Source organism: Saccopteryx bilineata, chromosome 10 (assembly GCF_036850765.1).
Source record: "Saccopteryx bilineata isolate mSacBil1 chromosome 10, mSacBil1_pri_phased_curated, whole genome shotgun sequence".
NCBI classification, from domain to species: domain Eukaryota; kingdom Metazoa; phylum Chordata; class Mammalia; order Chiroptera; family Emballonuridae; genus Saccopteryx; species Saccopteryx bilineata.
The window spans coordinates 65,169,420-65,241,508 of NC_089499.1; the positions used below are offsets into that span (position 1 = coordinate 65,169,420).

Sequence of the window (72,089 nt, forward strand, 5' to 3'; positions counted from 1 at the left end):
GGGGGAGAGATGAGAAGCATCAACTTGTACTTGTGTTACTTTAGTTCATTAATTGCTTCTCACATGTGCCTTGACTGGGGTTCACCAGCTGAGCCAGTGAGCCCTTACTCAAACCAGTAACCTTGGGCTCAAGCCAGCAACCTTGGGCTTCAAGCCAGCGACCTTTGGGCTCAAACCAGTCACCATGTCTATGATCCCACGCTCCAGCCAGTGACCCCACGCCCAAGCTGGTGAGCCCTTGCTAAAGCTGGGTGAGCCTGTGGTCAAGGCAGCACCTCAAGGTTTTGAACCTGGAACCCCAGCATCCCAAGCCAACGCTCTCTCCACTGAGCCACCACTGGTCAGGCAAGTTCTGCAGACTCAAAAACAGATTTGAGGAAAGATCCATTTCCTCCAACTACAATATTTTTCAGGAGATAAAAAGCCTAGTAGGCTGAAAGTTTTTTGAGAAGAAGGGTGTTCTGCAGAATTTGGCATTTGAAAGACTAAATGGGCAGGGGTAGAGTCGGGGGAAAAGAGAAGGAGAAACTGCTCACTACAGGTTATTGCAGACCTGCCCTGCAGCAGGTGCTCTGGGCTACGTGTCCTCGAATCCTCACAGCAGTTCTGGGAAGGAATATTATTATCCCCGTTTTAAGGCTGAGGAAACAGACAGGAGAGATTAAACAAACTGCTCAGTGGACTCACACAGCGGGTGGTGGGCAGCACAGGAGCAGGAACCCAGGCCCCACTGCCCCCCAGCTCTGAGTCCCTGATTCAAGTCAGTGAGATGATGCTCCGCCCCCACTCAGTTCACTCTCTTTGCCTTTCCCTGCAACCACAAAGCCCTGCATCAGACCTCTAGGGCGGGCCTCTTGACATCTCAAGACTCAGTCAAATTTCAAGTTTTGTCAGAATCCAGAAGTTTTGGAAAGCTCGCAGATGCACAGATTTTTAAAGGGGAAGTACAGCATTAGTCTGTGTTTGGAATCCACGATTTGGACATTGAGGAGAGTCAGAAAGCTAGCTGAGCAACTTACTGAAGTTTCATTCAAATGTGCCTGCATCATGAAGTTAGTCTTTTTGTTTTTTCAGTCGACAGGGAATATTTGAATTGTCGAACTATTTCTAACAGGAAATATTTATTTATTTTTAAAAGAAGCTTAAGTTTTTGTTAAACATTGCAGTATATTTAGTGGATTTAATTGCCGTAGCTATGGAAATAAGACCACTCGGGTTATAGGTGACCAGTTGACAATTTCTCATACACATTTACAGTCTGCCTCCTTTCAAAGTATGACAGTTGGCAGAAACACTTGGGCATATGTGATTGCGATTGTTTTAAGATATTAGGAATCGGCCTTCAGGTCATTGTTGCTGCGCACCAGCTCCATCCCCCACTTGTTCTGCATGCACAGCGCTAGCTCATTGCACCATTTTGCATGAGGCAGCAGACTGGACTTGATGCTCCCCACCTTCACTCTGTGGTGGCAGCTGACATCTGTGATCCCTTCATGCAACTCTCCCTCGGTTGTGGGGAGAAGGCAATGAAGCCTTCTCCTGTGAGGTCCAGGGACTAACTCCAGTTCTAGCGACAAAGAAAATCCATTTCTCCTCTGTCAGCAGGAATGCTCAGATTTATAATGTTAGCTACAGATGTCTGTTATCACCATAATAAACCATATATTTACAGGCAGTATTTACAGCAAGCTAATTGTGACACTCCATTCTGGCAACCCCCAAGCTTGAGTGTTTACCATTCGTAGCCCCTAAAAATACAATTAGGTGTATGCTGAGGACTAATTTAGTCAACAGCAGTGCCTGACAAACTTACTAACCACCTAATTGTGAAGTACAATTATTGATAGCATTCACTGAATAGTTGTAAGACATGGGTAAGGTCAGATAGTAGTGGATTCCATTTTCAGTTTACCAGGTTGTTACAGTCTTTCCAGCTATAAAATAAGCAGACACAAGGCATACTAACCAGGCTAATATGGAAACATAAAAACAGAAAGAAGAAGCTTGCTGTAGCAATTAGTGGTTGTGTTTAGCTGTGCTACAGACTCAGTGGTGGAGATTAAAGATTAATTTATGGCAGTATTCTGGTGGAGTTGGGTTGCTGGCAACTACTCTGACTATAGGTGGGCTGCGCTTGTTGTTTCAATTGCCAAAAATTCACCTCCACCTTAGGCAATTTTTTAGGCTTCCTCGGGAATGTTATATTTGCTACTTATAACTGAAGGATGCTTAATTGATAAAATTACCCATTCAGATGCTCAGTTTCCCTCAGGAGTGGGCTGGTTCAGGGCCTTGCCACTCTAAGAGACCCTGAGACGATCTGTTCAAACATCGTCTCCTACCAGCCTGAATCCTGGACCAGACAGCAAGGATGAAGTATAATTCTTGGGCTTTACCACAGACCTACTGAATCAGAATCTACTCCCTAACAAGATCATAGATGTTCCCTATGCACATTAAAGATGAGAAATGCCACTCAGTTTACATTAAATTGTCCCAGTATAAAAACCATCTGAGGTGCTTGCTGGGCATACAGCTTCCTGATTCTGTATACAGATTCCCACTGTATTGGGTCTAGGATGGTGACTGCATGTTTGTATAACAAATGCCTTGCTTTTCCTGAGAGAAAGTAATAGTTCTCTCCTCAAACACATTAGTTGTTGGTCCTAGTGGCACATTAGAATTATCTGGTGAGTTTCTTAAAAGGACTGAAGCCAGGAATGCCCTCATAAACAATTGCATTCACCAGGGATGAGGTGATGGGCAAGTACTGTGCCACTGACTGATGTACAGCCACTGTCCCAACCACGGTTCTCAGAGGCAGTGCTCCCAGTCAGCGATCCTCAAAGAGCACATCCTTGGACCATTAGCACCTGCAGGACCTGGGAATGTGTCAGAAATGCACATTTGAGGGGACTACCTTCTAAAGCGACTGAGATAGAAACTTTGGAGGTGATCCCAGTTTTTTGTGTTTCACTAAATTTTTCAGACAAAACTGGCTACCTAATTTGTGGAGCTGGTGCCAAATGAAAGCACAGGAGTCCTGTGCAGAAATTATTGAGAATTTTAAGATGTTGACAGCACAACATTGAACCAAATATAGAATCATCTAAGCACACACCCACCAAGCTGGCTGTGCCTTCCTATGGTTATGGCGCACAGTAAACTTTGAGAATTCTGGTCTTCTTCAGGTAGTAGCTTGTGTTTCTGCTTCCTAGCGTGGTCCAGCAACCCTGGGAGGCAGACTCTGTTACCTTCATTCCCACTGTACAATGGGGAAACAGTACCAAGGCCAAAGGCCACTGGTATAGGTTGAATATTTTGGCTATCAGCTGCCTGCCTTTCTTAACCCTTCTTCCTGCTGCAGTAACTATTAACCCAGAAACCATCCTTATTCTTAACTCTGTGAGTGAGGACCATAGATGAAAAAAAAAAAAGCCACATACTAACACTGACAAGCTCAGGGGACGCCTGCATGATGGTCCTGCAAACTCAGAGACATAAAGTAACTGCATAGAATGGTCCAACATGGAAACTTCCTATCTAGAAGCAGGCCACAGCAGGTAATCCTGTCCTAGGTTGGAATCTTCCCTGACAAAGGTCAATCTTTACCTTACCTGAGCTATCCATTGTCTTTTTGCCTCTAGGATAGCACATCTTTGGAATGTCAAGGTGCAAATCTCCTCATTGTTATTGTTATCATGTTAATTGTTGGCTGTTAATTATCCTATACCCACAAATGTAAAATAATTATGTGTCTATTGGTTTTACTTAAAACATTTTTTATTGATTGATTTTATTTTACTTTATTTTATTTTGTTCATTATTATTAATTTATTTACTCATTTTAAAGAAGAGAGACAGGGAGATAGATAAAGAGAGAGAGATAGAAGGGGGAGGAGCAGGAAGCATCAACTCCCATATGTGCCTTGACCAGGTAAGCTCAGTGTTTCGAACTGGTGACCTCAGCATTCCAGGTCGACACTTGATCCACTATGCCACCACAGGTCAGGCCTATTTATTGATTTTATTTTTTAGAGAGAGGGAAAGAGGAGAGATAGAGAGAAAGAAAATTGATTTGTTGATTCACTTACTTATGCATTCATTGGTTGATCTTGTATGCTCCCTGACTGAGAATCAAGACCACAACCTTGGTGTATAGCAGGGGTCGGGAACCTATGTCTCGCAAACCAGATGTGGCTCTTTTGATGGTTGCATCTGGCTCGCAGATAAATCTTTAATAAAAAAAAAAGTAATAACTTAAAAAATATAAAACATTCTCATGTATTACAATCCATTCATTTCCTACCGCTCATGTTCATGGTTGCGGGTGGGCTGGAGCCAATCACAGCTGTCCTCCAGGACAACACCAAATTTTTATTGGATAATGCGTAAGGTACACGGGTCATGGTATGGCTCTCACAGAATTACATTTTAAAATATGTGGTGTTCATGGCTCTCTCAGCCGAAAGGGTTCCTGACCCCTGCTGTATAGGGATGGTGCTCTAATCAATCGATCTACTCCATTTGTTTTACTTTTTATCCATTCCCAAAGCTTTCCCTGCTTTGCCTTCTCCTGCCTGCTGCTGTATACGTAACCCTCTTATGTCTTGCCCTTTGAATCTGATGTATAAAATAAATGGTAAAATTGCCATTTTCTGGATGATTTCTCAGTCTGTTGAGATTTGCTTCCTCGCAGTTGTCAGTTGGGCTCAAATAAACTCATAAAAAATTCTTAGGTTTGTATGTTTCTTATGTTCACAGAGGAAAAGTATTAATATTTTTTTTAGCCCTTATAACCCTCATGAACCCCAGATCTGAATTTTGAGTAACATAAATTGTGCTATAGCTCCAATTCTTTTTGTTTTCTTTTGCATGTTGTGTTCTCCCAGAGCCAGCTCTGAGAGGAGACTGGAGAGCAGGAAATTTTTTTGGATCAAAATTTGGGGAAGGAGGGAGAGAAGTGTGCTGGGCAGATGAGAGGTGGAGCTGCGAGGTGGTCACAAAGAAGGCTTCAGCCTGCACGCCAGGGGGGTTTCTGCTAGCAGCCTCTTCAGAGTCTACAGGGCTGCTGCAAGCCTGTTCGTTCCCCACATCTAGGTAACAACCAGAGCTTTGCTAATTAACATCCATAATATCAGACGAATTTTGTGTGCATGCATGTAAAGACTGATCTGTGACCAGCCTCATGAATATTAGAAGTAAGTGGCCCTGACTGGTTGACTCAGTGGATAAAGCGTTGGTCCAGCTTATGGACATCCTGGGTTTGGTTCCTGGTCAGGGCACATAAGAGAAGCAACTGTTTGCTTCTTTCCTCCTCCTTCTCCCGCTTCTCTCTCTCTTTCCCTCCAGCTGCCAGTGGCTTGCTTGTCTCAAGCATTGGCCTGGGCACTGATGATAGCTGAATGGGTCAGACTCAGTTGCTAAAAATAGCTTGGTTGAATCAAACATCTGCCCCAGATGGGGGGCCGGGAGGTGGGGTTGCTGGGTGGATCCCAGTCCCAGCACATGCAGGAGTCTGTCTATCTCCCCTCCTCTCACTTAAAACAAAATAAAACAAAACTGAAGTGTGTTTTCATTGGTGTAATCAAAGGTACCGTATTTCCCCATGTATAAGATACACCCTTTGTTGAAAAATTTAGGGTCTGAAAACTGCATCTTAGACAGTGGTTGTAGATTTTTTTAGTTTCATTTTCCTCTTTTTCTCCCTGATGAAGAGTTGCATGAATTTTATGATGAATAAAACTTGAGTTCAATAACTTTATGCAATACATTTTTTTTCAAATTTTGGGCCCCCAAATTAAGTGTGCATCTTATAAATGGGAGAGTCTTATACATGGGGATATACAGTATTCACAATATCTAGATGGCTTAAATCTGTTAGTGATGACATGCCACATGTTTTCATGAGTAGCTTATAAGAAGTCAGGGAGTCTAAAGGGTTTACTGTGATTTTACTCACTAGGCAAAATCACTGAAGGCTCCCATGAAAAAAACATTTTATGCCAAGGAGTGGTTGTAACAAAATAGGTCTTTTGAACTGTTTTTGTGCTCACTTGTTAATGGTTAATAACCCTCCTTATGTATGGTAAAGAGTCCCTTTCTTTAAAAGTCAAAAACAAAGTTGTACAAGATTTGGCTAACCCTCCACACCTCATCCTTCTTCAGTGGCTGCTCTGTACACAGGCACACCAGGTTTAATCGTGCTTCACAGGTGTTGCTCTCCTTCCTTCCTCCCTTCCTTCCTTCCTTCCTTCCTTCCTTCCTTCCTTCCTCCCTCCCTCCCTCCCTCCCTCCCTCCCTCCTCCTTCCTTCCTTCCTTCCTCCCTTCCTCCCTCCCTCCCTCCCTCTTCCTTCCTTCCTTCCTTCCTTCCTTCCTTCCTTCCTTCCTTCCTTCCTTCCTCCCTTCCTTCCTCCCTCCCTCCCCCTTCCTTCCTTTCTTCCTTCCTCCCTTCCTCCTCCCTCCCTCCTCCTTCCGTCCTTCCTCCCTCCCTCCCTCCCTCCCTCCCTCCCTCCCTCCCTCCCTCCTCCTCCTTCCTTCCTTCCTTCCTTCCTTCCTTCCTTCCTTCCTTCCTCCCTTCCTTCCTCCCTCCCTCCCCCTTCCTTCCTTCCTTCCTTCCTTCCTTCCTTCCTTCCTTCCTTCCTTCCTTCTTCCCTCCCTCCCCCCTTCCTTCCTTCCTTCCTTCCTTCCTTCCTTCCTTCCTTCCTTCCTTCCTTCCTTCTTTCCTTCCTTCCTTCCTTCCTCCCTCCCTCCCTCCCTTCCTCCCTCCCTCCCTCCCTTCCCCCTTCCTTCCTTCCTTCCTTCCTTTCTTCCTTCCTTCCTTCCTCCCTCCCTCCCTCACTTTCTCCCTCCCTCCCTTCCCCCTTCCTTCCTTCTTTCCTTCCTTCCTTCTTTCCTTCCTTCCTTCCTTCCTTCTTTCCTTCCTTCCTTCCTTCCTCCCTCCCTTCCTCCCTCCCTCCCTCCCTTCCCCCTTCCTTCCTTCCTTCCTTCCTTCCTTCCTTCCTTCCTTCCTTCCTTCCTTCCTTCCTTTCTTCCTTCCTTCCTTCCTCCCTCCCTCCCTCCCTTTCTCTCTCCCTCCCTTCCCCCTTCCTTCCTTCCTTCCTTCCTTCCTTTCTCCCTCTCTCCCTCCCCCTTCCTTCCTTCCTTCCTTCCTTCCTCCCTCCCTCCCTTCCTCTTTCTTTCTTTCTTTCTTTCTTTCTTTCTTTCTTTCTTTCTTTCTTCTTTCTTACTTTCTTTCTTTCTAACACAAATTGAAGGCAAGAACAGCAAAAAGAATACAAAGTACTTAATTGCAATACTCACTTAACTTTGGTGAGTCTAAGAACTTATGAAACCTCTGAATTGTGCCTGAATACTGTGGAAGAACCCAGAGCTGTCCCTCAACCCAACTGTCTTTGGCCAACTAGTAGCTGGGTACTCAGTCAGGTACTGTATACATGTACTTCATTAAATGCCCAGGGCAAGCCTAGAAGTTAAGTACTGTTGTTATATTCATTTGATTAGTGAGAAACCAAGGGTCAGAGTGATTTAGTAACTCACCCTAACGTCCTCTCCCCTGACCAAACCAGGACTGGATCCTAGTCTGTATGTCCCGGGCCTGCACCCCTCTCTGGTAATGCTGCCTGCCAGAGGGCTGTCTGCAAAGGCAGAACAGGAGTGTAGTGGGACTCGTGCTTCCCAGCTGGCTGTTTCCTGTTCCCATGTTCCCTTGTGCTAATACACTAGGAGAGAGCTATGCTTGCACACATGTATGGCATATCTCTCAAAGTATTCAGCCAGTCAATCCATGTGTCATGAATTTCACCCATTTCACAAGTGGGAGTTCATTTCTAATATTCATCAAGCTGGTCAACAGGCCTAGATTTTTTTAATAAACAAACCGGACTCATTTCTGACTCTGTGGATGTGAAGGCTACTGCTCTGTCAAGAGCCATATGTCTACATGACCCTCAGGAACGTCCTTTGACCTGTCCGAGCTTTCCCTTCTTCTTCCAAAATAGAAATTGTCCCTCCTGCAGGTTTATGTTATAATGTGGATATGTTAAGCAGTGTAAAGTGGGATACCAGGGTGATAGAGCTAATTGTAAGAACACTAAAAATTGGCGAACATGCCCCTGGAGGAAGCACCTGTGCCCAGACAAGAGCATCAGAGAGCCCTGGCCGGTTGGCTCAGCGGTAGAGCGTCGGCCTAGCATGCGGAGGACCCGGGTTCGATTCCTGGCCAGGGCACACAGGAGAAGCGCCCATTTGCTTCTCCACCCCTCCGCCGCGCTTTCCTCTCTGTCTCTCTCTTCCCCTCCCGCAGCCAAGGCTCCATTGGAGCAAAGATGGCCCGGGCGCTGGGGATGGCTCTGTGGCCTCTGCCTCAGGCGCTAGAGTGGCTCTGGTCGCAACATGGCGACGCCCAGGATGGGCAGAGCATCGCCCCCTGGTGGGCAGAGCGTCACCCCATGGCGGGCGTGCCGGGTGGATCCCGGTCGGGCGCATGCGGGAGTCTGTCTGACTATCTCTCCCCGTTTCCAGCTTCAGAATAATGAAAAAAAAAAAAAAAAAGAGCATCAGAGAGCGTATGCTTCCTGGGCCTTTGTATGAGCAGAACTGGACTGTGGCCTGTGGGAGGAGAAGCGACTTTGAAATTGGCGCATCCTGGTATAGAATATGACTTTTAGTCCCTGCCCCACACCCTCGGCACTCCCCACTGTGGTGCACAGACACCTATCTGGGGCTTCTCTGGCCAAGGGGTACCCTCAGCTCACACACAAGCCAGGCTGAATGTGCTGGGGTTTGATCCACCAAGAGCAGCCTTAGCAAAGATAAATGGGAGTTGGTGGACAAACACCTGGCTTCCTTGCCTGGTGGGACTAAGCCCCATTGCCTACAAAGATAACATACTCACTTATGCACTCCACTGACCTTCTTCCCTATGGCTGTGCTTCCTCATTTCCTGCCAGGGCTCCTGGGAACCACTTCTCAAATGAACTATTAGCACTCAAATATTTGTTTCAGAGTCTACTTCTGTGGGAACCAAGATACCTGCTTTAAATCCCTGCCACTGACCTTTTGTAGGTCTTTGGGCCCATCAGTCTGGTCATCTGAACTTGAGCAAGATTAGACTAATGAGAGGATAAAAGTAAAACAAATGTCACAAGACAGTTGTGAACATTCAAGAAAATACTTTGTGTAAATAATTGAGAATAGCATCTGGCATGCAGCAGGCACTCAGTAAGTGCTAGCATTGTTGTTGTTGTTGTTATAACCCATAGCTCCTGAAATTTTCTTGGCTGAGTCTCAATCCAATCTGACAGCTCTAGCTTTTAAAAACCTCAGATTTACCCTGGCTACGGTGCCCTGGTTACTCCAGGGGGTCTAATTCATTTGTTCATTTAACATGTCTTTATCAAATATTGACTTAACATATATTATATCAAAAACATAGTGCAATAGTAGATCTAAAGAATAAGATGTGGTCACTGTCCCCCCAGGGAGATAAGAGATATCCATGCATAGCAACAGTCTAAGACAAATTGTGTTTAAATACCCTCGTGTACGTGCCAATAAAGTAGACAATGAGTTGAAAGGATGGTGAGGGTAATTGTATCTGGTGTGAAAGAGAGAGGAGGTGGTATTAGAAGTGGGTTTTGATAGCTGGGTAGGATTTCAGTAGAGGAGATGAAGGGGAGGGATGTGAGAAAGGGAGGATGATCCTGGGGTTCTGGAGAGCTCATTTATCTCTCAGGAGAGGTCGAAGATTAACGACCCTCCATCTCTGAGAATGAACGGGACAGGACATTCTCCCAAGAAAGTGATTATTATTTACTATTATTACTCTGCCTAGCACACAGTGCTTACTGTGCGCCAGAAAGTACTGCAGTGGTGCTGCATAAGTTAACTCATTTCACCCTGTGTTCAAAGTCAGTTCAGCTGTTAGCTCCACTTTCCCGTCAAGGAAGCTGACATGCAGGGTTTGGTGTCTTGTCCCACGTCACTCAGGCACCAAGTGGAGGGCAGACATAAAAATCCAGGCAGTTTTGTTCTAGGATTTACACTCTATACTGCCTCTCAAGAATGTCACCTTCTGCCTGACCAGGTGGTGGCACAGTGGATAGAGCATTGGACTGGGATGCCGAGGACCCAGGTTCAAGACCCAGAGGTCGCCAGATGGAGAGCGGACTCATCTGATTTGAGCAAGGCTCACCAGCTTGAGCCCAAGGTCGCTGGCTCGAGCAAGGGGTTACTCAGTCTGTTGAAAGCCCATGGTCAAGGCACATATGAGAAAGCAATCAATGAGCAACTAAGGTGTCACAATGCGCAATGAAAAACTAATGATTGATGCTTCTCATCTCTCTGTTCCTGTCTGTCCCTGTCTATTCCTCTCTCTGACTCTCTCTCTGTCTCTGTAAAAAAATGAAAATAAAATAAAATTTTAAAAAAGAATGTCACCTTCTCAGGACTTTAAGGGCCTATGTGGCTGTGATACTGACAAGATACTAGATAGGACACTGAAAGCAAACCCTTGAGCCCCATAGACAAGGTTTCCCAAGGATGGAGATGGTTCTGCAAGTTTCAGGTTACCCCCCACCAGCCCACCCATCCCCACTGGTTTCAAAGCCTGGCTTTGCCCCTACCCAGGGCCCCTTTCAGCAGGCCCCATGGGGGAAGTATCCATGGCTTGTGGTGGCTGCAGTTGGCACTCAGGACCCACATGTATGAGGAGCCCGGTGGGAGGCTGTGGCAAGTGTCTGTCTCCAGAACGCAGCCTGACGTGCCTCAGATAGTGATGATGTTGCTGGTTTGATTCAAATGAAAACAGGGCAGTATTTTCCTGTCTGTTCGTTTTTGCTGGATACTCAAATTTTATTTCTCCCCAACAAGGTGAGCAGCAGGTGTTGGTTTTATTCCTCTAGGAGGGAGAGAGAGGAATGTGCAGAGGCTCTAACTAGAGAGTGAAGTGACTGATTTATTATTTTTTTATTCAGGCTGTGAGGAACTACAGAAAATCTCTGGGGCAAGGAAGAACACAACTGGGAGCCTCTGGCTTCTCCAGCACAGAGTTCACAGGAGGACCAAAGCTGCCAGCTGACATGCTTTATTCATCCTGCTGGTGTTTAAAAAATGTTTATAAATAGATGATGATTTTTTTTTTGAGAGAGAGAGAGAGAGAGAGAAAGAGAGAAGGAGGGACAGACAAGAAGGGAGAGAAAGGAGAAGCATCAACTCATAATTGCAGCACCATAGTTGTTCATTGATTGCTTTCTCACATGTGTCTTGACTGGGGGACTCCAGCCGAGCCAGTGACCCCTTGCTCAAGCCAGCAACCTTTGGGCTCAAGCCAGCAACCATGGGGTCAGGTCTGCAATCCCATGCTCAAGTCAGTAACCCTGTGCTCAAGCTGGTGAGCTCATGCTCATGCCACTGACCTCAGGATTTCAGACCTGAGTTCTCAGTGTCCCACACCGACATTCTATCCACTGCAGCACCATCTGGTGAGGCGAATGCTGACACTTTTTTTAAGGGAAAGATTACACATAAGATTGTGTCCAGAAATTTTAAGATCTGGGCCCAAATCCCAGAAAGTCATCAATCTGGGGAGGTGAGCAGAGGCTTTTCAGACAGCTGAACAGTCACTATACACTGGTTTCAGCTACCTCTATTACCTCTCTGGCTCCCATCAACATTTCCATTTGTGATCCCAGGTGGAAAAAAAGCCCTTCCACCTAGGATGCTCAGAAAGGGCTCTGCCCACAGATCGCAATTCAGCAAGCTGGCAAATGTGGAGGTGGCCAGCGAGGGGCCTTCTAGAATGGGTCTTATGGCATATTGAGTTGCCCATCAGAAACCCATTAGAACACAACGTGATGTGTCTCTGAGTAAGGGACAAGGCTGCAGTCAGAAACAGGTTCCTGGAGCATGCTATCCAGTATAATTGTCTACACTTTTTAAAACCCTAAGCAAATGAGAGTGGAGACTGAAAACTACCCTCCAACAGCTCATTGTAAAGGATGTGGAGAGAAATTGGAAGAGGCAAGGGAAGGAACAGCAGTGGTAAAGAAGGAAAAGTTGTTACAAAGTGATTGAAGACAGGCCAATAGTGTGTGAGAAGCCACTGGAAATCCATTTGAGCTCCTGGCCTGATCAGGCCATTCCAGACAAAGGGCAGGGCCATCAGTCCAGCCACTGCTTTGCCTCAGGGGATGTGATGGGGGCTCTGTGGGCAGTGAGCTCACAGAGACAGTGCCTTAGGGTGCCAAGTATGAGGAATTTGAAGGCAGTTAAGATCATTCTTAACCCTGACTGTTGGTTTTGGGGTTCTTTTTTGTTGTTGTTGGGTTTTGGTTTTTGTTTTTTTGTGGTTATGTGACTTTGGATAGGTTATTTAACTTCTCTGAGTCACATTTGCCTCATCCATTAAATGAGGTTAATATGACAAATGCAAAGGCTGGTGCTAGAAGTCACAACAAGCACTAAGGGCTGCTTTCTGCAGCCCTAATGCCATAAAAGATATAAACTGGACCATCCCCAGACGAAGGTAGAATTCATGACCCTCTAGCTATCTCAGGTGGCAGTTGAAAGGGTTTATCAGCAGGTTCTGTTTAGTTCCTACTGAGGAAAGGCAGGAAGACTGTCCCTTGCAAGGTCCTCAGAGTGTCCTAAGTGTCCACACAGGTTTGTTGCAAGAATTCAGTCAAAGAGAAGGGCACCATAGGCCCCTAGGATTCTCCAGGCTCTTGGCACTGGCTGTGAGCTCACTTGTTGGGTGGCCATGCTGGTCGTCTGACCCCACAGTAGTTCTCTGCACTTGTGCTGGTCCCCAGAGGCTGGCACCAGTGTGCCTCACCCATTGTCTTTGTTTGGACATCCCTAAGAGCAGGGCCTCAGGTCAAGGCTTCAGTACTGCTAGTTTTTTTAAAGGTTGTGGTAAACATAAAGACATCTATTCAGATCCTGCTTCAAGAACAGGGGGGTTGTCCCTAATGTAGAGAGAGAGCTGCTGTGTCCTCACAGGTCTTACCTGTCTCTCCTGGGGAGCTAGCATCCTGTCACCCACACCCAGAGACTGGGTGAGGTGGGGGTGGCCATTCAACTCCCCACTAGACACCTGGGACTTGCTCCAATCTTCCTAATGGGCTGCCCAAGTCTTTGTTGACCCCACACCACATCTCAGTTTATCCCTCTGCCCAACCCTGCTTATTCCCTTTTTTTCACAGGTGTTGATTGCCTAATAAACATCTTGCACCCCAAATTTCATCTCGGAGTTAGCCTCCAGAAAACTCAACCTATGGCGTGGCTGGCCTCAGAACTCTGGGGTAAGGGAGCAGGAACAGAGGGAAAGTCAATATTAGAGTGTGTTCTCAAAGCCAAAGATTCTTCTAGGACCTTTGACAAGGGTCCAAGATGTGCTCCAGGAACTGTGCCTTGGGGGCACTTGCCCATAAAATGTTCTGCCTGCCCTGCAGTCCTGGGTTTTATTTATGCACTGGCTGAGAGGACCCTCACCTTTGAGAAGCCCCTGAGCAAAAATGGATGCATTAGTGGCAGGGTGCTCTCAGAGTGAGTCTGAGCTGGGGAGGAATTTCAACATGGCTATGGCTGGATGGCGCAGAAGGCCCAGGGGCATAGTACAGGGCACCCACAAACACCAGCTAGAGATGAGGTGCTTGGGCCAAGCAAAGGCACCAGAAGGAGTTCAGAGGATGGCAGGAGAAGGAAGTGGCTTGTTCCTGCCCCTCCCCTTCCTGCCTGCACAGCAGCACTCAGCCAGTGGCTGTGGCTGTGGCCCCATCTGCTCCCTTGGGCTCCAGCCCTCCCCTGGGCTCAGAAACACTAGCCGTTCAGCACCTTCAGGCCAAGGAACACAAGGGTTTCTGGAGGTTGGTAGTCTCAAGTGTCTCCACCTCCCCTAAGGACCCCTTTCCCCCTGCCCACATGTTTGTTAATGGTCTCTTCATCAAAAGGTCTTTGGTTGAACACTTTGTGGGGACCCAGGCTGATACAATGGGCCGGGCCAGCCCTTGAGGCCGATAACCTGTCCTTGAACTGTTTTCTGGGCCAGCCCCAGCCTCTCTCGCCCCAGCCCCTCTCATCCAGCAGCCAGTTTGGGTCCTTTGTCTGGCTTACTTATGTTGGACTCCACTACGTGTAGGTAAATTTACGCCCTCTTTCTTCACAGCTTTACCTTTTAATTTGAAAGAGAAACAAAACATTTCTAGAAAGCTGTGATCTGTTTTCCTTTCACAAACACTAGTTTTGTATATCAGAGGCATTGTCTTTCATGACTACTGAATTCGTGAAAATGGCCTTCGAGTGCCTATGCAAGGAGGTAAAGTCTGAACATCAGCTCTTTCTCTTTGTATTCCTGCTCCACAACCTTAACCCTCAGCCAGGAAGATGGAGCTCTCTGGCTAGGTAGAAAAGAGACCATTGAAAGAAAACGTGAAAGAAAGAAAGAAAGTAAAAAAGAGATGGTACTTCATTTCAAGAGACTTTTCTCCCAGCAGTTACTTTCAGCAGGTGAGAGGGAGGGACAGTGGCGACAGATGTTTGTTGAGTAACAGCTTCTCAACCCCTGTCCTCAACACACATTCTCCAGAAATTCTGCAATGTCCTCTGAGTACATTTATTCAGCATATTGAGCTAGTGCCTACTGCATGCCAAGTGGTCAGTGTCAGGGAACAAGAAGGCACGACCCAGCCCTGCCCTGGAGCCAGAGGTCAGTGACTCAGAATGTGAGCTGTGCACTTGGGAGTCCCTCAGAGATCTGTGTGGATTGATTCATACATTCCCAGGTTCGTTGCCTCACTCTTCAGGGAGGACCTGGTTGGCCACTGATGTCCCTGCTCCTTTTTCTCTTATTTCTTTGTTTATGGCCAGATTATCCTAAAATGGAAGCTTCATGAGAATAAGAATTTTTCCTTTTCTTTCCCCAGATTTCTTTTTTCTCTGCAGTATTTTCAGAACAGCACATGTCACATAGTTGGTGCTCAGGTAATTTTTTATTGAATGAACGAACCACACCAAGTGCTAATAAGCATGAGGTTAAGAGACAAACAGCCTCACATAGAAGTGACCATCGGACTGATCAGAAGGCATTAAACTAGGTCTGAAGGAGTAGGAACTAATGCATGTAGGGAGCACAAGCATGTGCAAAGGCCCTGAGTGAATGGGAACGTGGTGGGTGGGTTTAGGGAACTGAAAGGAGCTCATTGACATTTAAACACAGAAGCTAGGACAGAAATGTAATAGAGTTAACAGCTGACACTTAGAACTGCTCACGAAGTATTGGGAACCATTACAATCTTCACACAACTTTGGGAGAAAGGTACTGTAATCATATCCATTTTAGAAATGAAAAAAAATCAAGGCCCAGGTAGTTAAGGCAATTTGTGCAAATCTCAACCCTAATGAGTAGCAGAATTAGAATTTAAACATGGTATTTTGACTTCAAAGCCTATCATATTAACCCCTATGGTTTTCAGACTCTAGTGGGAGGAGTTGTACGGACCAGCACAAGCAGGACCTTAGAGTGACATTGAATCCTGGTTGGGGGCCAGGGAGGAGCAGGTAGATACAGGCTGTGTACCCCCTCGAGTGGTCCTCACAGACCGCCTACCCCTGCACTGCCCACCCCCAGCTTTCCAGAGCCACACCTGTTCTACTTGGATGGGCTGTCAAAAATATGTTTTCTGTTTCTACACAGGATGGGCAAAACCAATCTAAACTCCCTGAAGGTTTGGCTATGTCTCAAAAAGATCCCTTCAGAAATTGTTATCGAGCTAGTGCTCTGTACTCTGGGATAATGGGTTATAATAAAAGGCATCCTTTTCAGGGCAGTAAGGGTGGTTCCTAACCTTGGTTGTCCACTAAAATCACCTGGGAAGCTTTTTAAATGTCCCTATGTCCAGATCACACCCCACCAATTATGCTAAAATCTTTAGTGTGAGACCCAGGCATCAGGGAAGCCCCATGTGTAATGAAGTTTGAGAATCAAAGCCCCTTGATACTGGAAAGGTGGACCTAAGTGACCAGCAGCATCAGCCTTCATGGGAGTGAGTTAGAAATGCAAAACTCAGGCTCAACCCCAGACCTGCTGATTTAGAATCTGCATTTTAATAAGGTGATTTCTGACCATATGAAGGCTTGAAAAATATTGCTCTAGAACTATACTGTCCAATACTGTAGCCACTGAACACATGTCTTTTATTATTATTATTGATTAAAGAGAGAGAGAGAGGAAACAAGAGAGAGGGCGGAGAGAGATAAGAAGCATCAACTTATAGTTGCTTCACTTTAGTTGTTCACTGATTGCTTCTCATACATACTTTGACAGCAGGGGGTAGAGGGGACTCAAGCTGAACCAGGGACCCCTTGCTCAAGGCAGCGACCCCTTGCTCAAGCCAGTGACTTTGAACTCAAGCCAGCAACTTTGGACTCAAGCCAGCAATCTTAGACTTCAAGCCTTTGGGTTTAAACCAGTGACCATGGCATTATGTAGATGATCCCATGTTTAAGCTGGTGAGCCTGTGCTTAAGCTGACCTGCCCACACTCGAGCTGGTGATCTCAGAGTTTTGAACCAGGGATCTCAGCATCCCAGGTCAATGCTTTACTGCACCACCATCAGTCAGGTTTTGCACTTTGTTTGTTTTATTTTTAATTGATATTTAGTTTTAAATTAAATTAAAATTTTAGCTTCTCTGTCACACTGGCCACATTTCCAGTGCTAAATTTCACATGTGGCCAGTGGCTGCCATCCTGGACAACACAGATACAGACCATTTCCACCACTGCAGAAAGTTTTGTTGGGCAGCATTGAATGCTCTTGAGCATTCTGAAGAGGATGGTAATCAGCCACAGTCTTTTTCTTTTAGGTGTTAAGATAATACTGACAATGCCGCCCCCTCGGATGGGCCAAAACTGAGATGTAAGAACACACTTCCTAATAAGCATGTGTCAGAGAGAGCTTAGCAACCAGATGTGACTGATTTGTGACTCTAGGTGCAAATACAAAAAGCAGGCATTCTGTCAGCTGAGCAATAGCCAAGCTGCAGTGTCATTAGGATGCAGAGTATATTGTTTTCTTCATGGGAGGGAGAGTTCAGTCCCTTCAGTAAAACCCTTCCTTCTTTGGTAAAGGCCAGGGGATGTTTCTCTATCTCCAGGGACATCTGGCTGCTGTCAACAGGATGATGATGTGTGACGATGGCAGGCCACCCCAGCAGTGGGAAGGAACACATGATTCCCTGAGAGAAATTTGTGCTCCACGTAGAGGGCCACTGTGCCAGCTGGCAGGAGGTAAGAAGCAGCCCTGGGCAAGCAGGTCATTTACTACATGCACAAGCCTTTGGGTGCTCTCCTCCTAAATTACCGGGGGACAGGAGCGAGTGAAGAGGACGAAAGAGAAAAGTGAGAAACACAACCAAGAGCATGTCACCACCTAGCAACACGTGCCGTTGGTGTTGTTGAAATTTTTATAACATTTCAGCCACTAAGGCTGAGTTGATAGTGTTAAGTTACAATGCTTTACATTTTGAAGTTGTTTTGTGGTTGGCCCTCTGACTATCTCAGGAAGAAATCAGAGCAGGTTACACCGTCTCCTTTGCAGGAGAGTAAAACCAGAGGGATCACGTAATTGTTCTAAGGTCACACAGCTACTAGTAAATTGAAGACTTAAAAGTGATCCTCATTTATTCATTTATTTCTAACTATTTATTGAGAATCCTGCTAAGGGCTTGGCTCTTAGTATGGGTGCTTCTGTGTATATAGTCTCTGTTTTCAGGAGCTTGGATTTGATGGAGGCTGACAGAAAAAAAATAAAGCAAATTAACAAATAAAATAATCATACATGATGGGAAATGCCATTAAAGAAAACAGAAAACAAACCCCAGGGGCCAAACATAAAAGAAGTAGGAGAGGGATGGGCACTTTGACAGGCTGGTTTGCAAAGGCTTCCCTGAAGAGGGGACCTGCAGAATGAGAGGTACCCAGCCAAAGCGGGAGGGGGGGAGGACATCCCAAGTGGAAGGAGCTGTGGAAGCAAAGGCTGAGGCAGGAAGACACTGACCGTTGTGGGCCATCCGAGGAAGGCCGGCCTGCTGCAGCCAAAACCGACTGCCCACTGCCTCTACCTCCCTTGTGTCCCCCCCCGCAACCCTAGAGCTAAGGGGGACTTGTGTTCTCACCAGTTCCTCCTCCCCTGGCCCTCTGCGCCAGTCATTTCTGCCAACCTCGTTTCAACATTTTGTGCTGTAACAGGAGGTCTAGAAAATTGGAAAGAAGAACAATAAGACTTCCAAGACCCTGAAGCTGGGGTGCCAGTGAAAGTTGCATTAGAAGGTTGAGAATGAAAATGTTCAGAGGTTGCCAGTTCGAAGCCTGGGGCTTCCCTGGTAGAGGCACATATAGGAGTTGATGCTTCTTGATCCCCCCCTCCCACTTTTCTCTCTCTCTCTAAAAAAATAAATAAAATCTTAAAAAATATATAAAAAGGGTTCAGAGGTTCCCGGGCAGCGGCAACTGTGGGGAAGGGGCAGAGAAGCTGCAACAGGAGCCCTTCCTCCCATTTTAGAGGTTACTTTTGGCTCTGTCTCTGTGTTTTCTTAGACAAACGATTACCCAGAGACAGTATTTCATGGGCTCTGGAGTTTACACAGGTTACTATGAACTATGCCAAGGCTTGACCCCCTACTGATAGCCCTGCAGAATTTCTCACAAGACTGTCTGATAAAGACAGCTCCTGCAGACAGAGGTGTAAGCTGACGTGGCACAATACAATTTTTTTTTTTTTACAGAGACAGAGAAAGGGACAGATAAGGACAGACAGGAAGGGAGAGAGATGGGAAGCATCAGTTCTTCATTGTGGCACCTTAGTTGTTCATCAATTGCTTTCTCATATGTGCCTTGACAAGGGGGCTACAATAGAGCAAGTGACCCCTTGCTCAAGTCAGCTACCTTGGGCTCAAGCCAGAGACCTTGGGCTTCAAGCCAGAGACCTTGGGCTTCAAGCCAGTGACCTTTGGGTTCAAGCCAGTGACCATGGGGTCATGTCTATATCCCATGCTCAAGCCAGTGATCCTACACTCATGCTGGTGAACCTGTGCTCAAGCTGGATGAGCCCGTGCTCAAGCCGGCGACTTCAGGACTTCAAACCTGGGTCTTCTGCATCCCAGTCCAATGCTCTATCCACTGAGCCACCACTTGGTCAGGCTCAATTATTTTTTTGTAGATGAAAACACTCCAATACTCACACTCTGATTTACCCAGCATAACATCTTCAGTGACCATTGCATTTGGGAATATTAACTTACTGGATGAATCTGTGTACATTGTGAGGTTGGCCCTTGCTATATCAGATTAAGAGGAGAAACAGAAGTAATAATCCTTATAATAAGTGTTTCTTGAGCACTCAGTGTCAGGCACCATGCTAAAAATATTGCATGCATTACTTTATTTAATTCATGTAACAACCCCACAGTATTGGTAGGTACTATTTACATCCCCATTGACAGAAGAAGAAACTGAGGCACAAGCTCTTAGAGTTGGTAGGTAGCACAGTCAGAATTTGAACTCAGTTGGGCCCAGAGTTCATGCTCGTCAGTACTGTAGAAATGGCTTAAGACCCCTAAGGTCTTACCTGACCAAAAATACCACCCGTTTTCACCCCTGTGGTCACAGTACTTAATAAAATGTGACAGTAACGTATAAACACTTATTAAGGGCCCAGCATTGTCCTAAGCACTTTACATGCAGCATCTCATTATGTCTTCTTAATACCTCTTTGGATACATACTATTACTCTTCTCACTTGACAGATGAGGAAATTGAGGCTCAAAAGTAAATTATTTGGTCAGGGTCACCCAGTTAAATAAATAGTAGGGTTGAAATCCAAATTCAAGAGTCTGAACTCTGAATCAACACTGGTCAAATTTTTTGAGTGAAGTCTTGTTTCTCTCAATGGTCCCTTATTAAAATGAACCTCAACCACACAAGAGGTATTTTCAGTCCCTAAAGAATGTTGGAGACACATTTTATCAAAACTTTCTAACCTAGCTTTTACTTTGGGTGGTGATGATCCAGTGACTAGAATTATCTAATTAAACAAGTTCAAGCACACTGATCTCCTAATTAAGGTTACTCACCCTCTGTGCTCTGATCCCCTCTTTGAACTCGCCATGCTCTGTCTAGGTCATCTTACCAGTCTCAGATGTTACATGACCTGCATTTGGATAAATCCTCGACCCACATCTTCAGTCCGACTTGGTTCCATGCCTCCATTTCCTTAGTTCTTCCTGCTCCCAGGATCTTAGATCCCAGGACCTGCCTCCGTAATGAGGCAGAGGCTGGGGTACCTGCCCAGACCCCATGGGGGTCTCTCCTTTCCCCCATGTACCAGCTGCTGCCTGCACTGTTTGCTGCTGAAGACTCCCATCTGAACCTTCCCCAGTGGGTTGCATGTGGGCAATGAGAGCTGCCTCATCAGGAATTGCCTAAACTTCTCAACCCCTATCCCTCTCCTGACTTCAGTCATGGAGATGGAAAAGGGATTCAAGGGGCTATGGACCAGGCATAGCTAATGACTATTCTGAGGCTCTAGTGCTAATTCCTTAGACTTGCAATCATTACCTCTCCAATCTGGCTAGAACCTGGGCTCCTGCTCAGCCACACAGCAATGTCTCAGCCCTCTGTTTTCTAGCCTTGTTGTCTTTGCTCACTCTGGCTCTTCTGCCTGGAATGCTTTCTCTTCCTCAACTATCAAAATTCTACTCATCCTTTGAAGGCGAACAACTTTGGCACTTTTTCTATGAGGCAGTCCGAAAGTATGCCTGCCCTTGCAATGTGGGTTATTGTTAGATATGCATGGGTCTCTAGTCATCATAGTCAAGAACTCATCTTAACTATCTCTAAATGTTATGGGTTGAACTGAGTCCCACTAAAAGTTGTTGAAGTCCTAACCCTCAGTACCTGTGACTGACCTTATTTGGAAATGGAGCTTTTACAGATATAATGAAGTTAACATGAGGTCATTAAGGTCACTCTAATCCAATATATACTGCTCACAAAAATTAAGGAATATTTCAAAACAAATATGAAGCAATAAAATATCCCCTGATTTCTGTGAACAATATATATTGTGTCCCTGTAAGAAGAGGAGTAGAGAGACAGAGACAGACACACACAGAAGGAAGACAACATGAAGATACACAGGGAGACAGTAGAGGCAGAGACTGGAGTGATACATCTACAAGCCAAGGATTGCCGGGGCCACCATGAGCCAGGAGAGAGGCAGAAACAGATTCTCCCCTAGGGCCCTCAGAGAGATAATAGTCCTGCCAAAACCATGATTTCAGACTTCAGTCTTCAGAGCTGTGGGAGAATAAATCTCTGCTATTTTAAGTGACCCAGCTTGTGGCACTTTGTCATAACAACCCTAGAAGACTAATGCATTAAGTATCTTACACAATGCCTTACACACAGTAGGTGTTGAATTCACATGATAGTGGCTTATTTCTCTCACTAGTCCTTTTAGAAACTATTTAATGTTGATGGCAATGTACCTAGCAATAAGTTGGTAGAAACTCAAATTTTCTCTTCTGTTGGCTGGCATTCCATACCTATAAGCTACCCTTTCCCACAAAACAAACAAACAAACAAACAAAAAATCCTTACTAATAAATTCCATATGTATAAAATCTGTGGGGAAAAAGAGGGCTTACATGAATATATTAGTTATATAATGCTATAATACAAACCATTCCATAGTTTAGTGGCTTAAAACCACAATAATCATTTATTATTTGTGAGTTTCTGTGGAACAGAAACTTCTGTGGCTGGGAAGTTCTGACTCAGAATCTCACATGAGGTCACAGTCATATGTCACCCAGAGCTACGGTCATCTGAAGGCTCAACTGAGACTGAAGGACCACTTACAAGGTGGCTCATTGGTGATGAGCAGCTGCTGGCTATTGGCCAGAAGCCACAGTTCTCCTCTAAGACTGAGCTATCAAAGCAGGAGAAAGGTTACAGCTGCTTTGAAAGGTGGAACCTAGCCTTAAAAATCACATATCATCACTCTTTCATGTTCTGTTGTTCACACAGGCCAGTCCTGATTCAATGCGGGAAAGAGTGAGTACCAGGAGGTGAAGATCATTAAGTGCCATCTTGTTCGTCAACACCATAAAAATCTCAACAGAGATGATCTTACTCCCAAGTGAGCAAAAGTTTGATCTTGGCAGGGGTGAAAATATCTTGCTCTTTTTGTATATAAAACACAGATATACATATGGTACATAAACAGATATAGAGTATATCTCTAGTACTAAGATTTCATAGTAAGGGAATTAGGCAATAAAGAAAGTCTTCCTTAGAGAATGATAATGGGAAAAATTAGTTGAGGAACACTGGCTAAAATGTTTTGGTTGCAGGCAGTGAAACCCAATTCAAACTGACTTAAGCAAATACAAAGCCCAGGAGTTTAGGCTTCAGGTATGGCTGGATCCAGGAGTTCAAATACTGTCACCAGGGCATTTTTCACACTGTATTATATGCAAACTGTCTCTAAGCAGCTTTCCATGAGAATTTGTCTCTATGAAAGCCATCACATCCTACTGTCAGCTAAGTACCTTGCCATTCACTGTCCACTCTACTCCTCTTAGCTTTCACAGAAAAATCCCACATTGGCCCATCCTTGAGCAGATAACCATTTGTTCAAGTCCAACTTTGGGGTGTTTTTCCCACTGGGTGTTCTACAATTTAACTCAATTCTCACACTGTCTACCTAGAGATAGCTCAGATCTCACAGGTTAAGGCCTTGGTCCTGTAAGTTTTCCCCTTCAACACACACACACACACACACACACACACACACACACACACACACTTCAGATGACAGTTGCAAGTCCAGGATGTTATCCATGCTTTTGAGTAACTGACTATAGATCAGATGTTTCAAGGTCCCCTTCTTGGGTTTAATTATTTGTTAGAACAAATTAAAGAAACATGTTATGTACTAGATTATTGGTTTATTATAAAAAGATGTAACTCAGAAACAGCCAGCTGGAATTTATGTCTAGGACGAGGTGTGGGGAAGGAATGCAGAGCTCCATGCCCTCTCCGTGTGCACCCTCTACCCAAATCTCCACATATTCATCAACCCAGAAGCTCTCTGAACCCTGCCATTGTGGGGTTTTATGGAGGCTTCACTCCACAGATGCAATTGATTAAATTATTGGCCATTGGTGATTGAGTTCCATCATTTAACACTTCTCCCCTCACTGAGTGCAGGCAAGGGAGACTGTAAATTCGAACACTCTAATTATGTGGTTGGTTCTCCTAGCAACCAGTAGGTATCCTTAGGTGAGGTCCAAAAGTTACCTCAACATAACAAAAGACACCCTTATCACTCTCATTGTCTAAAGTCCAAGGCTTTTAGGAGCTTTATGCCAGAAATAGAAAAATGAATGTACATTTTTTATTATAAGTCATAATATCACACCATTCCTTGAGGGAGAAGGGATGGGTGGTGCTGAGTTAACTCCTGAACCACAGAAAAGCTAGGTTAATATCAGAAGAAGGGGAAAAGATCACAAAAAGATAGAAACAACAGACATTTATTTGGGGGAGATTGTGAAATACTGCCCAGTTGTAACGAGACTAGATTAGATAGCAGTGTGGCACTAAGACTCCTGGATGTGTGGCCATAGGAAAAAAAAGACAAAAGACCTTCAGCCATTTTACTATATTATCCCAAGAGGGCCCTATTTCTCTTGATAATGACTGCAGAAAGACAGGGCTTTTTCAAAGTGTGAGTTCAGTTCAGGGTCGCTTCCCAGTTCTGTTAATTAAACTTGGGAACATTGAAACACAGGCTAGTGAAATTATTGGATAGAAAACATTCATTTACCTTCTGTCAGAGGAAGAAGAGAAAGGAGAGGGAGAAGAAGGAGAAGGAGAAGAAGAAGAAGAAGAAGAAGAAGAAGAAGAGGAGGAGGAGGAGGAAGGAAGAGGAGGAGGAGGAGGGGGGAGGGAGAGGAAGAAGAGGGAGAAGGAAAAAAAAGAAAGGGGAGGAGAAGGAGCAGAAGGAAGAAGGAAGAAGAAGAAAAGAGGAAGGAGGGAGGAGGGAGGAGGAAGAAGGAAGAAGAAAGAAGGAAGATGAAGAAGGACAGGCTTTGTTATCTTTTAACTGCAAATTCAAATCCAAGCTCTAGAGATTACTAGCTCTGAACCTTTAGGACTTTCAGCTTTTTTCACCTATAAAATGGGAGCAATGGTACTCACCCTATAGGACTGTCACCAGGATTAGTTTGTTATGCAACCTGAGTAGATAAACACACAACATATATTAGTGACCTTGTAGAGTGCTTGGCGCATTATGCTGCCAGTGAAAATGGATCCTTGCATGGTCACAAAAAAGAAATTTCAAATGGCCCACCCATAAGAGGAGTTTAAGCATAGTGGCAAGACTTATTGAGATGAAGGGAAGTAATATGCCTTCTGTAATATAGAGGGTGGGCATGCTCTGGTAGGAACTACCCTAAGATCCCAGGTAATCCACCATTTATTTTTTTTTGGTCATCGAGAATAAGCAGGCTTGCTTTCAAAGTATCCAACCTACTTCCTGGGTTTTCTCAGGCTTCTCCTAGGCCATTCCTTCAACCAATTCCTTTCCTTGACTTTCTGGGATTCAACTCCCTTATTCAATCTGATTCTTTTTCAAGATTGGATTTTTTTATGTTTGCCATCTTGGATCTTGGTTCCTACTGTGCATGTGCCTAGCAGAGTAATTTCCTCTTTACTGGTTCTTCCTCTTCCACCCTCACCCTATGGGGGAATGAACTGGTGGTTTCCTGGGGATATTGGAAAGCCTGTTCTTCCCTATAGGGGTGGGGACAGGTGCAGAGGGATGTTAATCCCTTTGCCTGGAGATTGGCTATCCCCTGGGGTGTCTGAAGCTGTAACTTCTAGGCCTAAACCAGACTCAGTCAGGCACAGCCAGTCTAGTTCCCTTCTCTTTTGTTAACAATTAGCTGCCTATGCAAACAATTACACATGCTAAATAAAAAAATAAAAAATAAGGTTTATAACAGTAAATACATTAATAAGCAATAAGCTTGAAAGAGGAGATTGCTAAGGTCTTTGGCTAAACTGAGTGAATAATTTATTGTATAGGTAATGGGGGGTTTGTGAGTAGGAAATAAAAAAAATGGAAGCATGTTTGTGCAGACTTCTGAAGTCAGTATGACAATGGAGCATTATATAAATGAGGATTCTTTAATATTGAATTACCTAATTAGGCTTGTTAAAACATGGGTTTATGCTACCACTCTCTTTTTGAGGATTTGTTACATCTAGGATTTTGTTCAAGTATTTACATTTCAAGTAAGTGCCCAGGTGATGCAGAAGCTGGTGGCCCAGGGACCACACTTCCAGAGAGGGAGGAAGAAGAAAGAAGGAAGCGAGATCTTCTCCTGTTGACTTGCTGTATGAAGTGGCAGCAAACTGCTCTGTGAATGTGCAGCCTACACTGTGGTAAATGATGTGTAGGGGACACATGGAACTGCCAAAAGAAATATCTGCAAGTATAGCAAGCAATAATGGCATTGGGTTTCTGTTTTTGTTTTCAGGGAAACCACTTTAATTAGAAAACTTTGGAAGCCCTGATTTATATAGAAGAGTAGATGTTGGAGTTGAGGAACGTAGGCTTCCTGCCTCCTTTAAGTTGTTGAATTTTGTTCAGGGATGAGTATTTGGGGCTAGACGAGTTGCAAGGTAGTATCATAAATAATGCTGGGTTCATTAAGATGCTTGGTTTAGATGTAGGACAGTAGGTGTCTGTGAATGTTTGTTGCTTCTTCCTCAGCATTCCTTCTTCCTTTTATGTTGGTACCTGCATTTTCATGTCACTTTCAGAAATTGATTGTCACACAGAGTTCCATATGGTACTTGCCAGGCTGCCAAACTTCTCCCTTCTGGCCACAGAGGTGGGTATGGGATTGAGGTCTCAGGTCCCATCCCTCTGGTACTGTAACTATACTGAGGAGGCATGTGACCTGGCATGACCCATCAGAATTTCTCTCTGCAACTCACACTTAGGTGTCAGAGAAGAAAAATTCTCTTCCTCTGCAGGTGTGAAGACAGAATGACACGATTAAAACAAGAATCTCACCCAATCCCCATACATGGGCAGCCCTCTTGTCAAGGGAGAGAACATCCTTACCCAGAGAGAGCAGAACGCTGAGACTTGGAGAGGAAGGGCGGCAGGGAGGGAGGAGCCATGTCATTTGCATCACTAGGATCTCAGGCCTACTCTATGTGCAAATTTTCACTAGCATGAGTCAAAGATTTTTCTCCTTTTTACTTAAGCTTTGAGATGGTTTCTGGCACCTTTAACTAAAAGAGTCTGAATGATAAAGTCCACTTCTCCACCTGTGACTTCTAACTTGTAAAAATTAAGTTGTGCCTGGGAAAAGGTTTATTCAATATTCAAATGCCTACATAGGAAGGAGCCCTTCGGAGATGTCTGAAATTTCAGGGCCTCATCCCCTTAGGAAGCTTGGAGCATTGCATCCAAGCTTCTGAGCGAGAGGAGGAGAGAGAGGAGGCTTGCAGAGCTCCCCACACCCGTGTCAGGCTGTCTAGGAGAGGCAGAGGGGAAGCCGCAGGCACTGGCAGTGGTTTTTGACGAGAAGGCGATGGAAGGCCTTCATTGTCAGTCAAGGGAACCTGGTGGTCAGGGACTTTCCTACAAAAGCACACTAAAACTTCCTGTGTTTGTAGGGGGAACGAACAGTCCTGGGGGGGGGGGAGTCTGATCAGGGTTAAGTTATATAACTTAAACATTTGACTAGAACAAAATCCCCTACGTCCTCAGCAAAAATGAGCAAGCAAGGGGAATGACAATTTCAACCTGATGGCATGTGAGTGAATGAGCCCCAGCCTCTCGTAGTACAGCATCTTGTTGGGCTTGTGGTCATTTGAAGAGATTTTTCAAAAGCCAATTTTAACCACCTAATATTCATCTTTGTAAAAATTTACAACTAGACTTCATAAATAAGGTGAAATACCATCATGACAAACCCCCTATTTCAAGTTTTTACTGAAGCATGAGGGCTGTCTGGGGGCAGGGGCTGCTCTCAAAGTATAGCTGGTGATTACTTGAGGATCACTATTAATAAGGTGTATAATGACCGGGTTCTATAGTATTTAAAATCAAAATCACTTTTGGAATTCTCTACTTCTCTGGCTTGTTGTACATTTTAAGCACATAAAAGTGCCTTGTGGTGCCTGTGTAGGGAATAAAAAACCTCTCAGGCCCACTTCCCAGGCATATTTTATCCTACTGAAAAACTGTAGGCGCTAAAGTAGCAACTTCACCATCATCAACACCGCATGTGTCTTGTCTGTTTCATGTGAGGTGGGCACTCACTGGATCACTTGTCCAGTGGCACTTTACAATTGAAATGATTGTATTTGGTCTGATTTTCTGAAAGCATTGCCTGCTGACCTCAGAAGGTCTATCAGCACTCAGCCCTGGCTGGGTAGCTTAGGATAAAGTGCCAACCCGAAGTGCCAGAGGTCAGGTTTGACCCCTAGTCAGGACATATACGTGAAGCAACCAATGAGTGTACAAATAAATGGAGCAACTAAGTAGAACAAGTAGTTGATGCCTCTCCCCCTCCCCCAAATGAATGAAAAAAATATTTTTAAAAGTCTCTCAGCACTGTCTTGGGCTTCGGCTTAGCTGTGGCAGAGTGGGGACCAAGGGCGCTGCAGCATGTTCAAATCTGCAACTGAAGTAGCTGTGTGTGTTTAAGGAGTGACCACCAAGTTGTACTGCCATCTCCACACAAACCCAAACTAGTTGCACTTGATAGCCAGGCCTGCTTTAGGCAGTGGTCTCAAAGCCTCCTCTGAATGGCTTATTTCTTCTTATTTACAACTTCCAAAATGAGCTGCTTTTTCAGGGAAAGTCAGTTTTTTAAAGTCTGGGATCCTGAGTGGGTCTTTGCTTCTTATTTGTCCTGCTTTGTTTAGGTCAAAGACCACTTTGAGCTGGTAATGAAGCAAGCAGGGGTCTGTGATAGGCACAGTCACCTGAAATGGATTTATGCACTGGGATTCAAGGAGCAATCATATCTCAAATAAGGCTAATTAAGTTGCCTATTTGTGAAAGCCCCAAACTGCCACACAAACCTCACCCTTAGTGTGTTCTCATTTCCATTGAGTAAAAGAGGCTTATTAGGAACACATAGAATTGAGCAATTGCTGTCCAATATGTGTGCACAGCACAGTTCCTTTCAGAGGAAGAATGACATGGAGGCAACATGGCTATAGGAAATCCTCAAGTGTCAATAATTACCCTAAATGTAAATGGAATGAATTCATTAATAAAGAGGCATAGAGTAGCAGATTTGATCAAAAAGCAAAACCCAACTGCATGTTGCCTTCAAGAGACACATCTAAGCTGCATGGAAAAAAGTAGAATCAAAGTGAAAGGTTGGAAAATGATTCCCCAGCAAATAATATCCAACGGAAAGCAGGTATAGCCATACTCATATCTAACAATGCTGACTACAAGACAACAAAGGTAACCAGAGACAAAGATAGATATTTCATAATGATAAAGGGGACATTATATCAAGAAGACATAATACTTCTTAATATATATGCACCAAACCAGGGAGCACCAAAATATTATACATAAGACATCTACTAACTGATCTAAAAATAGAAGTAGAAAAAAAAAATCATACTTGGAGATTTCAACACACCAGTGTCAGCTTTAAATAAATCATCCAAACAGAAACCAATAAAGAAATATTGGCCTTAAATGACACACTGGACCAAATGGACATAATAAACATTTACAGAACATTTCATCCCAAAATGTCAAATTATACATTCTTCTCCAGTGTGCATGGAACATTCTCAAAGATAAGCCATATGTTGGGCCACAAAACTAACATCAACAAATTCAGGAAGATTGAAATTATACCAAGCATATTTTCTGACCATAAGGTTTTGAAAATAGAATTCAACAGTAAAAAGGAAATAAAGAAACCCAAAAAATGTGGAAATTAAAAAAGGTCCTTTTGAAAAATGTCTGGGTCAAAAAATAAATAAAATCAGAGATCAAAAGCATATACAGACAAATGAAATGACAACAAAACCTATCAGAATCTCTGGGATATAGCAAAAGCAACAATAAGAGGGGAGCTCATATCATTACAGACTTATACAAGAAATAAGAGAGATTCCAGGTAAACAACCTAATATCACATCTTAAGGACCTAGAAGAAGAAAAACAAAGTCAACACAAAGTCAGCAGAAATAAATGATATAGAAAACAAAAAAACTATAGAAGAAATTAATATAACAAAAAGCTGATTCTTTGAAAAGATCAATAGAATTGACAAACCACTGGCTAGGCTCACTAAGAAAAAAAGAGGAAGGATTCCTATAAACAAAATCTGAAATGAAAGAATAGAAATTACCACAGATATTATAGATGTACAAAGGATCATAGTAGAATATTATGAAAGATTATATGCCACCAAAGTCAACAACCTAAAAAAAAAAAGGATAAATTCCTAGAACTATATAATCTTTCTAGACTGAGTCACGAAGAAGTGGAAAACCTACATAGATCCATAAGCAGGGAGGAAATAGAAACAACTATCAAAACCCTCTCAAAAACCACAAGTCCAGGACCAAGCATTCAAAAAAGATCTGGTGCCTATCCTTCTCAAAGTCTTCCAAAAAATTAAAAAGAAGCAATACTCCCTACCACATTTTAGGAGGCCAACATAGCCATCATACCCAAACCTGGCAGGGACAACACACATACAAAAAACTACAGACCAGTATCTCTAATGAATACAGATGCAAAAATCCTAAACAAAATACTAGCAAATCAAATACAGTAACACATTGAAAAAGTAATACATCACGATCAAGTGCAGTTCATTCCAGGAACACAAGGATGGCTCAACATACATAAATTGATCAATGTAATGCACCACATCAACAAAACAAAGAACAGAAATCATAGGAGCCTATCAATAGATGCAGAAAAGGTACTCCATAAGATACAACATCCTTTTATGTTTAAAACACTCAATAAAATCAGAATAGAAGGAAAGTACCTCAACATAATAAAAGCCATATATGACAAACCATCAGCTAATATTATACTAAGTGGTGAAAAAATGAAGGCTTTTCCTCTAAAAGCAAGAATAAGACAAGGCTCCCCACTCTCTCTACTCTTATTCAACATAGTTCTGGAAGTTTTAGCCAGAGCAATCAGGCAAGAAGAAGAAATAAAAAGCATACATACTGGGAAGGAATAAGCAAAGGTATCACTTTTTGCAGATGACATGATCCTATATATGGAAAACCCAAAGACTCCACCAAAAAATTGCTAGAAACAATAAACCAATACAGTAAAGTTGCAGGATACAAAATCAATATACAAATGTCTATTGCTTTTCTATATGCCAATGTTGAAACTTCAGAAATTGAACTAAAAAAGACAATTCTTTTTACAGTAGCAACAACAAAAATACCTAAAAATGAACTTAACAAAAGATGTGAACGACCTATATACTGAAAACTACAAAGCATTATTAAAAGAAATTGAAAAAAGACACAATGAAATGAAAAAATATTCCATGTTCATGGATTGGAAGAATCAACATTGTTAAAATGGCCATTTTGCTCAAAGCAATATACAAAAGATTGAAGCCAAAGGTATCTCACTACCTGACTTCAAATGATACTATAGAGCCATGATAATCAAAACAGCATGGTATTGGCAGAAAAACAAAGAGAACAATGGAACAGAATCAAGAGCCCAGAAATAAAACCACATATATATGGATAAATCATCTTCGACAAAGTAGCCAAAAACACATAATGGAAAAAAGAAAGCTTCCTCAATAAGTGGTCCTGGGAAAATTGGAAAGCCAGAATCAAAAGAATGAAACTTCACTACAGTAAGTTTCATAAAAGTTAATTCAAAATAAATCAAACACCTGAATATAAGATCTGAAGCAACCAATTACATAGAAGATAACATAGGTACTAAGCTCATGGACCTTGGCTATAGAGAACAATTTATAAATTTGACCCCAGAGGAAAAGAAAGTGAAGGCAAAAATAAAAAAAACTATATCAAACTAAAAAGCTTCTGCACAACAAAAGAAACCAACAACAAAACAAATAGGTAGCCAACTAAATGGGAGATGATATTTGCAAACACCAGCTCCAATAAGGGATTAATATCCAAAATATATGGAGAACTCACAAAGCTCAGCAACAAACAAGCAAACAATCCAATTTAAAAATGAGGAGATGACCTAAACAGACACTTCTCCCAAGAGGACACACAAATTGCCAACAGATAAAGGGAAAGATGCCCATCTTTGCTGGCTATTCGACAAATGCAAATTAAAACTACAATGAGATACCACCTCACACCTGTTAGATTAGCTATTACCAACAAGACAGGTAATAACAAGTGTTGGAGAGGCTGTGGAGAAAAAGGAACCTTCATTCACTGTGGGTGGGAATGCAAATTAGTATAACATTATGGAAGAAAGTATGGTAGTTCCTTAAAAAATTAAGAATAAGAACTACTATATGACCCAGCAATTCCTCTACTGGGTATCTACTCTCAAAACTTGAAAACAGGCCCTGGCCGGTTGGCTCAGTGGTAGAGCGTCGGCCTGGCGTGCAGAAGTCCCGGGTTCAATTCCCAGCCAAGGCACACAGGAGAGGCACCCATCTGCTTCTCCACCCCTCCCCCTCTCCTTCCTCTCTGTCTCTCTCTTCCCCTCCCGCAGCTAAGGCTCCATTGGAGCAAAGATGGCCCGGGCGCTGGGGATGGCTCCTTGGCCTCTGCCCCAGGTGCTGGAGTGGCTCTGGTCGTGGCAGAGCGTCGCCCCCTGGTGGGCGTGCCGGGTGGATCCTGATCGGGCGCATGCAGGAGTCTGTCTGACTGTCTCTTCCTGTTTCCAGATTCGGAAAAATACAAAAAAAAAAAAAAAAAAAAAAAAAAAAAAAAGAAAAGAAAACTTGAAAACATTGGTACACAAAGACACCTGCAGCCCCATATTCATTGCAGCATTATTCACAGTGGCCAAGACATGGAGACAACCAAAGTGCCCTTTGATGGAGAATTAAATAAAGAAGATGTGGTACATATATACAATGGAATACTACTCAGCCATAAGAAATTATAACATATTGCCATTTACAACAAATGAATGACCTTGAGAACATTATACTGAGTGAAATAAATAATTCAGAATTTGAAGTTAGCCTAAGAGCGTGAGCTTTCCAATCAAGCAAACCCAAAATTTAATTCATACTCCACCAGAAATGAGCTATGTGTGGCTGTTCATCTCAACCTCATTTGTAGGATGGGTACAGTAATGAACTGGTTCCTAACGTAGATGAAGAGTCAGTGAGATCATTCAAAAGAAGTGCTGGACATGGAGCCTGGCTCATAGTAAGTGCTCAATAACGGTAGCCAACTTATCAGTTTAATTTGTTATTAATTTCCACTCCCTTGGCTTTCTGCAGCCTGGGGACAGTATAGAGAATGTAGGTGTCATCTATATTTGACAATATTCAATGGTTCAGTAGTTGGACAAGAGAATCTAGGTCACATGGGAGCTTAAGATTAAAGTAAAAGTCAAATGCAATTAAGAGGGGCAGGGAGCATTTTCAAAATTTACTATGCGTACATTATCACTTGGGAAACTTGTTGAGAGGCAGATTCTGAGCCAGTAGGTCAGGGCTGGAGCCTGAGATTCTACATTTCTAACAAGCTCGTAGGGAATGTCAATTTTGCTGGCCCTTAGCCCACAAGGATCAAGGCATGGAGAGAAAATATCAAGACCAGAAGAGGCCCTGGCCAGTTGGCTCAGCAGTATAGTGTTGGCCTGGCATATGGAAGTCCTGGGTTGGATTCCCGGTCAGGGCACACAGGAGAAGCAGCCATCTGCTTCTCCACCTCTCCTCCCTCCTCTTTATCTCCCCCCTCTACACAGCCATGGCTCAAACAAAGTTGGCCCCAGGGGCAAAGAATGGCTTCATGGCCTCACCTCAGGTGCTAAAATAGCTATGTTGCCAAGCAATGGAGCAGTGGCCCAGACAGGAAGAGCATCACCTGGTAGGTCCTGTTTGGGGTGCATGTGGAAGTCTGTTTCTGCCTTCCCACCTCTCACTTAATAATAAAATAAATAATTAAAAAAGACTAGAGGAAAAGAAGGACTGAAAGATAGAATACAAAACTTAAATGTGGTCAAAGAAAGCTAACAATACACTTTAAGTTATATTTTTCATCATTGCCTATCTGGTGCTCAGTTATCCAATATGGTAGCCATTAGCCCCATGTGGCTATTGAGATGTGCTGAATGTGTAAAATACACACTGAATTTTGAAGACTTGGTACCAAAAAGTAAAATATCTCTATTTTTTTATATTGACTATATGTTAAAATGATAATGTTTTGGATATATTATGTTAAATAAAATTTGTTTACTTTTTAAAAATGCAGTTACTGGAAAATTCAAAATTACATTTGATGTACATTAAACTTCTATTGGTCCAGAAGAGTCTCATTCTCCTGCCCTCTCTAAGCTCCAGCCCAAAACTCATACTCAGCAATTCCATGATTCCTTGGGGAAAACTCTAGCTTGGAGCAGCTTCTGGCTCTGAAGGCAGGCCTGTGCGGTGTAGCTGTTTGGGAAGAACGAGATAGAAACATGCCAAGTCATTCTCTGCAACAGCAGAGCTGCCATGAGGCTGCCTGGATCTCAGAGATGCCAGCTTGCCATGCTTCAGTGCCTCCTGTCTGGAACTTTTCAGTCTTTTCTCACATGCCCTCCCCTTCCTGGGTGATAGGTAATTAGCAGAGCCAGTTGGCAGCTTCCACTGGGCTCTGCTGCCAAGAAGCCACAGCCGGCCTGTGATCGCTGTAATCCTGGCTTGGCCTCCCAAAGAGAGTTCTATTCAGTCCTCCCGCTGCAAGCTGGTCCTGTAGAGGCTTGTAACCTCTGCATTTTCAGGATGTGTCATTGCAATGAAAGACCCACAAAAGAAAATCTCCAGTGTGCCTACCTGCCACAGACTTCCCCCGGTAAAGAGCTGGACAGTTGGGTATAAGTGGCTGCCTGTTAGCAGCATGGGTAAGTGCTGTTTGAAATGTCTCCCCCAAGTCATATATTCCTCAGTTTCCTTTACACATTCCCAGTATCTCATCTTTCGGTACAGTGTTTTCCAGGACAAGCACCCAACCCTTCCAACTCCGAGAAGCCTGTCCAGGTACCTCAGAAATGTGTTAATAATGATGCTTGAATATCTATAAATTTTAAGTTCCACGAAGCTAAAAGGGAATGAGAAGAAAAGCAATTTTATCAAATGGGAACTATAAGCCATCCTGGGTTGGCGAAGAGACAGCAGAAAGACCCTCATAGTCATTGCACTATCTTTTTAACCTCTCCAACCTCAGTCTCCTCCTATATAGAATGGGCATAATATTAGCATGCATTGCAAAGGGTTGTTGTGGGGATTTAATGAGACAGTCTGTGGAAAGGGGTCAGCATGGCAAACATTCAAACATAAGTATTAAAAATGAATGGAAAGAAAATATAAAGGAGTGAGATCTAGGAAGCTAGACAGATGGAGTGTCATAGACCTAACCCATCAGCATGTCCCAAACTGGAGTGATGAGATTTAGATACTGAGGAGCTCCTTTTAAAGAAGTAGCCTCTCCCTCTGGGTGGGGAGCGAGGAAAGGTCCCCTAGGAGGCATAAAACAGTCCCTTGTTACCTTACTTGTAATGTCCAGTGCAAAATGGAGATGGAGGGCTCCTTGTTCAAAAATGAAGCTATTGCCTGACCAGGCAGTGACGCAGTGGATAGAGCGTCGGACTGGGAAGCGGAAGGATCCAGGTTCGAGACCCCAAGGTCGCCAGCTTGAGTGCGAGCTCATCTGGCTTGAGCAAAAAAAAAGCTCACCAGCTTGGACCCAAGGTCACTGGCTCAAGCAAGGGGTTACTCGGTCTGCTGAAGGCCCACAGTCAAGGCACATATGAGAAAGCAATCAATGAACAACTAAGGTACCGCAACGAAAAACTGATGATTGATGCTTCTCATCTCTCTCCGTTCCTGTCTGTCTGTTCCTATCTATCACTCTCTCTGACTCTTTTCCTGTAAAAAAAAAAAAATGAAGCTATTAAAATAGAAAACCTTTTATCATTCTTCCACTGTCTTTGTCCCTTTCTCTCTCTTCCTGTGTTTTCTTTTGCTATTTAATGTCCCACTTCCTGAGGCAGGGGGATACTCACCCGGCAGTGCTGACCATCACAAGCACCTGGGACCTGTGAGTCAGTGCATGCAAGCTGGCACCCCACAGCACCCCCTGCCACCTCCACCCCACAGCTGCCACCAGACTGATGCCCCATGCACAGCTAGGTGTGGGCAAGTCACTCTTTCCTTTCCATCAGCCTGGGCTCTGACCCAGAGGTGCGTTCCCCAAGGGATGGCAACCTTCGTTCTGGGACACATCAAGAGAGGTGGCGGTAGGTAAGAGGCTAGCCCCGATGAGCGGCCTACTAAACATGCACAGCACTGGCATGTCTTGCCTTGCTCCTAGACACCACTCTGTTTTGCTTCTTCTCATGACAAGCAGCTAGGCCTCTGTCAGGGGTGAGCACAGTGTCAACTGCTTGGTGGGGCCTAGGGGACAGGTAGAAGTGGTAGCTGTGGTTGCTGAGCAGTGAGAGTGGGAAGAGACTGAGGGTTGGAGAGGAAGCATGAGGCAGGACAACACACATCCACTGTCCCCTAAATCAGAATTTACTTAAAAGATCCAAAATCAAACATACAATTATTAACAATTTCAAGATGGTGACTATAGAGGAACAGACCCCCAAGTGTGGGCCCCCAAGCCTGGAGCCCTGCATGGCAAGACTGTTTGTATAGCCAGGAAGCGGGCCTGGATGGAGATTGCTGCTACATAATAACTGACTCCACGTCTCCTGTCCCAAGTAGAGCCTGGGCAAGTTGTTGAACCTCTCCAAGCTTCAGTGTACGTCTCTGTAAATGGGAATAACGATAGAACCCAACTCATAAAATTATTGCAAGGATTAAAGGAGATTATGCAAACTGGTGCTTAGCATAAAGCAAGACTTTAAAAACTGCTAGTTACTGCTAGCAAAGTGACGTTTAAAGTGACACATTCTTCTCCCAATTAATTTATTGGAGAAGCAATCCTTCCCACTTCTCCAAAGCGCAGGGATCCTATGTTCTTCTTCTTCATAATACCTGGTGAGTAGCTAAGTGAAACAAACTAATGGGCCAGGTTCCACTAACAAATAAGAAAGCAGAGTTTAGCCACAGCCAGACTTGTGTGCTGGCAAGCTTTGCTTCTATCATAGATTCAACCTTGACCTTCTAAGAAGGGAGAAGGTGGAAGGCAGTGAAATGGCTTCTGTCTGTCTAGCCTTGTCTGTCCCTTCTCTCCCCATTTTCTTGTCTGCTGCCTTCACTCCCCATTTTTCTAAGAAGCCCTAAACTCCTTATGAGAACACACTATCGGCGTGACCTTGAGTGGATCACATCTAGTTACTTCTTTTATGTGTTCAATGACCGTCTGAAAGTTAGTTACCTGAGGACAGACAAGAGTCTCCATCTGGTTTTGCCTGGTATTGAATCTCCCGGTGCCTTTTATGATTCCTGCCTTGTGGGAGACAATAAATGTTTGTCAAATTAATGTAAATTTGGATCCATGTATGCATGGATGGATGGGTGGATAGAATGGTGGAAGAGAGGGTTGTATTTTATTAACTCTGATGTCATTCTCAGCTCTGACAATCAAGTGGTAAGTCTACTTCACTGTCTCTACTTCTTCCCTTGAAGGATGAAGTTGGAAGCTTCAGAGCCTTCTCTTCATACAATGAGCCACGCAAAAAGGAAAGTAAATCAAAAGTGTAGGTTGGGTTGGTTGGATATCCCTGATCTGGTAAGGGATTGAAAGCTGGATCTACTAGTCCTAGCTCAGTCCTAGCAAAGTGTTTCTTCCAGATCACATTACCTCTTTAGGTATCTAGGAATCCTACTCTATTCCAGGGAGCTGAGGCTCACAAGGGTCTTGGGTAGTCAGATGGGCATTGACACAAGTTCTCTGGTCACAAGAAGAGCTGAACTCTTCAGTACGCAGTCCTTCTGGTAACATGTCCATGAGTGTTCCCCAGCAGATGGTCACAAGAAGGGCAACTGGGCGCTGACTGGGCTGCCATGTAGCTTCCTGGCACTGGAATGAAGTCTTTTGATATCACTTGGCTCTTGTTTCTATTGTTCTCTTCACCTTCTCTCCCCCAGGGGTGAGGTATTTTAATTTGCCTGGCAAAAAATGAATTTTGAAAATTCTCTTGCCTTAATTTCTTTTCTTTTTATTTTTTCTGCCTTGAATTTAAACCAGCTTTTTTTTTAGACTAATATTGAGGAATTTGCATGTCCCCCTTCCACTTACTTTTCAGACTCAATAGTGATTGCTTTTCCCTAAAGCAGTGGGTGACTCAGTCTAACTCTTTGAGCTCAGGAGAAAGATCTCTAGGCTAGGAACTGCTTCTCAAACTTTAATGGTCATAACAATCCCGGGGGACCTTGTTCAACTGCAGTTTCTGATTCAGAAGGTCTGGGGCAGAGCAAGACTCGATGTTGGTAGCAAACTCTCGGGCAATGCCAAACCTGATAGCCACAAAGGCTCACTTTGAACAGCAAGGCTCCATGAGGAAAAAGAAAATGAAAAGCAAGGTCCTATGAAGAAAGAGCAAGGAAGAATAGGCACAGGTCTGATATTTAATATAGAAGACCACACTAAGCTGGAGGGCTAGGAACAAGTTTGAGGAGAGACAGAGAGAGATATGTGTGCAGCCAACTAGTCTACTCTCTGTTTTTTCTCCAAATTGAGGCTGAAAACCAGATGTTGAAGAATTTGTTGTCAGCAGTTTATTTTCACAACCCAGGGAGGTCATAGAGTCTAAGGAAGAGGGAAACTGGGATAGTACACCAGTGAGGCATTTTCTTGCAGCCCTCAGCGATTACCACACAGAAACAGGTTGGAAGCTTCCTGTATACCCCACTCTAGGCTCTCCTTTAGATGGAAAACAAACACTGGCCCTCCTCTTGTCCATCTGCCCACTGGCTGGAAAGCACTGTGCTCACCGCTTGCCCTGCTGCGATGCTCTCATACACAGCTTCCCCAAATGCTCCAAGCTAATTGGAGTCGAGACAGGGACATGCATTTGGACATGAAGTGTCATTTCCCTCCTGTTTCTTAGTGAGGACTCTTGAGCAGCCAACACTCACAATTCAGAGTGTCTAGTGGGGTTGGACTCTGGGGCCATTGAAGGACAGAGAGCATCTTTCATAGGCCACATGTTCTTTATTTTATAAAGTAGGGAAACAATCACAGCTCTAAATGGATTAGATGTTCAAGGGCCCTTATGGGCTACTGCTTTGTCCCTTGGGACCTTTAGTTCAAAGGCCTGCTAGAGTCCTTGCGCATTTCCTTTCAAGCCAAACAATTTCCTTTCAAAAAACAATTGAGTAGGGATTAGGAGAAGACTATATCCACTCAGCTAATGAATGAGGATCTTGGCTTGCCTTCATAGTTGAAGGTCAGAATTGAGATTTCACTTGACTCTCCAGCTAATCAATCCAGGGTCAAGGATTACAAGCCCCAAAGCATACTGGAGCTTAGCGGGAAATATGAATGAGCCAAGACGGCAGGATGTGAGCAGCCAGGGAGGGAGTGGCAAAGGGCTCAGCCTCAGCTGATCATTGCCACGGAGGTAGTTCTGTGCTTTCCTAGGTATGGGACTTTGGGGACAGATTCTAAAACAATTTTTAAATGATAACAGGATTCATAAGGCACACACTGTATGATGTGCCAAGCACTGCTCTTAGCACTTTAGATAGTTTCCTTATTGGATTCCCATCACAGCCTGCTGAAAAAGGCACTGCTTTAGTCCCCATTTCACAAATTAAGAAACCAAGACTCAGGGAGATTAAATAATTTTCCCAAATTGGGAAAGTGACGAAGCTGGGATTTGAATCTAGGCTTTGTGTCTATAAGTTCAAGTCTATTCCCTAAATACTGTGCTCTACTGCTGGCCAGAAGAAAGACGTGGAGATTCCTTATGTTTACACTGCTATTAGTTTTCTACTGCCATGTGACAAACCACCACAAACTTTGCTCCTTACATTAGCTCAGAGTCTACAGGTCAAAAACAGGAAGGAGTGCACACGGTGGAATGGTGGTTACAGTGCCTGGCCCATCCCTGTTATTCTACTGGAGTATTTACTTGCCTTCAGTTCCGTGTCCCACAAACCATGTTTGTTTTTTCTATCTGTTCTGAATATTCATGACCACAAACTGCTCAGACAACCTCTCAGTCTCCCATGGGAGCTGCATTCAAACAGAGACCATATCTAACACCTGTGTTTTGGTGTCTTGGCCCGAGTGAATGGAATTAGAGGTGACCAGGACCCTGCTCACTCACCGGCCCCATGAGAGGCTTTGGAAGTCAGGGCGACTGCAGGTCCAGGGAACAGTAGAGCAGTGCCCCTGCCGCCGGGCAGCACGGAGGCGTGTGGCGTTTCCTCACTGCCGATTTTTGTGACTCTATGGTCTGAGATATCTGGCATCCTCCTCTCACCCATCATAGCCTCCTGAAAGAAAGGAACTTCTGCCTCCATTTTAGGCTTAAAATTCCTGAACTTGAGCTGTTACCTGCTGTTTAAATATGGTTATACACAGCCAAATGGTCAGATCCAATATGCACAGCCTTCTGGAATAATATTCTCATTTGTTCAATTTCATTAGTACTTACTGAGCCTTTTGCATTGGACGCTTTAGGAATTTAAGTCGTTTCCTCCCCTGCACCCACCCACTATCTCTTCACACAATCTGTTTACATTGTCACAGCCTATACCCCGCTGAAGCGGAACTGTACGTTCAAAAATATATCCGTGTGCCAATCAATGTCCCTCAGAGTGTGGCATACAGGAAGAAATAGTATAATGTGGATATGAACTACCTTCTTGGTCAGAAATAACCTCTTTTTCCTCCATTTTTGACACTGACTCCAGAAAGCTGCAGAGCATGAGGGGACAAAACGGGACCCTGGAAAATTATCTACCCTTTCCTGATTCCTGGAAAAATGCTGCCAGGCTCCATGCTGGGTCCTCCCTTGCAACCCCAGTATGTCCCGGGGTCACAGGCAAGCCCCCGAAGGCTTTACTTGCACACAGGTTTAATAGACTGTTGGGAGAGTCTATAACCAACACTGAATGGGATGCAAAGTGTAAGAAGATAGATCGAAGGTTAAAGCCACCCCCAAGCCCCCAGATGGAAGCTCTTTGTATGCACTGTGCTGTGTCCATGTCTGCATTATTTCACTTAACCTCACAGTTACCCACGAGGTGGGTTCTGTTATTACCAGCATTGCAACAATGCAGACATGGAGGCTCCGAAGAATTAGGCATCTGCCAAATAAAAAAGACAGCAAAACGCAGTGTCCAGATGGGAGAGAATCAAGACTCTGGGGAAAATCACAGACAGACTGGGGACGTTGGTATCTGTCATGGCGGAGAGATTATCCATGAAAAAACCTAAGGAGCAATTCATCTTTATTCTCAAAAAAAAAAAAAAAAGAGAGAGAGAGAGAGGCTTTAAATTTTTTTCAATATTAGCACTAAGAGGGCTAGCTGAGTTCTGGGCCTGTCTGGGGAGAAAGTGCTCATGGTTTTACTTTGTTTTAATTTTCTCTCCTGATGAAAAATTTGTCATGGTTAGAGGGGCACCAAATAAACAGAACTGTGACAGATGTCTTCCAATTTCCTTTAGATTCACATAATTTTTAGCATTCCATCCATATATCAACAGTTCCAACATGGCCCCTCTTCTGGAAGCTGGTGTAGAGCCCTTAGCCCTGACACCTGCCTTTCCCACACAGCCAGCTCTGGGCTTATGGGTAGGGCCGCGAGGGGATATGTGGGGAATTTTGCTGGGAATGGGACGGGACAGTGTGGGACTCATCATATGCCCTCAGCACTCATCTCCACCATGGAGTCAGCCACTACATGCTAGGAAGGCACTGCTTATAAGTGTGCTTGGCCAGGCAGAGTGAATGCTCTGGAAGACGCCAATATTGACTGAATGCTCATGTTCCCCCAGCCCCCTTCACATTCACATGTGGAAATCCTAATCCACAAGGTGATGGTGTTGTGAGGTGGAGATTTCTGGAGTTGATTAGGTTTTGAGGGTGAGCCCTCATGAGTGGGATTTGTGCTCTTATAAGAGAGACCCCAGAGAGCTCCTTCCACCATATGAGGCCACGGCAAGATGCCGGCCGTCTCTGAACCAGGACGCGGACCCTCGCCGGACACTGAATCATCTGGCACCTTGATTTTGGACTTTCCAGCCTTCAGAGCTGTGAGAAATAAATGGCTACTGTTTATAAGCTCCCATTGTTTGGTATTTTTTTTAGAACAACCGAAGAGACAAAGACACAGCTGTCAACCAATATAGATAAGGTGGAAAACAGCCAGCCCTGCACCTCGGCTGGGTAGCTCTGAGACATGTCTACACATTTCCCAGCGCTTCCCAGAGGAATGAGCCCCAACTGCCCACAGCAGCGCCTTGTTTAATAATGCTCTCAACTGGTATCTTTCCCCCGTCTGACCTCTCCACTCCTTCACTGCGCTTTCTCCCAAATAAACTACCTTTCTCTCAGATCTGTGCTTCAGGGTCTGCTGCTAGGAAAACCTCAGCCTGAGAAGGGGAGAGTGTTCCATGCTAGAGAGAGCAACCAGGGAAATCCAAATTTAAAAACAGGGATGAGAAGCCTAGTGAGGTCACCCCAGTAATGTTGAGAAGGGAAGGCTCAGGAAAGACCCACTCAGAAATGCCAAGCCAGAGGAGCTCTGATCCAGAGGTCTCGGTGCCTGCTGGAACGAAGGTCTGCTTTCGCACTGTCACAGGCTTGAGAGTACTTCTCCAAGGCAGCCGCCATTTGTCTTTGTCCTACTCAGCCTCTTCTGGGGGGCGGGTGAGACCGGCAGGGAGCGAGGATGGGCTGGGGTGAGAAACTAGAGTGTGTAAGAAACGCATAGCTGGTGTGTGTATACATGCAGGGCAGGGGCCCACCTGACCCAGAAGCTCCAAACATTTGGCTTGAGTCTCTCAGACTGCACACAACGGAGCAATGTGGGCAAGTAGCCCATCCTGGCAACAGAAACAGACGAAGTGTTTGAGAAGAGTTCCTAGCAAGATTCTTCTACTCAGTCACAGTCAGCATAGCCCAAATCTTATTATTCTTTTCCTTCTGAACCAATACCCTGGGATCACGCCATCAGTGGGCCCTCGCCCTCTACACCACACTCCCAGGATCAGTTTCTACCATCCGTCCAGCACCACTTGGGCTCAGACCTGGGTTTCTACTCTTCCTTTAAAGAGAGCTCTGGGATGCAGCAGCTTCTAGAAAGCCCTCCACAATATCAGTCAGAATTTATCAAGTGACAGGCCCTGTTTGAAGGGCTTTAAATGCATGATCAAATTAAATTTTGTTTAAAATCTTGTGTAGCTCCATTTAACAGATGATAACACTAAAACACAGAAAGGTTAAATCATAGGCCCAGTGTCAGAGAGCCCAATGTCAAATACCATCTGGGATTTGAAAGTCAGGGCTGGTTGCCTCAGAAACTTGGCTTCTTAACCATTCTTCTGGAAGTTTGTTTGGTTATAGGTATAAATATCTGAAATAGATGATATTTCAGTTAGACTTTGGGCATTCTTTTTTTTTCTCATTTTTTTAAAATTAATTTTAATGGGGTGACATTGATAAGTCAGTGTACATATTTATATGTTCAGAGAAAACATCTCTAGGTTATTTTGACATTTGATTATGCTACATTCCCATCACCCAAAGTCCAGTTGTCTTCCGTCACCTTCTAACTGGTTTTCTTTGTGCCCCTCCCCTCCCCCCACTCCCTCACCTTCCCCCACACCGTAACCCCCACACTCTTGTCCATGTCTCTGAATCTCATTTTTATGTCCCACCTATGTATGAAATCATATAGTTCTTAGTTCTTTATGATTTACTTATTTCACTCAGTATAATGTTATCAAGGTCCATCCATGTTGTTGTAAATCATCTGATGTCATCATTTCTTATGACTGAGTAGTATTCCATAGTATATATGTACCAAAGCTTTTTAATCCACTCGTCCACTGATGGACACTTGGGCTGTTTCCAGATCTCCGCTATTGTGAACAATGCTGCCATAAACATGGGGGTGCATTTCTCCTTTTGAAACAGTGCTATGGTGTTCTTGGGGTATATTCCTAAAAGTGGAATAGCTGGGTCAAAAGGCAGTTTGATTTTTAATTTTTTGAGAAATCTCCATGCTGTTTTCCACAGAGGCTGCACCAGTCTGCATTCCCACCAGCAGTGCAGGAGGGTTCCCTTTTCTCCACATCCTCGCCAGCACTTATTCTGTGTTGTTTTATTGATGAGCGCCATTCTGGCTGGTGTGAGGTGATATCTCATTGTGGTTTTAATTTGCATTTCTCTAATAATTAGTGATGTTGAGCATTTTTTTCATATGCCTATTGGCCATCTGTATATCCTCTTTGGAGAAGTGTCTATTCATTTCTTTTGCCCATTTTTTGATTGGATTGTTTGTCTTTCTGGTATTGTGTTTTACAAGTTCTTTATAAATTTTGGTTATTAACCCCTTATCAGATGTACTGTCAAATATGTTCTCCCATTGTGTAGTTTGTCTTTTTATTCCATACTTATTGTCTTTAGCTGCGCAAAAGCTTTTTAGTTTGATATAGTCCCATTTGTTTATCCTGTCTTTTATTTCACTTGCCCATGGAGATAAATCAGCAAATATATTGCTGCAAGAGATGTCGGAGAGCTTACTGCCTATGTTTTCTTCTAAGATGTTTATGGTTTTACGGCTTACATTTAAGTCTTTTATCCATTTTGAGTTTATTTTTGTGAATGATGTAAGTTAGTGGTCTAGTTTCATTTTTTTGCAGGTAATTGTCCAATTTTCCCAATACCATTTGTTGAAGAGGTATTCTTTACTCCATTGTATGCTCTTACCTTCTTTGTCAAATATCAGTTGTCCATAAAGGTGTGCATTTATTTCTGGGTTCTCTATTCTGTTCCACTGATCTATATGCCTGTTCTTATACCAGTACCAAGCTGTTTTGAGTACAGTGGCCTGTAGTATAACTTGATATCAGGAAGTGTGATACCTCCCACTTTATTCTTCCTTTTCAAGATTGCTGAGGCTATTCGTGTTCTCTTTTGGTTCCATATACATTTTTGGAATATGTGTTCTATATCTTTGAAGTAAGTCATTGGTATTTTAATCGATATTGCACTGAATTTATCAATTGCTTTGGGTAACATAGACATTTTAATGATGTTTATTCTTCCTAACCATGAGCATGGTATATGCTTCATCTTATTTGTATCTTCCTTGATTTCTTTTACCAATGTTTTATAATTTTCTGAGTACAAGTCTTTAATTTCTCTGGTTAAATTTATTCCTAGGTACTTTATTTTTTTGGTTACGATGGTGAAGGGGATTGCTTTCTTAATTTCTTTCTCTGACAGTTCATTGTTAGTGTATAAAAATGCCTCTGATTTCTGAGTATTTATTTTATATCCTGCCACCTTGCTGAATTCATTTATCAGGTCCAGTAGTTTTTTGACTGAGGCTTTAGGGTTTTCTATAATATATACAATATCATATCATCTGCAAATAATGATAGTTTTACTTCTTCTTTTCCAATATGAATGCCTTTTTTTCTTCTGCTTGTCTGATTGCTGTGGCTAGGATCTCCAGGACTATGTTGAGTAAGAGTGGTGAAAGGGGGCACCCCTGCCTTATTCCTGATCTTAAGGGGATTGCTTTTAACTTTTGCCCATTGAGTATGATGTTGGCTGTGGGTTTGTCATAGATGGCCTTTATCATGTTGATGTATGTTCCCTGTATTCCCACTTTGCTGAGAGTTTTGATCATGAATGGGTGCTGGATTTTATCAAATGCTTTTTCTGCATCTATTGAAATTATCATGTGGTTTTTCTCCTTCCTTTTGTTTATGTGATGAACCACATTGATTGATTTGCAAATATTGTACCAGCCTTGCCTCCTCAGAATAAATCCCACTTGATCATGGTGTATTATTTTTTCCATATATTGCTGGATTTGGTTTGCTAATATTTTGTTGAAGATTTTTGCATCTAAATTCATCAGGGATATTGGCCTATAATTTTCTTTCTTTGTGTTGTCTTTGCCTGGTTTTGGAATCAGAATAATGCTTGCCTCATAAGAGGAGCTTGGAAGTCTTCCTTTCTCTTGAATTTTTTGAAATAGCTTGAGAAGGATAGGAATTAGTTCTTTGAATATTTGGTAGAATTTACTTGTGAAGCCATCAGGCCCAAGGCTTTTCTTTTTTGGGAATTTTTTGATAACTTTTTTGATCTCACTTGTTGTAATTGGTCTGTTTAGGTTTTCTGATTCTTTCATATTAATATTTGGAAGATTATATGTTTCAAGGAATTTGTCCATTTCATCTATGTTGTCTAGTTTTTTGGCGTACAGTTCTTCATAGTATTTTCTTACAATATTTTGTATTTCTGTTGTGTCAGTTGTTATTTCTTCACTCTCATTTCTAATTTTATTTATTTGAGTCCTCTCTCTCTTTTTTCCTGGTGAGTCTGGTTAAAGGTTCATCGATCTTGTTTACCTTTTCAAAGAACCAGGAGCTGGATCCTCTGTATTGTTTCTTTAGCCTCTATGTCATTTATTTCAGCTCTGATCTTTATTATTTCCTTCCTTCTACTACCTCTGGGCTTTACTTGCTGTTTTTTTCTAGTTGTTTTAGATGCAGGGTCAAGTTGTTTATTTGAGGTTTCTCTAGCTTCTTATGGTATGCCTGTAATGCTATGAACTTCCCTCTCAGGACTGCTTTTGCAGTGTCCCATAAATTTTGAATTGATGTATGCTTATTATCATTTGTTTCTAGGAACTATTTTATTTCTTCTTTGATCTCATTGTTAACCCATTCATTATTGAATAACATGCTATTTAGTTTCTAAGTGTTTGAGTATTTTTCAGTTTTTCTGTTGTGGTCAATTTCTAGTTTTATGCCATTGTGATCATATTAAGTGCTTAATATTTCAATCTTCTTAAATTTGTTGAGACAGCTTTTGTGTCTTAACATGTGGTCTATCCTAGAGGGTGTACCATGAGCACTTGAAAGGAATGTATATTCTGCTGCTTTAGGGTGAAAGTTTCTGAAGATATCTATTATATTAAATCAAGTTGATCTAGTGTGTCATTTAAGTCTGCTGTTCCTTTAATTTTCTTTCTTGAAAATCTATCTAGTGATGTTAGTGGGGTTTTGAAATCCCCTACTATTCTAATATTGCTGTTGATCTTGCCCTTTATGTCCATCAAAGTTAGCATTATATATTTAGGTGCTCCTATATTAGGTGCATAGATATTTATAACAGTTATATCCTGTTGGATTGCTCCCTTTATTATTATGTAGTGACCTTCTTTATCTCTTAATAAAGGCCTTTGTTTTAAAGTGCATTTTGTCTGATATAAATATTGCTACCCCAGCTTTTTTTTCATTTCCATTTGCATGAAATATTGTTTTCCATCCTTTTATCTTCAGTATATGTGCATCTTTTGTTTTAAGGTGTGTCTCTTGTAGACAGCATATGTATGGGTCATGTTTTCTTATCCACGCAGCTATCCTATGTCTTTTGATCGGATCATTTAATTCATTTACCTTTAAGGTTATTATTTAAGGAAATGTAGTTTTTATTGCCATTTTATTCTTTAAAACTGTATTCCTCTTTTGCTATATTCTTTTTCTCCTTTGATCTGTTTACAACAGGCTCCTTAGCATTTCTTGCAGCACTGGTTTGGTTGTAGTAAATTCCTTGAGTTTTTTTTTTTTTTTTTTTTGGTCTGGAAAGCTTTTTATTTCTCCATTCCATTTTAAATGATAGCCTTGCTGGATAAAGTAGTCTTGGTTGTTGGCTCTTGTTCTGCATTACTTTGAATATTTCTTGCCATTCCCTTCTGGCCTCAAGGGTTTCTGTTGAGAAGTTGGAAGTCATCCTTATGGGGGCACCTTTGTAGGTGATAGCCATTTTTTCTCTAGCAGCTTTAATATTTTCTCTTTATCACTTAGCTTTGGTATTTTAATTATGATGTGTCTTGGTGTTGATTTCTTTGGGTTTCTCTTTAATGGAGTTCTCTGTGCTTCTTGAACTTGTGAGACATTTTCCTGCCTTAATTTAGGGAAGTTTTCAGCTATGATGTGTTTGAACAAAGTCTCTATCCCTTGTTCTTTCTCTTCGTCTTCAGGAACCCCTATGATGCGGATGTTATTTCTCTTCATGTTGTCACAGAGCTCTCTTAGAGTTTCCTCAGACTTTTTGAGTCTCTTTTTTTTTTTCTGCTCTGCTTCCATGCCTTCATTTATCTTGTCCTCTAACTTACTGATTCAATTCTCAGCTTCATCCATCCTGCTTTTAATGTTTTCCATTGTGTTCTTTATTTCTGATTTTGTATTTGTCATTTCTGACTGATTCTTTTTTATTATTTCAATGTCCTTTTTTATATTTGCTATTTCTTTATTTAGGTTTTTGTAATGACCATCTATTGTTGTTCTAAGATCTTTGAGTATCCTAACAATTGTTATTTTAAACTCTGCATCTGATAATTTGGTTATATGTGACTCATTCAGGTCCTTTTCTGGGAGATTTCTCTTGATTTATTTGTATTGCATTTCTCTGCCTTCTCATTTTTTCTGTGTTAAAGATTTTGGCCACTGGGGTCCCCTGGGTGTGGCCTCTGTGTTCCCTAGGTGTGGTCTGTCTGCAGGCCCACCACCCCCTCTGCTGCTGCTATCTAGGGTATTCGAGTATGAGTGTTGCTGGTGCCTGCCCACTGGGGCTGTTGCTGTGGTTTTTGCCTCTCCTTCATTGGAGTGGCTGTGACCACGTGCTCGGGTGTACAAGCTTTGGTGGCCTTGGCCTTCGCCACACCCCCGTGTGTAGCCTGAGGGCAGGAGTGAGCATCTTTGCTGGGCTGTGGGTCTCCGCCTGATTCCCGGCTTTAGCCCTGCCCCTGCAGGAGGAGCCTACTTGTGGGATGGCTGCAAGCCTTGGCTCCATAGGCCGGGCAGGACTGCATGCCCACACTCAGTAGCAGGACTCCGCCTGTTCTGGGCTTTTGGCCCCACCCCTGTGGGAGGAGCCAGCTCCCAAATCAGGCCACAAGCCTTGGTTCCGCAGGCGGGGCAGGGCTGTGCTCCTGCACCCTTGCTCAAGGGTGGGTCTCCACCCCTTCTGGGGTTCCCACCCTTCCCCCCCACAGGCTGGATTGCAGGCGGCCCACAGCTGGGCTTGACCACTTTTACACGTTCCCTCCTCCCCAGTTGGGCAAGACGGAGCTCACACATGAGCCCAGTGGTGGCCAGCCGGCTTCCGGCCTTGTCGACAGAACTGTGCTTCCGCATTCCACCACCACCCACCCTCCAGCGAGTCCTCAGCCGTGTGGGTGGGGGCGCTGCAGCTCAGACCCTAATACTCACTATTGTAGTCCCAAAAGCTCCCTCTTTCTAAGTGACTCTGTCTGAGTGCCATGGGAGAGCCTGTTTGGCTGGTGTCCTGTTTCCCTTTGCTGGTTTTGCCATTTTCAGGGGAAATACTCACTTCAGATTTGGGGAGTGACTCGTCCCAGGAGTTAGGGTGGCTGTCTCCCAAAATGTTTCTCCTTGTGCCTCCTAGATTACACTCTCTTCCTGCTACTCCAGTCCTCTCCTCTCTGCCCATCCTCCGGAGCCCCGGGTGAGTGGTTGTGAGAGAGGTTTTCTGCACGGTCCCTTTAAGAAGAATCCTGGGTCTGAGAAATCAGTCTCTTTCCCACAAATAGTATCCTGACTTGTTTTCAGCTAAATACTGTCCATATGCCTTTTCTAGGCTCTGGGGCTGTAGGCTGGGGCTTTGTTCCTGGGGTTCAGGACCCTCCCCTCTCTGCTAAACTCACTTCCCGCCATGTGAGTCTCTCCCAGCTGCCGTTCGCTCCGGGGAGCTGGGCAGCCCTCTCTGCGTTTCCGCTTTTCCTACCAGTCTCAGTGTGGCTTCTTCAGTGTTCCTTGGTTGAAGAGTCCTCTTAGTTTAGTCCAAAGTTGGTTTTTCCAGATGATAGTTCTTAAAATTAGTTTGTAATCCACTTTGGTTCTGGGAGGTTGAAGTTGGTACATCTGCCTACTCCATCGCCATCTTGTCTCCTGGGCATTCTTAAATCTACCATATGTGTGTGTGTGTGTGGGAGGGGGTTCTATGGAAAGTAATCTCCCACGGTGACCTGATCATGAATTTGTAACTGGTCAGGTCATGGTGGGTAATCACGTCTCAGACCTATAACTTTCTTAGTCATAAAAGGTTTCTTTCTGTCTTAAGCAAGCCCTGTCTACTGTTTCTCTGCATCTAAATTAACACACCTTTGAAATAAATTCTAACCACTCTGGAGTGAACATGCAATCTTATTAACTTTCCTATAATCCAATCCCCACCTTGCTTTCTCCCTCCTCCATATAACTATCCTTAAATTTACTCCTCAATCTCAAATGAATAAAAAAAAACTGCAAAACCGTTGTTCTCTCAAACATTTGTATCAGTCTTTTGAGATCTTTCTTCCAATTGTGTCCTCTTTTGAACTCAAAAAATTTTTTAGAAAAACTCTCTGCAGGTATGGATGTTTTTACACTGACACATCTCACCATCACTCGTTGAGTGGTATAGGGCAAGAATTATTAGGATACAGTGCTCAGCACAGTACATAAATGGTAGCTGCCTGTAGTAGTAACATCCCTCCATCTTTTCATTAATGAGGAAACAAATGAGGCTCAATTCAGGTGACTTGGCTGAGATGGCCAGTAAGAGAAGAGCCTGGGAACTGGTACATATCTCACCCTACTGCTCTTTCTTTCTATACCCAGTGACCAGCCTGATGCATTCTACCATGTCCCTGGGCCCCCTTCCATTCTTTACAGCCTGTTGGTTGATTTTCTCAGCAGTGTCCCGGGCTTTCCAAGTATGCATTCACTACTTTCAGCCTAGCATGGAAAAAGGATGTCAGAAACACAAAGGGCTCAGACAGCTGGGCTGTCTATCATGGACTGACCCTTTGAATTGTTACTTGGCACATTAACCAGTGGATGGTAATACACTGTTCGCTATGGGGTCAGGCCATGTGGTAGGATTTATGGGAAATAGGACACCAGAAACAGGTGACAGGATACCATGTCACAGGGCATGCCTTTCTAGCCCATCTTGGGAATGATGAGTCAGACACCTTGGCAAGGGTGTGATGGTTGGAGACTGTGCCCATAGGTGACATGGCACAGTGGCTCCACTAGTGTCTGCTCCATGCAGAGCAGAAAACTATGTGGGCTACCGTTAAGGCGTGGAATGTACCTGTGTGTTATGCAGAGGTACTTTCAGCTTGCAACCAGTGTGCAGTGTGTTCCAAGGAGCACCTTTAGAGACAACTGGCATCACCTGGACAGATCCAGAGGGGTCGTGCTCCACTGACACTGGCAGATAAACATCATTGGACCCTTACCAAATGATGGGTACCAGTATGCGGTCACCTGTGCAGATACTGCCTCCAGGCTGTTTGCTGCTTACCCTGCCCATAACTCAGATCAGATGGCAGTTGTACAGGCTCTGGACTGCCTGTGTGCTGCCTACACACAGCCGCTCATTCTTGAAAGTGACAACAGTACCCATTTCATGAATTCTATCATGAAGCAATGGGCTCACAGCCTGGGAGTGGACTGGAAGTTCCACGTTCTATATCACCCACCGGCCACTGGTATCACTAAGCAATATAGTAGACTCTTGAAGCAGGGATTGCAACATGAAGGGGGCACTGGCTCTATTGCTGGATGGACACCCCATTTATGGACAGTACTCCAGATTTTGAATGAAAGACCCCAGTGGCAAGCCTGACACCTGTGGAAGCCCTCCTGCACTAGGAAGCTGCTCCCATCCAGGTGCAGATAAACACCAAGGACACTTGACTCAAGCCAGGCTTTGAACAGTGAAGCAACATGCTTTTGCCTGCCACAACAGCCCTCCTTAAATGCCATTGGCTTCAATGGACATGGCCCTGGGCTGACTGTCAGTGCTCATTCAGAGGAAACTTCCCTGAGCATCTGGCACTACTCTCCTGTTAAACAAGAAGGGAAGGTGAATGAATGGCCTTTCCTTTTTCACACTTTGTGTCTCTGACCACAGCCCACTGCTGGCATTAACAGGTACCTTCTGTCTCCTCATTTCAGTAACCAGAGGCAAGGAAAGACAGCTGAGCAGGATGTAATGGTGTCCCCATGGTGGCAGAGTCTTTAATAGCCACAACTGAGGCTCACAGGAACAGCCTCTTACCTTTCTTCATTTACGTAATTTGGAACCAAAAACAATGAAAAAGAATCCCCAGAAACTTGGGAGCTGCTGTCAAGAACAGTCCAAGCTTCCAATGGCTGTTGTCAGTTTCCAGGGGATAGAGTCCCTCTTGACACTTGCCTGTGGTTAACATGCTGTGGCTCTCTAAAGCCAGATGTGGGAGTGGCGAACTGTGATGAGGCAGAGTCTCTGCTGTGTGTCTGGCACTGGGACACCTTGGGCTACTGGGCCACGATCTCTGGTTTTGGCCATAGAAAGAGGCAGAGTCCCTGCTACAGGACTCTCTGGGACCCTTGGGGAGCAGGAGACAGACCAGGACAGGCTCTATCTGTCTCCGGCTCCTGTTTGGCATCTTGGCTGTGCTTGTTGCTAGGAGCCTTCAGCAGATCCCTGCCTCTCCCAGAAGCTGCTCAACAGAAGGCAGGAAAGTTGCTTCCCTCCAGTGGCCTGGTCTAGGAAGGTGCTTTCCCCAGGAATCCATGGGCCAGAAGCATCCAGGGTAGCCAGAATAAGAGAACAGACCAGGCAGACATCTTAAACTTTAAATCAGTCTTGTCTTTATTTCTTCCCTACCCAGAATGCATGCTCTAGGCTGAGATACTAGGCAAAAACAAACAAACAAATAAAAAAACATTCAGATCACAGCCCAGGAAGTCATGGTCATTCTGGTCAATTCTCTTAAATGTTACTCTGCTTTTCTCTTTATTAATTAATGAAAAACCTCAGAAGTATAGCTGTACTCCCCTGTGTTTTGGTAGATTTGGGCTAATAAGGTATTTTATTACTATAGTAACAGCTTCCAGTGTTATGGAAAGATAGTTTTCCAAGCAAAAGATTTGTGGGTGTTACTATTCTGCAGGGATCTGATTGGGAAGGCTAGGAAAAATGGCTCACAGGCTGCCCAGGACTGGAAGTTCCACCACCCTGAGGCTTCTGGCTTCTGGGTCTCAGGCTTGTTAGGGGGATATGTGACTGGAAATTGGCAGGGAGGGAATAAGGACAGACTTTGAAAGATAAAACCCTAAATTTATTCTGCTATCAGCCAGTGGTATTTGAGTGAGAAGTGGCTCAAATTGTCATAACCGCTGGTGCACAGAAGCCAGAGCTAGCCTTCTTATGTAGGGTCTCCCCGCAGGTGCCCCAGAGTGCAGTCTTTGCCCCTGCCTCCCAGTCCCAGGGCAGGTGGGCAACTTCCCTGTCAAGTGTTCACTCCGCACCAAGCCAGTCACGGGGAGACAAAACATGAGCAAAACCGGCCTAGTCCTGCTCTGAAGAAGCTTAGAATTTACTGCTGTGTCAGGGAATGGGCGAGCTGAACAGGAAACAGGAAACCAGGTAACAGCAGTACTTTGTGATCTGTGATCATCACTAACAGTCCAGGCTCCTGGGAAACACACAGTTGCTCAGGAAAGATGCAGGGAAAGAGCTCTTTGAGGAGGACTTGAGAGCAGGAGGAATGACAGCTGCTCAAACAGTAACAAATGAGTATTATGAGCCAAGCACAATCCTAGGTCCTAGCAATGCAGACAGGAACCCATCAGGCAGATTCTCTGTCCACAGCCTGGGAGAGTAAGGGGAATTTTTTAATTGAATTTATTGGGATGAGATAGGTTACTACAATAAAGAGATATTAATCAACATGGCAATTAAAAATTGCAACTGATATCAGAGCTACCAAGGGGAAGTTTTTTTTTTTAATTTTTTTATTGAATTTATTAGGGTGACATTGGTTAATAAAATTACATAGATTTTAAGTGTACAAGTCTGTAATACATCATTGTGTGTTCACACCTGACCAGGTGGTGGCGCAGTGGATAGAGTGTCAGACTTGGATGCGGAGGACCCAGGTTTGAGACCCCAACGTCGCCAACTTGAACGTGGGCTTCACTGGTTTGAGCAAAGCTCACCAGCTTGGACCCAAGGTTGCTGGCTCAAGCAAGGGGTCACTCGGTCTGCTGTAGCCCCACGGTCAAGGCACATATGAGAAAGCAATCAATGAACAACTAAAGTGTCACAATGAAAAACTAATGATTGATGCTTCTCATCTCTCTCTGTTCCTGTCTGTCTGTCCCTATCTATCCTTCTCTCTGACTCTCTCTCTGTCTCTGAAAACAAAAACAAAAAACATTGTGTGTTCACCACCCCAACTCAAGTCCCCTTACATCACCATTTATGACTCTTCTACCCTCCTTCACCTCCCTCACCCCTCTTTATCTCCCAAGGGGAAGTTCTTAATGCTGAAATGGGACTCTAACCATGACAGATATCAGGACTCTCACGTGTAGTTGGATATTTATAATGATAGTTTACAGGGATCAAATTTGAAGGCACTATGCTAAGTGAAATAAGCCACACACACAAAACAAATACTGTATGATTCCACTTATATGAAGTACCTACTATAGTCAGGTTCATAGAGACAGAGAGTAGAATGGTGGTCTCTACAAACAGGGGGAGGAAAAATAGGAATTGTTGTTCAACAGGTTTTGCAAGATGAAAAAGTTCTAAAGATTCTTACACAACAGAGTGAATATACTTAATACTACTGAACTGTACACTTAAGAATGGCTAAGATGCTACATTTTATGTTGTATTTCTTACCACAATTAAAAATAAATGTAAAATTTAAAATCATGGTAATGATTCATTAGATGTCACTATCTTCATGGGTCACAGTCTCAGGAGTGGCTGGGCTGGGTAGGGCTGTTCTCACTCAAAATCTCTCATAAGGTTGCAAGAGATGGTGGTTGGGGGTCTGATCAACTGGGAAGCCTCTTCCCTCCCATGGCTGGTGCTCAGCCTGTGAAGAAACGACGGGCTGACGCTTCTCAGTGTCTTCTTAGGTCCTCTCTCCATGGTTCCTCTTTCATGGTGCATGGGACTTCAAAAGCACATGTTCTTAGAAACAGACAGATAATGAGACAGAAAGTGAAAGACAAGGCCAAGCTCTACCTTTTTTACAATCTAACTCTGGAGGTGCATCAATTTCCAAGGGCTGCTGTAGCCAAGTGCCACAAACCAGGTGGCTTAAGAGCAGTGGTGGGGTTCAACCAGTTGGCACTGGTTCAGCAGAACCGATACCTAATTTTTTGTTGCTAAAATGACACTTGTCATCATGGTTCTCTCTAAAGTGAGCACCAAAGCAGCTGCCCAATGTGGAAATCACAAATTCATATTCCTTACTCTTTTTAACATTTATTTGTGCAACAATGTATTCCAAGTGACCAGAGTAATGTTCATTCCATCCATAGGTGAAAAAAATTACAGTGAGGACGCCAATCAAGAAGCAATATGAAAATACCTTAAATAACAGTTTTATTATTTCTTGTCAGGTATTACTTATTATTTTTTATCAATACTTTAAAACTCTTTCTTATAACATAACCTAGTTTTGAATATCTCTTTTGTTGTTCTTATTTAAGTATTAAATGCATGAAATAATAAACTACCTTTCTTTTAAACTTATCTATTAAATTTAATGCAGTGACATTGATAAATCAGGGTACATATGTTGAGAGAAAACATCTCTAGATTATTTTGACATTTGATTGTGCTGTATACCCCTCCCTCAAAGTTAAATTGTCTTCTGTCACCTTCTAACCTTCTATCTGGATTTCTTTGTGCCCCTCCCCTCCTCCAACCACTCTCTCCATCTTAACCCCCTCCCCCCACCCCTCCCCCCTGTTGCCATCACATTCTTGTTCATGTCTCTGAGTCTCATTTTTATGTCCCTTCCATGTATGGATTCATATACTTCTTAGTTTTTTTTCTGATTTACTTATTTCACTCCATATAATGTTACCAAGGTCCATCCATGTTATGGTAAATGATCCGATGTCATCATTTCTTATGGCTGAGTAGTATTCCATAGTATATATGTACCAAAGCTTTTTAATCCACTCGTCCTCTGACGGACACTTGGGCTGTTTCCAGATCTTCGCTATTGTGAACAATGCTGCCACAAACATGGGGGTGCATTTCTCCTTTTCGAGCCGTTCTATGGTGTCCTTGGGGTATATTCCTAAAAGTGGAATAGTTGGGTCAAAAGGCAGTTCGATTTTCAGTTTTTTGAGGAATCTCCATACTGTTTTTCCACAGTGGCTGCACCAGTCTGCATTCCCACCAGCAGTGCAGGAGGGTTCCCTTTTCTCCACATCCTCGCCAGCACTTATTCTGTGTTGTTTTGTTGATGAGCGCCATTCTGACTGGTGTGAGGTGATATCTCATTGTGGTTTTAATTTGCATTTCTCTAATGATTAGTGATGTTGAGCATTTTTTCATATGCCTATTGGCCATCTGTATATCCTCTTTGAAGAAGTGTCTATTCATCTCTTTTGCCCATTTTTGGATTGGATTGTTTGTCTTTCTGGTGTTGAGATTTACAAGTTCTTTATAAATTTTGATTATTAACCCCTTATCAGACGTATTGTCAAATATGTTCTCCCATTGTGTAGTTTGTCTTTTTATTCTGTTCTTGTTGTCTTTAGCTGTGCAAAAGCTTTTTAGTTTGATATAGTCCCATTTGTTTATCCTGTCTTTTATTTCACTTGCCCATGGAGATAAATCAGCAAATATATTGCTCCAAGAGATGTCTGAGAGCTTACTGCCTATGTTTTCTTCTAAGATGCTTATGGTTTCACGGCCTACATTTAAGTCTTTTATCCATTTTGAGTTTATTTTTGTGAGTGGTGTAAGCTGGTGATCTAGTTTCATTTTTTTGCAGGTAGTTGTCCAATTTTCCCAACACCATTTGTTAAAGAGGCTGTCTTTACTCCATTGTATAATATTTCCTTACCTCCTTTGTCAAATATCAGTTGTCCATAGAGCTGTGGGTTTATTTCTGGGTTCTCTGTTCTGTTCCATTGATCTATATGCCTGTTCTTATGCCAGTACCAGGCTGTTTTGAGTACAATGGCCTTGTAGTATAACTTGATATCAGGAAGTGTGATACCTCCCAGTTTATTCTTCTTTTTTAAGATTGCTGAGGCTATTCATGTTCTCTTTTGGTTCCATATAAATTTTTGGAATATGTGTTCTATATCTTTGAAGTATGTCATTGGTATTTTAATTGGTATTGCATTGAATTTATAGATTGCTTTGGGTAATATAGACATTTTAGTGATGTTTATTCTTCCTAACCATGAGCACGGTATATGCTTCCACTTGTTTGTATCTTCCTTGATTTCTTTTATCAATGCTTTGTAATTTTCCGAGTACAAGTCTTTAGTCTCCTTGGTTAAGTTTATTCCTAGGTACTTCATTCTTTTGGTTGTAATTGTGAAGGGGATTGTTTCCTTAATTTCTCTTTCTGACTGTTCATTGTTGGTGTATAAAAATGCCTCCGATTTCTGAGTATTTATTTTATATCCTGCCACCTTGCTGAATTCATTTATCAGGTCCAGTAGCTTTTTGACTGAGACTTTAGGGTTTTCTATATACAATATCATATCATCTGCAAATAATGATAGTTTTACTACTTCTTTTCCAACTTGAATGCCTTTTATTTCTTCTTCTTGTCTGATTGCTGTGGCTAGGACTTCCAGGACCATGTTAAATAAGAGTGGTGAAAGGGGGCACCCCTGCCTTGTTCCTGATCTTAAGGGTATTGCTTTTAATTTTTGCCCATTGTGTATGATGTTGGCTGTGAGTTTCTCATAGATGGCTTTTATCATGTTGAGGTATGTTCCCTGTATTCCCACTTTGCTGAGAGTTTTGATCATGAATGGGTGCTGGATTTTATCAAATGCTTTTTCTGCATCTATTGAAATTATCAAATGGTTTTTCTCCTTCTTTTTGTTTATGTGATGAATAACATTGATAGATTTGTGAATATTGTACCAGCCTTGCCTCCCCAGAATAAATCCCACTTGATCATGGTGTATGATTTTTTCCATATATTATTGGATCCGGTTTGCCAATATTTTGTTGAGGATTTTAGCATCTATATTCATCAGAGATATTGGCCTATAATTTTCTTTCTTTGTGTTGTCTTTGCCTGGTTTTGGAATCAGAATTATTCTCGCCTCATAAAAGGAGCTTGGAAGTCTTCCTTCCTCTTGAATTTTTTGAAATAGTTTGAGAAGGATAGGAGTTAGTTCTTCTTTGAATATTAGGTAGAATTCTGTTGGGAAGCCATCGGGCCCTGGACTTTTCTTTGTTGGGAGTTTTTTGATAACTGTTTTGATCTCCTTTGTTGTAATTGGTCTGTTTAGGTTTTCTGATTCTTCCAGATTGATTTTTGGAAGATTGTATGTGTCAAGGAATTTGTCCATTTCATCTAGGTTGTCTAGTTTTTTGGCATACAGTTCTTCATAGTACTTTCTTACAATATTTTGTATTTCTGTTGTGTCAATTGTTATTTCTCCTCTCTCATTTCTAATTTTATTTATTTGAGTCCTCTCTCTCTTTTTCTTGGTGAGTCTACTTAAAGGTTCATCAATCTTGTTTACCTTTTCAAAGAACCAGCTACTAGTTTCATTGATCCTCTGTATTGTTTCTTTAGCCTCTATGTCACTTATTTCTGCTCTGATCTTTATTATTTCCTTCCTTCTACTACATTTGGGCTTTACTTGCTGTTCTTTTTCTAATTCTTTTAGATGCAGGGTTAAGTTGTTTATTTGAGCTTTTTCTAGCTTCTGAAAGTGTGCCTGTAGTGCTATGAACTCCCCTCTCAGCACTGCTTTCACTGTGTCCCATAAATTTTGAGTTGTTGCATGCTCATTGTCATTCATTTCTAGAATTTTTTTTATTTCTTCTTTGATCTCATTCTTAATCCATTCATTATTTAACAACCTGCTATTTAGTTTCCATGTGTGTGAGAATTTTTGAGCTTTTCTGTTGTGATTCATTTTTAGTTTCATGCTGTTGTGATCGGAGAAAGTGCTTGATATGATTTCAGTCTTCTTAAATTTGTTGAGAGCACTTTTGTGCCCTAACATGGCTCTGTCCTAGAGAATGTACCATGAAAAGAATGCACTTGAAAAGAATGTATATTCTGCTGCTTTAGGGTGAAAGGTTCTGAAGATATCTATTAAATCGAGTTGATCTAGTGTTTCCAATAAGTCTGTTTCTTTGTTAATTTTCTTTCTTGAGGATCTATCTAGTGATGTTAGTGAGGTATTGAAATCCCCTACTATTATAGTATTGCTGTTGATCTCGCCTGTTGTTAAATCCATCAAAGTCTGTTTTATATATTTGGGTGCTCCTATATTAGGTGCATAGATATTTATAATAGTTATATCTTCCTGTTGGATTACTCCCTTTATCATTATGTAGTGGCCTTCTTTATCTCTTACTATATCCTTTGTTTTAAAGTCCAATTTGTCTGATATAAGTGTTGCTACCCTAGCTTTTTTTTCATTTCCTTTGCATGAAATGTTTTTTTCCATCCTTTTACCTTCAATCTATGTGTGTCTTTTGTTCTAAGGTGTGTCTCTTGTAGACAACATATGTATGGCTCCTGTTTTCTTATCCACGCAGCTACCCTATGTCTTTTGATTGGATCATTTAATCCATTTACATTTAAGGTTATTATTGATATGTAGTTGTTTATTGCCATTTTCTTCTTTAAAGGGGTATTCCTTTTTTTGCTATATTCTTTTCCCACTTTGATCTGTTTACAACAGGCCCCTTAACATTTCCTGCAGCACTGGTTTGGTTGTAATGAATTCCTTGAGTTGTTTTTTGTCTGGGAAGCTTTTTATTTCTCCTTCAATTTTAAACGATAGCCTTGCTGGATAAAGTAGTGTTGGTTGTAGGTTCTTGTTCTGCATTACTTTGAATATTTCTTGCCATTTCCTTCTGGCCTCAAGTGTTTCTGTTGAGAAGTCAGATGTCATCCTTATGGGGGCTCCTTTGTAGGTGATAACTTTTTTTTCTCTTGCAGCTTTTAATATTTTCTCTTTATCGCTTAGCTTTGGTATTTTAATTATGATGTGTCTTGGTGTAGGTTTCTTTGGGTTTCTCTTTAATGGAGTCCTCTGTGCTTCTTGGACTTGTGAGAGTTTCTTTTGCATTAATTTAGGGAAGTTTTCAGCTATGATATGATTGAACAAAGTCTCTATCCCTTGTTCTTTTTCTTCTTCTTCAGGAACCCCTATGATGCGGATGTTATTTCTCTTCATGTTGTCACAGAGCTCTCTAAGAGTTTCCTCTGACTTTTTAAGTCTCTTTTCTCTTTTCTTCTCTGCTTTCATGCCTTCATTCCAGTTGTCCTCTAACTCGCTGATTCGATCCTCTGCTCTATCTATCCTGTTTTTAATTCCTTCCATTGTGGTCTTTATTTCTGATATTGTATTTGTCGTCTCCAACTGATTCTTTATTATACTTGCTATTTCTTTATTTAGGTTTTCATAATGACCATCCATTGTTGTTCTAAGATCCCTAAGCATCCTTACAATCATTTTGAACTCCGCATCTGGAAGTTTGATTATTTCCATATCACTCAGTTCATCTCTTGAAGGTGTCTCTTGTGGTTTCATTTGGATTGCACTCCTTTGTCTTCCTTCTTATCATCTGTTTTTAGGTGTTTTATTTGTAGAGTTGGTTGAGTCTAGGCTTGGTGTTGTCTGCCTCCAGTTTTCAGTTGTGTTATTTCTAGGTCTTTTTGGGTTGGTATCAGTTGTTATCTGTAATCCACTTTCAGATTTGGGCAGCTTTGAAGTCTTGATTTGTTTGTTTCCTTAACAGGTGATAGTCTTGTTTACTGATCTCAGCAGGGGGCTTCCTTGAAACTGTATCCAGGAATGCGATGGGTGTAACCTGAGACTCTGAAGGCCTCTTTAGCCAGCTAATCTCACTGGGGGTAGGGTGTTTTCTCAGCTTCAGTAGGGGGAGGTGTATCTCAGATCTCCATGGAGACCTGAGATACTGCCCCTCCTCCCCACTTCTTGTTTTCAGCTGTGTCTTGTTGCACTGATTGGAGCTGGAGAGATGTCTGGAGATCTCTGATCCGGAAGCACTTCAGCTCTGTTTTGTGAAAGGTTCAGTCCCTCCCCCAGCTATGGCCACCTCCAGCACAGATGAGTCAGCTTTTTTAGTTCATTTCCTGCATTCCTTAGCCCCTCACAGTCTCTCCCTCTCCCTGTCCTTTCCACTTGGGAGATAAGTTGGTCTTTTCAACACACCTTGCTCCCTGGTCACCAGGCAAGTGGCTGTGAGCAGTAGTTTCTGCTCTTTTCCCTCTGTAAGATTCTCTCTGGGCTCTCAGCCTCAACCCCCCCCCCCATTCCGGTAAGCAGAGGAGATTCAGGCGCTCCCTACCAGGATTGTTGTGGTTTCTTCTTTGCTCCTTGGTTTTTGAGAGCTGTTCTTGCAGTTCAGAGTTGGTTTTTCATGCTGATTTTTCCTAAATTGATTTGTATTCCAGTTTGGTGGTGAGAGCTGGGTGTCTATGTGTCCGCCTACTCTGCTGCCATCTTTTTCTGTTCCAAACTAACTTTTGATATATCTTTTTTTATACTTAAAATGGTCATTTGGGCAGAGAACCAAACTGGTTGTTAAATTATTTGAATCCTACCACTTTTTAAAATGATGAAAACCTGTTCTCCCCTGGTTTTGGAGGTTAGATGTCTGGAACTGAGGTGTTGGCAGGGCTACCCTCTCTCTGAAGACTCTAAAGAAAACTCCTTCCTGGCCTCTGTCTGGCTTCTGGTGCTGCCCACAACCCGTGGCATTCCCTGGCTTGTAGCTGCATCACTCCAATCTCTGCCTCTACCTGCACATGGTGCACTCCTGAGTGTGTGTCTCTGTTTCTTTCTTGATAAGGACACTACTATAATCCTCATCCTAACTTGGTTACATCTACAGAGAACCTATTTCCAAATAAGGTGACTTTCACATGTACTGGGGGCTAGGACTTGAACATATCTTTTGGGAGGGGATCACCTCTCAAAACAGCAGAAGGTATATGGCATGGCTTCCATTTAGTCTTATTCCTTAGAAGTGAGTCATAAAGTTTGCCCATTTTCAAAAGGAGGGGAATTTAGAGTCTGCCTTTGAATGAGAGGAATGACAAAAAAACTTGAGTGTGTGTAAGCTTCCAAGCATCCATAAGTCCAAGTCTCCTGCCAGCCACGGGCCCGCCTTCAGAGCAGTCACAGGTGGGAGCCACCACAGTCAGCACTATAGTGTCTGGGTGATGGGCATTCTGGCCTGGCAATGGGGACCTGTGGGCAGCACTAACAATGCCTGCTGCAGGGACATGACCATCACCCTTCACAGACTGTGGCTCACCCCTCACATCACAGCAAATGCTTCTTCAATTATGAAATAGTACAGCTTTTGAAATGGAAAACCATTTTAAAACTTTCTTTTAAAACAATGACAATTCTGATACTGTTTAAACACCCAAATAACAATACTTTCTCTATTAGAGCATTTATAGTCGTTAGCTACAGTTCCAAGGAATTTTAGATATTAACAGGTTTAATCTTCACAACCATGGGAAGTCATTATCACTATCCCCATTTTACAGGTAAGGAAACTGAGATTCAGGAGGCTAAAAAGTTTGTCTAAGTTTTCACATGGCTGGGAAGTGGTACACCAGCATTTGAAGTTCAGATTCTGGATCTATAATCTGTGCTCTCAGCCGCTCTACAATATTGCTGTTCTATAAGAGAACTCAGTAAGAACCAAACCAAACCAAACCTCAGATCTTCTACTACATAATCACTTCAATTTATACAGAAATTGAAACATAACCCCAAGAAAGTAAAGACCAAACAGGTCTACAATGACCCTCCCAAGAAATTCCATGTACTCAGGCACAGGCCCTGCATAAACACTTCCTTCAGAAGCAAAAACTCAGATAAGAGAAACATAGGTTACGTGTGGGGCACAATGAAGAAAGTCCTGGAAGAGAGCATCCAGCATTAGCAAACCTTTCAGCTGCAACAGAAAAATCATGTGGAAAGGTGGGTGTTTTGCAAGCCAACCTTCCCTTCTGGTGGTCAGATGAGATAAATCAACTAATTTCCCAGATGCAAAAAAAAATTATTTTGGGGGTTCTTTTCCAAATCTTGATTTCTTGCTCATCTCAGCTCCTGAATACAGTGTGTCTGTAAAGTCATGATGCACTTTTGACTGGTCACAGGAAAGCAATAAAAGACAATAGAAATGTGAAATCTGCACCAAATAAAAGGAAAACCCTCCCAGTTTCTGTAGGATGATGTGGCAGATGTGCGCATGCACAGATGATGAGGTAACACCATGTATACAGCGGAGCAGCCCACGGCCATGCCAGTCGAGATGTGAATGGTACAAAGGATAGTTCAGTGTGTTCTGTGGCTAGCTAAATTCGAATCCATGACCAAAGTGCAATGTGAATATCAGCGCATTTATAATGAAGCACCACCACATAGAAATATCATTACTCGGTGGGATAAGCAGTTGAAGGAAACCGGCAGTTTGGTGGAGAAACCCAATTCTGGTAGGCCATCAGTCAGTGACAAGTCTGTAGAGGCTATACGGGATAGCTACCTAAGGAGCCCTAACAAATCTGTGCATGAGCCCACATCAAACTGCACTGAATAGGTATGAAACTGGGAGAGTTTTCCTTTTATTTGGTACAGATTTCACATTTCTATCGTCTTTTGTTGCTTTCCTGTAACCAGTTAAAAGCACACCATGACTTTACAGACACACTGTACTTCCTCTTCCCTAGCTACTTAGAACCAGAGATTATGATCTTTATTCTTAGTGGAAGCTGAGTGTGTGTGTGTGTGTGTGTACACTTCTTTGTGGGGTGGGCTGGCAGGGTTGGTATATCTCTGAATAGTCACAAACTACTAGATATAATGTCCTTGATCTTATCAATTTGCTTCAAGTCATCAAACTGCTTTGCTCGACAATCTGGCAGCCTTCAGCTGATGGATTTGCAGAAATGCTCAAGGATAATTGGCATTTTAATGGAAAATGCCATGTTCCCAAATGTTAGAATAGCAATAAGATACACCAAAGGCCATTAACTCAGTTCTTGGGTAATTAAAGTTGCTCACCCATCAGTCTTGCTCTCAGAACATACTCCATGCTTGCAGCAGGATTTCTGGGGACTCCCAAACCTCACAAACCACTACATTGGAACTCGAATGATCAACGTTTCTTCCCATTCAAACACATGCGTGGAAAAGGTACCAAGGACCCATTGTACTTCTGACACTGCCTTTCTGTCATTTTGTCTTCAGCTAGGTTTGAGTTGAGGTGATAAAAGAAATAATTCAAATAATTCCTTTATCTGTAAGTCTTCTGGTATCAACCTACTAAGGTCATATTTCAAAAAGGCATTTGCGCCAATGAATCCACAATTTAATGACAGTTTCCCAATGTCTGGTACAGTGTATACTACACCCCTTGGCTTGCTAAGTAGGGCTGGGTAACACTATGACCTCTAGTTAACACTGGGTATCTATGTTGTCTGTACAATTGTATGTGCTGGTGTTTGCTAAAGTTTGACAAACATTTGTTATGCACCCAAACATTACCTCTGTCTATCTTTACAATTATTGTTACCTTTGTGGATAAGAAAACAGAGACAAAAAAGGGACAGTGGCTTGTCTGAGATCACTCCAGACAAGGAAATCAAGCTCAAGCCATTGGACTCCCGAGCTCAAGGTTTTAAACACTAAACACTCTTCTCTCATTCACTTTTCAAAATTTGAAGGCAACTCTTGTCTGTACCTGTTATAGAAGTATATCCTCTTCAGAAAGAATTCTTTATTCTCATTTTGACTGAACGTTTTTTACAGCTATCTTAGGAATGTGGGACAGGGCTCCAGTTAAGCATAGGGACAGACTGAGGGCTTGGAGATAAGGCTCATGTCTTAGTCCATTCAGGCTGCTATAACAAAACATCATAGACTGGTGGCTTAAACAACAAATGTTCATTTTTCACAGTTTCAGAGGCTGCAAAGTCCAAGATCAGGCATCAGCAAGTTCACTGCCTTATGAAAACCCACTTTCTGGTTCACAGATGGCTGCCTTCTTGCTGTCCTCACATGGCAGAAAGGGCTAGATAGCTCTCTGGTGTCTCTTTTTAGGGCATGTTTCCTATTCATGAAGGCTCCGCTCTCAAAATCTAATCACTCCCCAAGGGCCCCACCTCCCAATACCATCAGACTGGAAACCAGGATATGACTTGGATAGAAACGCAAGCATTCAACCCCTATCAGCTGGTGTGGTGAAGTGGTACCTTCTTCCCCCAGCAGAGACGGTCTTCAGCATGAGAGATATGAGAGTGAGGGCTCTGACAGTAAACAGATGATTGGCTCAAACAAAGTAGTTTGTAGACTGTTCAATAAAGGGACTCAACAAAGCAGAGGGTAGGGTTTAAGTAAGCTAAGAAGAGATGGGAGAAAGTTCCAAGTCAGGCAAAAGGCAGAGCTGTTACCTCCTACAGATGTGAAAGGGATAGGGGTTAATCGTTTCAGGTTCCCTGAGAACCTGAAAGGTAAGAAGGTGGCTGAAGAAGATGGCTGCCTTGTGGAAGCTGCAACCTTTGCTAGAGGGACACAAACTCATTTTTCTCCCATCTTCCCCTCTCCTGCTAGTGCCTGCCATTGGCCAAACCTACTGAGATGCTGCAGGCACGGAAGCCCCAAGCACAGGCTGCACACAACAGGTGGGCCAGAAAGGAGATGGGTCTGCGTGGGAAACAAGGACATCCAACATTACAGACTGGACATTACATGAACTCACTTGTTTTCTAAGAGCTAGCTGTTGAAGAAATTACTTATTCCATACTTGTGATTTTGTTTGTTTGTTTGGTTTTTTATTTGTCATTGTTGTTTTAGATGGGGAAAATCTTGGCTTTTTTTTGTCCCTTCATTTATTCATTGCAAGAAGAATTAATTGAATGGCAAGATTGAAACAGATCAAGTATGGTGTCCCAGCCCCTCCCCTTCCTGTCTCCATGGGGACCTGCTTGCTTCCAGAAACTATGTATCCCATCTGCCTTACTCCATGTGGGAATCTTAGCAATAAATCTCTGCCTTCCAAGGAGAAAGGTTCGTGATTTCCCAGTGATGCCTGAGATAAGCTAAGTAAATACATCAAATTCCAGGATGCAGTGTTAGAGAGTCCTTTGGCCAGATCTAAGTATATCTTTTACTCCAGCTCTATCAGAAATAAAATTGGTATTTTGATCTCCACCCGCCTTACACCTCTGTCATTGCTCAGTTTCCAACCTAGTGGGAAAGATGAAGTTTTACTTATTAAAACTCAAAATTAGCAAGGAAGGCCCTGGCAGATGATTCAGTGGCAAATGGATGTCGCAGGTTTGATTCCCAATCAGAGCACAAAGAAAAAGCAACCATCTGCTTCTCTCAATCTCCCTTTTCCCCTCCTACAGTCATTGGCTCAATTGGTTTGATCATGGCCCTGGTGCTGAGGATAGCTCTGTTGGAGCACATCAGCCTCAGGTGTTAAAAATAGCTGGGTAAGAGCATCAGCCCCAGATGGGTTTGCCAGGTGGATCTCAGTTGTGAAAGTCTGCATCACTATCTCTTTTCCTTTCACTTAAACAAAACAAAACAAAAACAACAAAAATAACAATAGGGACAAAAAATTGAGGACAAAGAAGCATCACAGAGTTACCAAACATATATGTGTCTGAGGGCTTAGTAAGAATCAGATGAACTGGTCCTCCTTTCAGCAACCTCCACCTCCTCTGCCAGGTGATGTCTGGAGTTATCTCTTACTGGTAGGTACCAAGATGGTAATGTTACAGGATCCTCCATACTCCCATGGAGGACAGAGAGACCAAAACCAAGTGAAAGGAGTATTGAAAGCATCACCCTGGAATTGGGCAGAGGGAGAAGAATCAGAGAGATGGGAAGAAGGAGACCACGGCACAGCAGTGTCACATAGATAATGAGGAATGTGGTTCAATTTGGATTATGTTGCCACTGACCCACACAAAGGATTAGTCTAGCAACATAGACAGGAGCTGAGGGGACTGTTTTGGTTGTGAAAGACACCTCAAAACTTAACAATGTAGAAAGGCGGCAAGATGGCAATGGATTAGGCGGACGTACCAACTTCCACCTCCCAGAACCAAAGTGAATTACAACTTAATTTTAAGAACCATCATCTGGAAAAACCAACTTTGGACTAAACTAAGAGGATTCTTTAACCAAGGAAGACCAAAGAAGCCACACTGAGACTGGTAGGAAAAGCAGAAATGCGGAGAGGGCTGCCCAGCTCCCGGGAGTGAAAGGCAGCTCAGAGAGACTCATGTGGTGGGAAGTGAGTTTAGTAAAGAGGGGAGGGACCTGGGCCCCAGGAACAAAGCCCCAGCCTGCAGCCCCAGAGCCTAGAAGAGGCGAATGGATAGTATTTATCTGTGAAACAAGTCAGGATACTGGTTGTGAGAAAGAGACAGATTTCTCAGACCCAGGATTCTTCTTAAAGGGACCACGCAGAAAACCTCTTTCACAACCACTCACCCAGGGCTCTGGAGGATGGAGAGAGATGAGAGGACCGGAGTAGCAGGAAGAGAGTGTAATCTAGGAGGCATGGGGAGAAATACTTTGAGAGACAGCCACCCTAACCCCTGGTCTGAGTCACCCCTCAAATCTAAAGTGAATATTTCCCCTGGAACCAGCAATATCAACAAAGAGAAGCAGGACACCAGCCAAACAAGCTCTCCCATAGCACTCAGAGCAGAGTCACTTAGAAGGAGAGATACTTCAGGAATACAGTATTGAGTGCTACAGTCTGAGCTGCAGTGCCCCCCACACTGCTGAGTGCTTGCCAGAGGGCGGGTGGTGGTGGGATGCAGAAGCGCAGTTTCATTGGAGGGGGTGGAAACCAGGCCGTTCATGACTGGAGCCTGGCCTGAGCTCAGTCCCTCCAGGGTGGAGGTAGAGGGGACACACAAAGTGGTCTGGCTCGGTTTCAGGGCAGGGCAAGAAAAAGCGGTCCTACCTGCAATCCCACCTGCAGGGCGATGGCGAAAGCCTGAGAACTGCAGAGACCCATGGCTGACCACGGGCATACAACCACACCCAACCCTGCAGAGCTGGGGCTTGCAGCCCCATGTGAGCACAGCTCCACCCATGCGGTGGGGCAAAAGCCAGGGAACAGGCAGAGACTCGCGGATGAATATAGGTACACAACCCTGCCCCTGGTGCCAAGGCTTGCAGCCCCACCCGCTTGAGGGCAGGGCAAAATCCAAGGCTGGCCTAGGCTTGTAGCCTGGGCACGTGAACACAGACCATCCCATGGAGAAGAGGCAGAAACTGCAGTGACAGCCGCAGGGGGCTGGTGCCAGTAACACCCATACCCAAATGTCTGAGGCAGCAAAGAGGGGGCCTGGAGACAGACCACACCTAGGGAACACAGAGACCACACCCATTGGACTCCAGAGGCCACACCCTTCTTATACACAGACAAAATGGGAAGGCAGAGAAATGCAACCCAAATGAATCAAGAGAAATCCCCAGAAAAGGACTAGAATGAGTCAGATATAATCAAATTACCAGATGCAGAGTTTAAAATAATTATTGTTAGGATGCTCAAAGATCTTAGAGCAGAGGTCGAGAACCTATGGCTCATGAGCCAGATGTGGCTCTTTTGATAGTTGCATCTGGCTTATAGACAAATTTTTAATAAAAAAAATAATAATGTTAAATATATAAAACATTCTCATGTATTAAAATCCATTCATTTCCTACCACTCATGTTCATGGTTGTGGGTGGCTGGAGCCATTCACAGCTGTCCTCCAGGACAACATCAAATTTTTATAGGCTAGTGCGTAATGTACGTGGGTCATTGTATGACTCTCACAAAATTAATTTTAAAATATGTGGCGAACGTGGCTCTCTCAGCCATAAAGGTTCCTGACCCTTGTCTTAGAACAACAATAGATGGACATCCCGTGTACTAAAATTAATTCAAAATGGATCAAAGACCTAAATATAAGACCTGAAACAATAAAGTACATAGAAGAAGACATAGGTACTAAAATCATGGACCTGGGTTTTAAAGAACATTTTATGAACTTGACTCCAATGGCAAGAGAAGTGAAGGCAAAGATAAATGAATGGGACTACATCAGAATTAAAAGTTTTTGCTCAGCAAGAGAAACTGATATCAAAATAAACAGACAGCCAACTATATGGGAACTGATATTTTCAAACGACAGCTCAGATAAGGGCCTAATATCCAAAATTTACAAAGAACTCATAAAACTCAACAACAAACAAACAAACAATCCAATAAAAAAATGGGAAGAGGACATGAACAGACACTTCTCCCAGGAAGAGATACAAATGGCCAACAGATATATGAAAAGATGCTCAGCTTCATTAGTTATTAGAGAAATGCAAATCAAAACTACAATGAGATACCACCTCACTCCTGTTAGATTAGCTATTATCAACAAGACAGGTAATAGCAAATGTTGGAGAGGCTGTGGAGAAAAAGGAACTCTCATTCACTGTTGGTGGGACTCTAAAGTAGTACAACCATTATGGAGGAAAGTATGGTGGTTCCTCAAAAAACTGAAAATAGAACTACCTTATGACCCAGCAATCCCTCTACTGAGTATATACCCCAAAACCTCAGAAACATTGATACGTGAAGACACATGTAGCCCCATGTTCATTGCAGCACTGTTCACAGTGGCCAAGACATGGAAACAACCAAAAAGCCCTTCAATAGAAGACTGGATAAAGAAGATGTGGCACATATACACTATGGAATACTACTCAGCCATAAGAAATGATGACATCAGATCATTTACAGCAAAATGGTGGGATCTTGATAACATTATAAGGAGTGAAATAAGTAAATCAGAAAAAAACAAGAACTACATGATTCCATACATTGGTGGAACATAAAAATGAGACTAAGAGACATGGACAAGAGTGTGGTGGTTACCAAGGGGGAGGGGGAGGGGCACAGAGAACTAGATAGAGGGTGATGGAGGACAATCTGACTTTGGGCGAGGGGTTTGCAACATAATTTGATGACAAAATAACCTAGACATGTTTTCTTTGAATATATGTACCCTGATTTATTAATGTCATCCCATTACCATTAATAAAAATTTATTTAAAAAAAAATAGATGGACATAACAAACACCTAAATAAAGAGATAACAAGTATTAAAGAGGACATTGAAATAATAAAAAAGAATCAGTCAGAAATGACAAATACAATATCAGAAATGAAGACCACAATGGAAGGAAATAAATGCAGGATGAATGAAACTGAGGATTGAATCAGTGAGTTAGATGATAAGATAAACAAAGGCACAGAAGCAGAGCAGAATAAAGAAAAGAGACTCAAAAAGTCTGAGGAAACTCTAAGAGACTTCTGTCACAACATGAAGAGAAATAACATCCATATCATAAGGGTTTCTGAAGAAGAAGAAAAAGAAAAAGGGATAGAGATTTTATTCAATGAAATCATAGCTGAAAACTTCCCTAAATTGATGCAGGAAAAAGTCACACAAGTTCAAGAAGCACAGAGAATTCCATTAAAGAGAAACCCAAATAAATCTACACCAAGACACATCATAATTAAAATACCAAAGCTAAGAGATAAAGAGAAAATATTAAAAGCTGCTAGAGAAAAAAGGCTATCACCGACAAAGGAGCCACTATAAGGATGACATTCTACTTCTCAACAGAAACCCTTGAGGCCAGAAGGGAATGGCAAGAAATATTCAAAGTAATGCAGAATAAGAACCTACAGCCAAGACTTCTTTATCCGGCAAGCCTATTGTTTAAAATTGAAGGAGAATTAAAAAGCTTCCCAGACAAAGAAACCTCAAGGAATTCATTACAACCAAACCAATGCTGCAAGAAATGTTAAGTTGCCTGTTGTAAACAGATCAAAGGGGGAAAAGAGTATAGCAAAAGAGGAATACAACTTTCAAGAATAAAATGGCAATAAACAACTACATATCAATAATAACCTTAAATGTAAATGGATTAAATGATCCAATCAAAAGACAAGGGTAGCTGCATGGATAAGAAAACAGGACTCATACATATGCTGTCTACAAGAGACACACCAAAAAAACAAAAGATGTAGATAGACTGAAGATAAAAGGATGAAAAAAAATATTTCATGCAAATGGAAATGAAAAAAAAGCTGGGGTAGCAATACTTATATAAAAAATCGATTTTAAAACAAAGGTACAGTGGTACCTTGAGATACAAACAGACCAACATACAAATTTGTTAAGATACAAGCTGTGGGCCCTGGCTGGTTTGCTCAGTGGTAGAGCATTGGTCTGGCGTGCAGAAGTCCCTGGTTCGATTCCCAGCCAGGGCACACAGGAGAAGCACCCATCTGCTTCTCCACCCCTCCTCCTCTCCTTCCTTTCTGTCTCTCTCTTCCCATACCACAGCCAAGGCTCCATTGGAGCAAAGATGGCCTGGTGCTGGGGACGGCTCCTTGGCCTCTGCCCCAGGTGCTAGAGTGGCTCTGGTCACAACAGAGCAATGCCCTGGAGGGGCAGAGCATCATCCCTGGTGGGCAGAGCATCACCCCCTGGTGGGTGTGCCGGGTGGATCCCGGTCGGGCGCATGCAGGAGTCTGTCTGACTGTCTCTCCCCGTTTCCAGCTTCAGAAAAATACAAAAAAAAAAGATACAAGCTGTGACTCAGTCCATATGTTTATTCGAGATCTGAGCAAAATTCCGAGATATGAGTTGTGATTCATGAAGCTACCATGAGTTGGCGCGATGGTGCACTGATCCAGTATCTGCAATTTGATATACAAGTTGACTGACTTACAAGCTCGGTTACAGAATGAATTAAATTTATATATCAAGGTACCACTGGAAGAGATAAAAAAGGTCACTACATAATGATAAAGGGAGAAATTCAACAGGAAGATAAAACCATTATAAATATCTATGCACTTAATATAGGAGCACCTAAATATATAAAGCAGACTTTGATGAATATAAAGGGCGAGATCAACAGCAATATTAGAATAGTAGGGGATTTCAGTACCCCACTAACATCACTAGATTTTCAAGAAAGAAAATTAACAAAGAAACAGCAGTCTTAAAGGACACACTAGATCAACTAGATTTAATAGATATCTTCAGAACCTTTCACCTTAAAGCAGCAGAATATACATTCTTTTCAAGTGCTCATGGTACATTCTCTAGGATAAACACATGTTAGGGCACAAAAGAGGTCTCAACAAATTTACGAAGATTTGAAAGATCATATCAAGCATTTTTTCTAATCACAATGGCATGAAACTAGAAATCAACCACAACAGAAAAACTAAAAAATACTCAAACACTTGGAAACTAAATAGCATGTTATTCAATAATGAATGGGTTATCAATGAGATCAAAGAAGAAATTTAAAGATCCTAGAAACAAATGATAATGAGCATACAACAACTCAAAATTTATGGGACACAGCAAAAGTAGTACTGAGAGGGAAGTTCATAGCATTACAGGCATACCTTAAGAAGCTAGAAAAAGCTCAAATAAACAACTTGACCCTGCATCTAAAACAACTAGAAAAAGAACAGCAAG

General features: G+C 42.9%; 1 pseudogene; it reads left to right on the plus strand.

Annotated features, from left to right (window-relative positions):
• Positions 1 to 23,784: 23,784 nt before the first annotated feature.
• Positions 23,785 to 23,908, plus strand: LOC136314835 (small nucleolar RNA SNORA36 family; annotated as a pseudogene).
• Positions 23,909 to 72,089: the final 48,181 nt, after the last annotated feature.